This window comes from Zootoca vivipara, chromosome 6 (assembly GCF_963506605.1).
Source record: "Zootoca vivipara chromosome 6, rZooViv1.1, whole genome shotgun sequence".
NCBI classification, from domain to species: domain Eukaryota; kingdom Metazoa; phylum Chordata; class Lepidosauria; order Squamata; family Lacertidae; genus Zootoca; species Zootoca vivipara.
The window spans coordinates 37,399,101-37,460,470 of NC_083281.1; the positions used below are offsets into that span (position 1 = coordinate 37,399,101).

The 61,370-nt window shown below is 43.1% G+C and overlaps 5 protein-coding genes across 7 annotated transcripts; 4 read left to right on the forward strand and 1 right to left on the reverse strand.

The window, feature by feature from the left end:
• Positions 1 to 1,997: 1,997 nt before the first annotated feature.
• Positions 1,998 to 6,926, forward strand: LOC118087862 (fatty acid-binding protein, liver). The gene is made up of 4 exons (XM_035120910.2): positions 1,998 to 2,162; positions 3,957 to 4,129; positions 5,932 to 6,021; positions 6,688 to 6,926. Exons 1-4 carry the CDS (start codon positions 2,096 to 2,098, stop codon positions 6,736 to 6,738), a joined length of 381 nt encoding a protein of 126 aa, XP_034976801.1. The 5' UTR covers positions 1,998 to 2,095; the 3' UTR covers positions 6,739 to 6,926.
• Positions 6,927 to 12,210: 5,284 nt separating this feature from the next.
• On the forward strand, positions 12,211 to 22,520 carry LOC118087702 (interferon alpha-inducible protein 27-like protein 2A). The gene is made up of 6 exons (XM_035120627.2): positions 12,211 to 12,395; positions 17,797 to 17,887; positions 18,965 to 18,994; positions 20,607 to 20,639; positions 21,997 to 22,158; positions 22,254 to 22,520. Exons 3-6 carry the CDS (start codon positions 18,982 to 18,984, stop codon positions 22,328 to 22,330), a joined length of 285 nt encoding a protein of 94 aa, XP_034976518.1. The 5' UTR covers positions 12,211 to 12,395; positions 17,797 to 17,887; positions 18,965 to 18,981; the 3' UTR covers positions 22,331 to 22,520.
• A 4,966-nt stretch (positions 22,521 to 27,486) lies between these two features.
• Positions 27,487 to 40,560, forward strand: LOC132592311 (interferon alpha-inducible protein 27-like protein 2A). Of its 2 annotated transcripts, none has more exons than XM_060275810.1 (5): positions 27,487 to 27,618; positions 34,160 to 34,191; positions 35,696 to 35,725; positions 39,633 to 39,791; positions 39,895 to 40,560. In XM_060275810.1, exons 2-5 carry the CDS (start codon positions 34,176 to 34,178, stop codon positions 39,975 to 39,977), a joined length of 288 nt encoding a protein of 95 aa, XP_060131793.1. In that variant the 5' UTR covers positions 27,487 to 27,618; positions 34,160 to 34,175; the 3' UTR covers positions 39,978 to 40,560. The 2 variants fall into 2 exon arrangements, with proteins under 2 accessions (XP_060131793.1, XP_060131792.1); XM_060275809.1 differs by lacking the exon at positions 27,487 to 27,618 and adding an exon at positions 30,577 to 30,930.
• Positions 40,561 to 44,541: 3,981 nt separating this feature from the next.
• SRSF10 (serine and arginine rich splicing factor 10) lies at positions 44,542 to 52,363 on the forward strand. Of its 2 annotated transcripts, none has more exons than XM_035118051.2 (6): positions 44,542 to 44,781; positions 47,108 to 47,212; positions 48,496 to 48,599; positions 49,772 to 49,934; positions 50,201 to 50,254; positions 50,389 to 52,363. In XM_035118051.2, the coding sequence occupies exons 1-6, from the start codon at positions 44,711 to 44,713 to the stop codon at positions 50,681 to 50,683; spliced, it is 792 nt and encodes a 263-aa protein (XP_034973942.1). In that variant the 5' UTR covers positions 44,542 to 44,710; the 3' UTR covers positions 50,684 to 52,363. The 2 variants fall into 2 exon arrangements, with proteins under 2 accessions (XP_034973942.1, XP_034973943.1); XM_035118052.2 differs by having other exon boundaries at positions 44,542 to 44,775.
• Positions 52,364 to 56,689: 4,326 nt separating this feature from the next.
• On the reverse strand, positions 56,690 to 61,003 carry PNRC2 (proline rich nuclear receptor coactivator 2). Its single transcript, XM_035118053.2, has 3 exons — positions 60,894 to 61,003; positions 58,111 to 58,319; positions 56,690 to 57,648 (listed from the first exon to the last, which is right to left on the reverse strand). Exon 3 carries the CDS (start codon positions 57,628 to 57,630, stop codon positions 57,214 to 57,216), a length of 417 nt encoding a protein of 138 aa, XP_034973944.1. The 5' UTR covers positions 57,631 to 57,648; positions 58,111 to 58,319; positions 60,894 to 61,003; the 3' UTR covers positions 56,690 to 57,213.
• Positions 61,004 to 61,370: the final 367 nt, after the last annotated feature.

Consider the following 61,370-nt stretch of genomic DNA (forward strand, 5'->3'; position numbering starts at 1 on the left):
TTACTATTTGTGCTGATTGGAGCCAATTGGAGTGAAAGGAGGGGAGTTAGCCACTGACGATTGGCTCCTAGGGTCACCCTGGCGAAGGCACATGGGAAGAACCCCAATGCTCCAAAACTAAGCATTTAGGAACACTGAAAATGCATAGGTGCCTCCATTTTCAAGAGAATGGTGTGCAAGTTCTCTTATGCACAACGGAACTTCAAGGAAAACACAGCTTGAGTCACTGCAAAGGAAGGTATTGGAGCACTCCAAATCATTTGCCTACGTACGCACATAAAATAATAGCTCTCACTGAAAAGCAACACAGGGAGATCTGCATTGATTGTTGCAATTAACCCCTAATTATTATAAATTGTATAATCTAAGATTATAAGAGGGTGTGGCTATCTGTAACTGGGGTATGGCTGTGACTATCATAAACGGACCGTGAACTTCTGAATTTGCCCAAGATGTACAATAGAAGGTTGACACCATGCTAGTGTCCTATGTGATCCACTTGATTTCCTATCAAACAGAAGACCAGCAATCTCAGCTCTGAAGGACCGATCATCAAGCATTCTATCCTCCCTCCTGATAAGCCACGTTTTTCAATAGACATTCACCTGGCTGCCTGAGGTGATTCTAGACCAGGGGCCCCAGACTCCGGCCCGGGGGCCGGATGCGGCCCAATTGGCCTGCCAATCCGGCCCGCGGCGACCCCCGCCGCCCGCCGCCACCCGATCTTACAGCGCGCAGCGCGGCAGCGCTCTTCCGGGTCGGGAAAAAAGCGCCGAAAATCCTTTGTGCGCATGCGTATGGGCCTCTCCTGACCTGGAAGAGGTAATTTCTGGTGCACTTCCGGGTCAGGGGAGACCCATACGCATGCGCACAACGGATTTTTGGCGCTTTTTCTACCCTGGAAGCGCGCCGCCGCGCCAGTAAGCGCCCGTGCGCATGCGCACGGGCGCGCACTCCCCCGCCCTCTGGCCCGCCGCGCGATCGGCGCGGAGGGAACCGGCCCAAACGCTGGTAAGTCTGGGGACCCCTGTTCTAGACAATCAGGAATCAAAACTTTCACAAGGCGGAAGATGGAAGGTAGTTTGTTGTTTTTGCTTTTGCTTTTAAGCCTATGCTAGGAACAAAGGAAGCTGCCTTACACCAAGTCAGGCCATTGGTCCATCTACTTCAGTATTGTCTACTGACTGGCAGCCGCTAAGATACTTCCAAGTATCTTTTAAAATTCACATTTCTCCAGATTTTGCAAGTGGTTCTCCAACCAAATAAATTTGTTCAGAAATGCTTATATTAGGGGAAGCATGCATAAAAATGCACACATGAATGAAAATAACACAAAATATATTGAGAGAAATTGCTTGCAAAAAATGTGCATATTAGTCAAAATTGCATACAGAAGTGTGTGTATTAGGAGAAATGTGCACCAAAATGTTGGCAAATTTTCATAAGGACTTTAAAAAATGCAAACTGCAGGTCTTAACTTTAAACTGGGAAAATGAGAAACTAAAATCAAAATCATCCATCCCTAATGTTCTGTGGTAAAAAATCTAAAGTGAGGGTGAAGGAGATATATGATATACCAGGGTGAAGTATACACAAAAAATGCCTAATTATTGAAAATTGCATTTTCATGAGGACTTGTTATATATATATATATATATATATATATATATATATATATATATATAACCAAGTGATGTGGAAATGTAGAAAATGAATTTAAGTGTAGGAAAGTGAGAAACTGAAATTGACAGGTTCAACCACCTTTGCATTGGATTCACCCACCCTAAATACATTGAGGCTTCCTGCCTTCATTGTTACATAAACCCTGGATCTTGAAATAATGTGTGATGTGCCAATGCCTGTTCCTGTGAGGAATCAGTCAAGGCTTGCACTAATGCAATGACCGGAAGGTTATTTCTACAAAGCCAAAATTTAGGATTAATTATTGATAGTTCCTAGTATAATCATTTGCAGCTTGAATCTGGAGAGGATGCAGGATTCACATCTTTATAAATGGCACCCAGGTAAGTTGGGGACACCAACTGCTTTTGCCCTGCACCAGTAGCCTGTCAATTTGTCATTCCTGGTTTCCAAAATGGCATTCAATGGCACGTGGCAGGTCTACAGCCAAGAGAAATATGAAGAGTTCCTGAAAGCTATTGGTAAGCAGCTCCTTGCTTTTTCTGGAAGAGACAAGTTCGCTGGAGTATAATCAGGGGTCTCATGGGAGACCTGCTCTCTCTGCTTTGAGGACTAACAGAAATTGTAAAGTCCTCTGGGCAGAGAAGCAAAGGGCAGGGGTAGGAACCATGCAGACCTCTTTTGCTAGATCAAGGTGAGCAGCATCTTCTGCTAAAGAATCAATCTTTCGCTGCAATTAGAAAGCCCTTCTTTGCTACAATTCTGTGATTGTTTCCCTCCAGTTTTGGAGGCCAAGGATAGCTCAGTTGGCAATTAAGACACCTAATCTCAGGGTCATGGGTTCAAGCCCCATGCTAGGCAAAAGATTCCTGCATTGCTGGGAGTGGGACTAGATCAGGGCCGGCCCTACGTGTAGGCTGGGTGGCGCAGGGCACCATGGCGCCGGCCCGCCAGGAGGGTGCCGCGAGCTGCGCCCGCCCTCTGGCCGGCCGGTCCGCCGCGCAGCTGTGCGCTGCGCCCACCCGCCCACCGCGCTGGGAAACGGGGCGGGAGGGCGCCAGAGAGATCGCGCTGTGCCTGCCCGCCCGCCCACCGCGCTGGGAAACGGGGCGCGAAAGGGGCGCTTAAGACGGCCCTGGACTAGATGACCCTGGTGGTCCCTTCCAATGCTACATCATTCCTCACCCAGCCATACATTCACAATCACCCCAATTTAGACATCTTCCTGAAACCTTTTCAACTTCAGAATTGCTCTTTTACTGAGAATATAATGTTCCTTGTTTCCAGGCAAGAGGAAGCAATCCTTCAGACAGAAAGCATGCATAGAATTCCCCACCATAGAATGGGGTGGTGGTCACTGCTTAAGAAGGTATTAAATCTAAAAGGAAGGGCCATAGGTCAATGGCAGAGCATCTGATATGGATGCAGAAGATACTGGTTCAATCTCCAGGGTCTCCAGGGAGGGCTGGAAGACAGTCCCCTGCCTGAAACCTTGGAGAGCTGCTGCTAGTTGGTATGGAGTTAGATCAGGCATCCCCAAACTTTGGCCCTACAGATGTTTTGGACTACAATTCCCCAACCACTGGTCCTGTTAGCTAGGGATCATGGGAGTTGTAGGCCAAAACATCTGGGGGGCCGCAGTTTGGGGATGCCAGAGTTAGGTGAATCAATTGGTCTGACTGAGTACAAGGCAGCTTCCTGTGTTTCTAAAAACAAGTGAGACACATACATGGAGGAAGAGAGGCTTAGCAGTGACTATTAGCCATTCACAGTTGGCACCTGCAACCAAATGTTGCCCTTTCTAGGGCTGCTGTTCAGGATTCCAACCTGTTATGTTACATAACACAACCCCACCTTCCCTCTGGCTTCTCCCCTTTCCTACAGTCATTCTGCAGTCAATGAGCATGCTCAGTTTGGGGATCCTTTAATTTGGAGTCCCCCACAAGCCTGTAGATATACCTCCCAGTCATGTTGAGGTGGTACTGTTTTGGCTACATAAAGGATCGGTTATAAGCCTGGGAAATAGAAGGAATGATAGCAAAATCGAACTTCCATTACCTGTGAACAATGGTTGCAGGAGAGCAATAGTGGGGGGAGACTGTGCTCCTACTTGAAGGCATCCCCAGAGGTATCTTGGGGAAGGGGGAAGCAGGGTGCTCCAATAAGTAGTTCTTTGATCTGATCCAGTCAGGATCTTTCATGTTCTCCAATTATGAACACCACATCTCTCTCTCTGTCTCTCTTTCTCTCTCTCTCTCTCTCTCTCTCTGTGTGTGTGTGTGTGTGTGTGTGTGTGTGTCTCTCCACCTCCCCAGCTTTGTCAGACGATATCATCAAAGTGGCTAAAGACATTAAGCCCATCACTGAAATCCAGCAAACCGGGAACAGCTTTGTCATCACATCCAAAACCCCCAACAAATCCATCACAAATTCATTTACTCTGGGGAAAGAAGCAGAAATGACCACTATGGATGGCAAGAAAGTGAAGGTAACTAATGGCTTTGAGAGTTAACAGCATTAGCAGGTGGCTCTTGACGCTGCCGATCGATTGCTCAGGCACATCTGCATCACAGACTAGAGCAGAGTTGGCTCCAATGTAAGAGCTGCTGGAAAACTGTAGCTGGTGAAGATTCCCAGGTGTCTTGCCAGAACTACAGTTCCCAAAGCTCTTTGCTAGAAAGGCATTATAACCACACTTATTTAAAACCGTCTTGTTTGCAATATACAGAAAAGGACCAGTCCAAGATATTTTGGTGCATAATGTAGAAAACCGACCGCTCCTCACACTGCATGAATCTAACAGGGTTCACAATCTCCTGCGACACTAAGCTGCAGTTGCTGCTCATTTCACTAGGGCTTGAGCAAGAGAAAATCCCATAGGACTGTGCTTCCTGACTCAAATCTGCCCTAGCTGTTTTTACTCTGCCATGCTCAGAGGCATACGATGCAGCTGCTACCTGGTGCAGCTGCCTCACCTGGCTGCTGTTGTCATCCACACTTCTTCTGTTTGCTCTGCCACTTTCCCCCAGGGAAACCTGTGGTTTAGCACTGAATTGGAATAAATGGCCATCAGGTTTTCCTCGGATTGCTGTTTGTTCCAATTTATGGTCTTGCGAGCGTGGCCATAAAAACCTCAGATCAGAAAATCAGGGCATTCATCTAGCGAAAGGGGAACCAGCTGTAGCAAGGGAAGAAGGCAAAGGAAGATAAGCTGAGAGCTGTCAGCGCCTCTTAGCTGATCTTCCCCTTTGCCTTCTTTCCCCGCTGCAGCTGGTTCCCCTTTGTGTTCCGCTGGTCTCTGCCCCAGCAGAGACCAGCGGAACACAAAGAGGAACTAGCGGGGGAGGAACTAGGTGTCCGCCCGCTTGCCTTCGCTGAGAAAGCAGGGCGCCTTCTCAGGGAATGCAAGCGGGGGACACCTTGCCCGCCCGCTTGCGTTCCCTGAGAAAGCCGGGCGCCTTCTCGGTGAAGGCAAGCGGGCGGGCCTCTCGCCCCGCACCACCGACACGGAGCGCAACTTCGGACGTCTCCGAAGTTGCGCTCCGTGTCGGGGGAGGCAGGCGGGAGGCGGCGGGGGGAGAAGGTGTTCCCCCGGCACGGAGCGCAACTTCGGACGTTTCCGAAGTTGCGCTCCATGTCGGGGGAGGCAGGCGGGAGGCGGCGGGGGGAAAAGGTCTTCCCCCGCCACTGCTTCACGCCGCGAAAAGCCGGCATGGGGCTTGGTGGCGGTGGGGGAAAGGCAGTGTGTGTGGGGGAAAGCGGAGGATCCTCCACTCCCCACCCCACCGCCCGACAGAGCACCCCCCGGAGCCAAAGTGCGGCGCTGCGGGGGCTTTTCGCCATTTGCCTTCCCCGAGCCAAGGGGGAGGCAAACTGCGAAAAGCCCCCGGCCGCAGCGCCGCACTTCGGCTCTGGCACTGGCTTGGCGGTAATGGGGGAAAGGCGCAGGATCGTTCCTTCGCCTTTCCCCCACCCCGCCCGACAGAGCCGGATCTGACGAAGCTTCTGAAGCTTCATCCGATCCGGCTCTGTCGTTGGCAGCAGCGGCGCTTGCTCTCTTGGCTCAGGGAAGCGCCTGCCTGCCTTCCCCGAGCCAAGAGAGCAAGCGTCGTCGCCGCCACCGGTTCCCCCGGAGCCCATAGGATCGCATTAATTGACTTTTAATGCATTCCTATGGGAAACAGTGCCTCGCTAGACGAAATTTTCGTAGGACAAATTGAGTCCTGGAACGAATTAATTTCGTCTAACGAGGCACCACTGTAATAGTTTTTCTTCTTCTTTTTTAAACAGTGCACAGTAACCCTGGAAAATGGGAAGCTAATAGCCAAATCAGATAAATTCATCCATGAGCAGCAAGTAGTAGGCAATGAAATGGTGGAGGTGAGTAAATGCTGATATTTTAAGATGAACAGTTGCAGAAGGGTCACTTTCTCCAAAATAGGGGCTGGGAGAATGTCTGTGTCCTCTGCCTTTGCAAGCTCCTGTTCTCCCAATCCCAGATATGTGGGAAGCATTGGTCAAAAATGCAAGCATTTTGCTCACTTTTATTTTGGCATTTTGCATCATGCCACATGGTTCTGCAAAAAAAAACCCACAGGCCATCTAGAGAAAGGCACTCTGCACATGCTCCAAGGGCACCTGCTCCTTTAACTATTGCAAATGTGGAAGCAATAATTGAAGCAGGTGTAGTTGATAATACAACCAAGAGCATTTTGAACATCACCACCCTATCCCCAGCCCAAGACTACAGCAAACTGGATCTCAGCAGGCATATGCTCCAACAATAGCCATGGCTCGAACAACTCACTCAAAACAGAATAGTTTCATTGGAATGTTTTTGAAGTTAGATTGTAAGCATCAATTAATTTACCAAGGGATCTACTTTTAATTGGTCTCCTGGCTTCAACGATTGCCTCAATTATCTGGTTATCTGCAGTGCTTTGGAACACGTTCTGGTCTACCTAAGCGTTGCTTAGGTACTGTAAGTTTTGCATTGGCTAGTTACAAGGCAATTTAGAGAAACCTTTTCCAATTTATCTCCCACAGACCATCACATCTGGCTCAGCAACATTCACCAGACGAAGCCGGAAGGTTTAAAGATGCAGAAGGCAACCCAGTTTTGTAGCAGACTTTTTATATTTGGGGAATAAAGTGCACTGTCCATCACTGATAATGTTTCCTTTCATTTATGGAGGGTAAAGGGAACAGGACGCTGGACTAGATGGGCCATTGGTGTGTTTCAGCAGTAAGGTTCTTCTTAAGTTTAGCAATGCTAAAGGAAATGTAAAGGGACGTTGCTGAAATTGAGAGGATTTTAGTTTTGAAAAGATTCCAAGAAAAGCTTTGGGACGAAAAGAACTCCAGTGTCACCAAATGGAATGGAATGACCATGGCTTGCTGCCAACGCTAGTCCTACTCAGTGTAGATCCACTGAAATTAATGGGCGTGACTAACTTAGACCCATTCATTTCAATGGCTTTACTCCACATAAAACTCAGTTGGATACAACCACAAATTTGTCATGTCAAGTTTGCTTCTCATCAAATAGCAACGATGCATTGTTAAGCATCAAGTGCCTCTTCTCTTGCAAAGGACATCATCTCCTGCCTTTTGCCTCTTTCATGCAAAGCCCTAATATAAGATTCCCAATAGTGCCCCTATAGCTGCCGATAAAGCTGTGCCAATTAATTATAGACCTGCAGCAGCTGAGATGAAAGAAGATCTAGGAACACTGTTACTATAAATCCTCAGCTAGAGGGCCTTGGTACCATAGCTGCCAAGTTATCCCTTTTTTACAGGGATTTTCCCTTATGCTGAATAGGCTTCCTCGCGAGAAAAGCGAAAACTTGGCAGCTATGCTTGGTACATTCGCGTAATAGCTCTCTAAGAGTGACTAGAATAGGATAACAATGCTCACTCCAGCATAGACACATGCTGGTATTGACATCGGTGGTTCAGGGCATGTGTGACGTCACATGAAATGGCTGCTGTGGGGAGCGTGGGCTAAGGCAAAGTGGCTGCCACATCTAAAACAGTAGAAAAAGAGACCAGAACACAAAAAGGTGTGGGCATGTCCCATCAATGGGAAAAAGGAACCAACTTGAATTCAGGGGTGCCAACTTGAACAAAATATTGGGGGGGGGGAGCCTGACCTCACATAATTGATCACATGACACAATGTATGCATGCCATTTTGTGGGAGTGGCCAAAGGGCCACAATATTTTTTTAAAAAAATAGATATTTATTGATTTTCACAATAGAAAAAGGGTTTACAGAAAATTAGAAAGGGTGGGGGAGATATGAATACAAAAAAAAACCAAAAATACAAAAATCAAGAAAAACAGAGAAAACCACAAAATAAAAAAGGTAAAAAACTGTATAACTTATCTTTATCACAGTGTATATTGGGACCTCCTCGGGTTCCCGTCCCTGTGTTTCTCAAACACACTTCTAATTTAGCAAATTCTACCTCTAAATATTCACTTTTAATACTAAATTTCTTATTTTCTATTCTAGAATAACCTCTTTTACCTAATCCACAGATTTATTTACCACTTAATTTCTATTCTTAAAATATTACTTTAGCATAATTTTTTAAATACAATTTAAAATCTTTCCACTCTTCTTCAATTGCTTGTTCTCCCTGGTTGCGGATTCGTCCGGTCATCTCTGCCAGTTCCATAAATTCCATCATCTTCATCTGCCATTCATCAATCGTTGGTAACGTTTGCTGCTTCCAGTATTTAGCAATCAAAAGTCTCGCTGCTGCGGTGGCGTACATGAAAAAAGAATCTCTTGGGAATCTCCTTCCCTACAATGCCCACTAGGAATGCCTCTGGTTTCTTCACAAATGTGCCTTTTAGCACTTTCTTAAGTTCATTATAAATCTTATTCCAGAAGTCATTCACCAGTGGACATGTCCACCACATGTGGTAAAATGAGCCTATTTCTTTCTTACATTTAAATGTAAATGTGTACCCCGGTAAATCCTTGAGTGTGCTGCTAATAGAAAAGTTATGGTAGCCTGTCGCTTTAAGAAACAGCTGGTTTTGCAAGTTGCCGCCCCCTCAAAAAAATTGGGGCAGAATTACAGTTATAATATGTAAATCACAAAGATACAGCACAAAACTGGAACGTAAGTTGCTACATGATGCAAATGGCTACACGTAACACAGGTTGCCAACATGCACACTAACACAATGTATTCATGCAAGGTCATAGCAGAACGCAGTGGGAATCAGAGCTTAATCAGCAAAAATAGCCAAGGCTTATGCGCAAGTACAAAATGAGGTAATGAGAAATACTTTTATGCCTATGATTGGTCTATCAACTTAAATGAGGTACAGCAACCGAGAAATTTCGTTGTTCCCGCAAGGGGACAATGACAATAAAGATTTATTCTATTCTATGTATATGATTGGTGGAAATTGAAATGCTTTGTTTGAAATTTTATAAATACCACTGCACAGACCACTGGGCGGGGTTCCAGCCTTTGTGAAGTTATGCCGCTGTAACACTTTACTGCAGTAAATTAACTTTCTGAATTCCTTCTTCAACCCGACTCATGAGTAATTAATAGTACAAGTGAGATAGCAGATTTGCCTTGCAACAATTTGAATGGCAATGCCCATCAACATTTTATGGGGTGGGGGGCAAAGACTCCTCGGCCCCCAGGCGCAGGAATAAGCAAAGCACGCCCAGCAGGTAAGCCATATGTCGGCAACCTCTGGCCCATGGGCCGGATAAACGGCGCAGCCCATGAGCTGCCCGGTCACTGAGCCGCCCGCTCAGCAAGTCCCCGCACCACACTGCACTAAACCGGTGCAGCGCGGTGTGGGGACTCACTGAGTGGTGCTGAAAACCCCATCTGTGCATGCACAGAAGCAATTTCCAGTGCCACGCTGCCCGTGTCCATGTCTGGGCGCTGAAAATCACTTCTGTGCATGTCCGGGCATGCGCAGAAGCAATTTGCGGTGCCGTGCTGCCAATGTCTGGGGCACTGGAAATCGCTTCTGCACATGTCTGGTCATGCGTGCTGCGGGGTGATGCCCTGCCCCCAGGTGCACGCCCCCGGTGCCGCCCCGGGTGCCAGAGTGGCTTCCTCTGCCCCTACGGGCGCCCCCGGTTTCCCTCTGGCATCAGTGCTGGTGTCGGTAGAGGCAGGAGGGGTGGGGCAAAATAAAAAAATTCCTTCCAGTAGCACCTTAGATACCAACTCAGTTTGTCATTGGTATGAGCTTTCATGTGCATGCACACTTCTTCAGATACTATTTAATTTGTTTCAACTACGTCAGACCAACACGGCTCCCTACCTGTAACTAAAACTACTGAAGGCATTCAGTGACCTAACTCTAGAAAACAAGAACCAAATACAAGAAAGAATAATAGAGAAGTACCGAGAAGAAAACACACATGTGAATAATAAATTGGCTGAACTGGAAAGCTACCTGGAAATAATAGAAACAGTCATTAAAATCAAACAGGTGGACCTCGAAGACTGTAGTAGATGCTGCAACATCCACTTCTGCAACTTTCCTGAAAAAGTGGAGGAGTAAAGCCCAGCGGATCTAATTGTACGCTGGCTGAAAAATACAACCCCAAACTTGACACTTGAGGTAGATGACCTGGGGAGGGCTCACAGAGCCCTAAAACCTATGCCGAAACCCAGTGCCCCCCCCCCCAAGAGACATCATTGTGTGCTTCACACGCTACAAAAAGAAAGAAGAGGTATGGAACAACCTCAGAAACTCAACCAACCATTGATACGGAGACAACCCCATATTGGCCTTACAGGATTTATCTCAGGACACCCAGTGTCTCCAACATCTCTTATTCATCCTGGCCCTGGAACCTTTAGCAATCCGAATCCGAGCAGCCACAGACATCAAGGGAGTGCAAATAAAAGGCAGAACCTATAAATTGGGGCTCTTTGCAGATGACCTAATGGTCACAACACCAGACCCCATAAGCACAGTAACATCCCTAATCAGAGAACTCAACACATTTACAACGTATCAGACCTACAGGTAAATTTTGCAGTTGGAAGCTATGTGCTTCAACACCGTTCCTCACACCCAGAAGGAACTCATTAACACCACCAAGATAAAACTTTGCCACACCAATTTCAGATACCTAGGGGGTACAAATAACCAGAAAGCTCAATAAATTATACCTCCATAACTACCGTGTTTCTCCTAAAATAAGACGGTCCTCAAAAATAAGCCATGTCAGGCTTTTAATTAGTAGAATAAATATAAGACATCCCCCGAAAATAAGCCGGGGGTGGGAGCCGCTTCGGGGAGCGCAGCGCAGCGCGAAGAGCCTGTTGAGAGGCAGCTGCGGCTGCAGGTGAAGGCCGGGATCTGCGTGGGCGACTGGGGGCGAACGCACTGAGCGCTGCGGCGGTGGCGAAGAAGCGCCCGATCAGCCCGCTTCTCAGCTGATCGGACGCCTCTTCACTACTGCCGCAGCGCTCAGTGCGTTCGCCCCCAGTCGCCCACGCAGATCCCGGGCTTCACCTGCAGCTGCAGCTGCCTCTCAACAGGCTCTTCGCGCTGCCGCTTCGGGGAGCACAGTGCAGCGCGAAGGGCCTGTTGAGAGGCAGCTGCGGCTGCAGGTGAAGCCCGGGATCTGCGTGGGCGACTGGGGGCGAACGCACTGAGCGCTGCGGCAGTGGCGAAGAGGCGCCCGATCAGCCCGCTTCTCAGCTGATCGGGCGCCTCTTCGCTACCGCCGCAGCGCTCAGTGCGTTCGCCCCCAGTCGCCCACGCAGATCCCGGGCTTCACCTGCAGCCGCCTCTCACCGGGCTCTTCGTGCTGCCGCTTCGGGGAGCACAGTGCAGCGCGAAGAGCACTCTTCTGGTGCTCTTGTGCGTGCATGCGTGCGCGCGAGGGAGAAGTCCCCTTTTCCTTACCCAGGTGCAGCAGCAGGAGGTTACCCCCGCGAGGTGGGCAGTCTGTGCTCTGCACACACACACACCGTTTCGCCTTGCTCCGTCTCTCCCCCCTCCGCAAAGACACACACACAAAAAAGACATCCCCTGAAAATAAGCCGTGGTGTGTTTTTTGGGAGGAAAAATAAATATAAGACGTGTCTTATTTTAGGAGAAACACGGTACAAGCCCCTGTGGTGACAAATTAACAAAGACCTAAAGAGATGGAACAACATAAACTTCACTTTCTCAGACAAAATAGCCATGATCAAAATGATCACCCTCCCAAAACTAACCTACCTATTCCAAACCCTCCCAATCTGGATTCCCCCAACCCAACTCCGCAAATGGCAGAGAAAACTACACTTATAATGTGTTTCAGTGTATCTGAAGAAGTGTGCATACACACGAAAACTCATACCAATGACAAACTTAGTTGGTCTCTAAGGTGGTCCTGGAAAGGTTTTTTGTTTGTTTGTTTGTTTCAAATATTTGTGTATCACTTTCATTTCTCTCGTTCTCCTCAGAGGACTGGGAAACAGAAACCTAAAGATTTGTGGGTTGGTCCCTGGACGTTACTTAGTAACTGAGGCAGGGCTGCAGCATGGAACTAGAGTCCAGATTCTGTTTACATTGGTGGAGCATCCTGTCAATCAGTAGCCTCTCCTCACTATAAAAGGAGGGACCCCTGACCATTAGGTCCAGTCGTGACCGACTCTGGGGTTGCGCCCGCGGCGCTCATCTCGCATTATTCTTCTCACTACAGAGAAGGATATAAACAAGAGGGGGCAGTGGCTGCAGATACACAAGAAAAGGAGTGGGTGAGTAGGAACTTCTCGCAGGGTTACCCAAAATAAGCAACAATAAAAGCAACAATACCTTCATTTAAGAAAAGAAAATCTGGTGAGAGGTAACTTAATACAGTACAATTGTTCATATTGTTAGCAATTTGTTAACTTAATACAACATATATAGGATAGATTGAAACAAGCCGACTCCTCATATACGGTAATTGGCAGCTGCTTGTTAAATTTCTGGATTAAAGTCATATGGAAATGTTAGGTAGGAAATTTTAAAAATTAACTCTTTGGCTGTGAGGACGTTCTTAATAATAATAATAATAATAATAATGATAATAATAATAATAATAATAAATTTATTATTTATACCCCGCCCATCTGGCTGAGTTTCCCCAGCCGCTCTGGGTGGCTTCCAGCAGAACATTAAAATGCAATAGTCTATTAAACATTAAAAGCTTCCCTAAACTAGGCTGCCTTCAGATGTTATCTAAAAGTCTGGTAGCTGTTTTTCTCTTTGACATCTGGTGGTAGGGCGTTCCACAGGGTGGGTACCACTACCGAGAAGGCCCTCTGCTGGTTACCTGTAACTTGGCTTCTCGTAGTGAGGGAACCGCCAGAAGGCCCTCAGCACTGGACCTCAGTATCTGGGCAGAACGAAAGGGGTGGAGACTCCCCTTCAGGTATAATGGATCGAGGCCATTTAGGGCTTTAAAGGTCAGCACCAACACTTTGAATTGTGTTCAGAAACATACTGAGAGCCAATGTAGGTCTTTCAAGACCGGTGTTATGTGGTCTCGGCGGCCGCTCCCAGTCACCAGTCTAGCTGCTGCATTCTGGGTTAATTGTAGTTTCTGGGTCACCTTCAAATGCCCCACGTAGAGCGCATTGCAGTAATCCAAGCGAGAGATAATTAAGAGCATGCACCACTCTGGCGAGACAGTCTGCGGGGAGGTATGGTCTCAGCCTGCGTACCAGATGGAGCTTGTAGACAGCTGCCCTGGATACAGAATTAACTTGAGCCTCCATGGACAGCTCTGAGTACAAAATGACTCCCAGGCTGCACACCTGGTCCTTCAGGGGCACAGTTACCCCATTCAGGACCAGGGAGTCCTCCACACTGGCCCACCTCCTGTCCCCCAGAAACAATACTTCTGTCTTGTCAGGATTCAACCTCAATCTGTTCGCCGCCATCCATCCTCCAACCGCCTCCAGACACTCACACTTTACTTCTCCTTAGTATAACCTGGTGGCTGTTGGTTGTTTTCATGATACTATGGATTTTTAATCATACAAGTTTGCACATTTTAAATTTACATTTAGTTATATTAAAAGAACAGTGCAGTATTCGGGGGTGAAACTATGCTTTCTTGCACCGAGGTCAAAGACACACACACACCATAGGCATTTGTGTACACAAACACATCTCAACACATTTGTTCGTAACAAGTAGACAAAATATTATTTGAATACAAAGTTTTGCTTTGAAAAAAAAATCCCCCCCAGCATAATTTACACAACAGAATATCCAAAGTAACCTATATCAACAAGTAATAAAAGGTATGCATTTTTAACAGTGTTAGGGGATATAATTTATATCAGTTTAGAGCATTATAATTTTTTTTGCTGCAGGTTAGCTGTGAGATAAATAGTTCTTATATATTAAAGGCCAGAGCCAAACTGACTGAGGATGGGGGTGGGCAGGGCCGCCTTAAGCATATCGGACGCCATGGCGCCATGGTGCGAAGATCGCTCCAGCGCGCGCCCCCCGCCCCGTTTCCCACCGCGGCTGTCTGGCAGGCACAGCGCACAGCGCCGCTGCAGTGGGCACAGCCGCGCGGCGCGCCCTGCGCCACCCAACCTTGCCTTAGAGCCGGCCCTGGGGCTGGGTGGGGAATAAGAGTGCAAAAGAACAATATACATGCATGGAAACGTGAAGCAGGATTGCTCACTTACGAACAGTAAGGCTGTGCACACAAAGTAATCCCTGAAGCCCTGCAGGCTGGGAGCCTCAAAGATGCCCCTGTGGATTGGGATTATTATTATGATGACTGGAATGTAATTGAAATCAATAAGATTTTGGAACACAAAAATAAAGAAAATCATCAATTCATCAATTATAGCACGTGGGGGCCCACCTTATCTAAATTATATAATTTGGTATCTTAATGATTGATATTATTATTATTATTTATTTATTTATTTTTAATAATCTTTATTGAAAATTTTATCAAAACATACAAATGAAAACCAAAACACACATAACTAAAAACAAATCAGAAAAAATACAAGCCAACAAAACAATTTTTAAAAATCCAGTTAATCACAACTAAACAAACCTATCCTAAATAACCTATTATTCTAACAGAAAAACACAGATAAATCAAGAACTATGCAAATAAACCTACATACAATCAATCTTCCCTCATCTCCAACTTCCACTTATCGTCCTCTCAGGCTAATAAATTAGATCCTTCCATTACTGCTTTGCCTTACTACAATTTAGGCATTATAGATTTATAGATCATTTTTATTTTAATATTTATTTCATCAATCCGGGGTATTAGAAATAGAGCCGAGACTTTAATGTGGGGCATTGTTTTTTCATATAATCACCAAATTTTTCCCAACTTTGGCAAAATTTCTGATTGCTACTTCCTCTAATTAATTCCGTTAATCTGAACATATCTCAATAACTAAATAATTTATCCTGCCACTCCTTAATACTCGGGGCCGCTTGTTGTTTTTTTCCAATATGTAGCTACATATTAATGATTGATATTGTATTATAATTTGGTATTGTTATAATGAGGCTATTGTTGGATTATAATTGAAAATTAATAATAATTATTATTAAAATAAAGTAAAAATGACACCCCCTCTGGAGGCTTCATATGCAGCAAAAAATGTGGCTACCCCACCCCCCCACCCCCAACTAACTTTTTCCACCAGTGCCTTTCTTACTGGCTCTTCTATGCCTTTTAGCAGCAGCCTGGCCTGCTGAAATTATTATATCTCTGAAAATTTTCCCGCCAGGCAGATGACAGAGTAAGGAACCCTCTTCCCAGCACTTTGTTTACCTGCATGAGTCCCTGAGAAGAGGGATTGGTTGCTAAACCACTTTATCAGATGCAAAGAATTATCCTAAATTGGCCAAGTGATGTACACCAGAGGTCAGCAAACTCTTTCAGCAGGGGGGCGGTCTACTGTCCCTCAGACCTTGTGGGGGGGCGGACTATATTGGGGGGTTGGGTTTGAGCAAATTCCTATGCCCCACAAATAACCCAGAGATGCATTTTAAATAAAAGCACACATTCTACTCATGTAAAAACACACTGATTCCTGGACCGTCCGTGGCCGGATTTAGAAGATGATTGGGCCAGATCCGGCCCCTGGGACTTTGTTTGCCTACCCATGATGTACCCGAATGCTTGGGAAGCAGAGGGTAAATAAGGCTTAACTGCTTTATTTACACATAAACAAACTGGGAGCTCGACATTATGGCTCCCTCTCTCTGGCATCAGAAAGAAAGAAAGAAAGAAAGAAAGAAAGAAAGAAAGAAAGAAAGAAAGAAAGAAAGAAAGAAAGAAAGAAAGAAAGAAAGGAAACAACAGACAGAAAGAAACAAAGGAAACAACAGAGAAAGAACAAAGGAAACAACAGTCCCACTTCAGGAACACGTAAGACAAACATCCTGTCTTCATCACTTCCGCTCTGTGGAATGAAAACACACACAGTCATATGATATACAATAAACCTATGACTGCAGACGGGGAATGAATCTCCCAACAATGGAGAGGTCAGGAGGGAAACAAAATGCAAAAAAAAAAGCCCAGGCAGTTGGTAATTGTGTAAAGGGAAATAATACCCTGCCCTTCTGGGCATAAATACCCAGCCACTCTGGGCCGCTTCCAGCAAAATATAAAAACAATAAAATGTCACACAGTAAAAACTTCCCGAAACAGAAACCAGCAGAGGATGATAATTGTCACTGTAACTATTTAGGGACTGATTGTTAAACCACTTTGATACTTGTTGCTCTCAAACAGGAACAGGGATCTCCTAACAACTCTCAGCACCCTCAACAAACTATAGTTCCCAGTATTCTTTGAGGGAAGCCATGATGACCATTTAAAGTGGTGTAATACTGTCAACCAGCACATGGGCGTAGCCAGGATCTTTGTTGCGGGACACACACACACACACACAGGATTTGGTTAGTGGGGCAGAACCAACGTGATTGGTCAGTTAGTTAAGTATTTATATTGTTTTACTTGATCTAAGGGGGGGGAAGCTGCTTCCCCCCCCCCCGCCGCCTCCCCTTGGCTACACCCATGAACCAGAGTCCTTTTTTAGCTCATGGAAGCTTATGCTGGATATAATTTGCTAGAAATAAACAGTAAATTGCAAGAACTCCGCCGTCGCCAGATGCACTTTCATTCCATCTGCCTCATTTACTTAGAAATCTTCCGTTCGACCAATATTTATGATTAAAGAGAAACTCTCCATTACACCAGGATTTCAACATCTCTGCTAGGAAGATGACTGCTTCCCTTGTCCAACGCGGATACTCGCAGAAAACACTAAGTGAAGCGCTAAGGAGAATGGAAAAGATAAACAGACAAGATCTATTTAAATCGCGCCTGGACAAGATGAATAATACTCGCATCACTTCCACTTTACAATATACATCTCGCACATCTACTATTAAAGCCATTGTTTACAAACACTGGCATTTACTCTCCAATATTCCTGGTTGTCAAAAACCACCTCCTTTCGGACTTAGAAAAACACAATCCTTCAAAGATTTTTTGGTAAGATCAGATATACTTCCGAAAACCACAATAAGAGAAGATCTTCCTTGTGGCCACTTCAAATGTGGAAGATGCAATGTATGTAAATATTCTTTACAGGTAAAGGAGTTTTCTGATCAACACTCCAAGTTTAAGTTCACCATTAAACATTTTAGCAACTGCAATACTAAAAATTGCATACAGTATATGCATGGATTCGCCCATGCCAAAAAATGTACATTGGCAAATGCTCTAGGCCTATTAAACTCAGAATAAGCGAACATCGCTCTAGGATCCGTAATCACATCTTGGAGGCACCACTAGTCGAGCATTACACTCAATTTAAACATACACAGGGTGACTTTTCATTCTTTGTAATATGGACATTGCCGCAAACCCGCTTTCACCGCAAGAATAACGACAGACTCCTTCTTCAATAAGAATCCAAATTTATTCATCTCTTTAACACATTACATCCATGGGGTTTGAACAACAGTCTTGACTTTACAGCATTTTTATAATTATCTTTGGATCTTGATACCACATTGAGTTCAACCATGTTCCTGTGCCTTTAAATTATCTTAGCACATTCTAGTATTCTTAGATGTAATACTGTTCCTTTAACTTTGCAGGAAACCACACCTTCTGTTTTATTTATAGGCTGCAAACAGTCTGAGCTAGCAAGGCAAACATACTTGGTACACTCTGACCATTAAAACATTGGTAAGCTACCTCTGTCTATTATAAGCGATATAATTTCGTATTTAGAAAACAACATGTATTTTTGATGTAAGGACAATTACTTTAAGATGTTTTATCATTTAAAACATAGACAAGCTACCTCTGTCTATTATAAGCGATTTAACTCTGTATTTAGAAAACAGAATGTAATTTTGGTGTAAGGATAGTTATTCTTAGATATACCTTCAATGTTCATTTAAACATAGTTATCTCTGTCTTTTACAAACTATAAAACTTTGTGTTTAGAAATCCGAAAGTATTTTTGTTAAAAGGATAATTACTCTAAGATTTATTTCTAATGTTCAATTTTTCAACATTCCAGCTGATGAATAATTGTCGAAACAGGTCCTTGTCCTGGGATTTTTTCACTGGAATTTATTTTTATTTGCCTATTATACTGGAATTGATTCCCATTTGAATTCATCATTACATAAATAAAACCTTTTGAAGATTTACTTGAAATTCATCTTCCTCTTGGCCCGAGTTCTTGCAATTTACTGTTTATTTCTGGACTTCACCAAGAACTCCAATTTCTACAGGATATGATTTGCTAGTCAATATGTTACCATGAGACTCTTGGTTGCTTTTGCTGCAACACAGAGTTAACACAGCAGTCCCCCCCCCCCCCGCCCCGAATTGTTTTAAGCAAATCATTTTAACAGTGTGGTGGCATAATGTGGGAGTGGGTTCTGGACACAGTGGGAGTCTGAGTGGTTGTTAGTTAAGAACATAAGATCTTGCTGGATCAAGCCAATGGTCCATCTAGTCTAGAATCCTGTTTTCACAATCCAGATGCATCTGGAAAACCCTCAATCGCAACTCCAGTGGTTTCCAGCAACTGGCATTCAGAAGCATTGTGGCCTCTGAACTGGAAGCAGAGCACAGCCATCGTGGCTTGTAGCCACTGATAGCCATGTCCTCCATGAATTTGTCCAGTCCTCTTTTAAAGCCACCCAAAATTGGTGGCCGTCACTGCCTCCTGTGGGATCAAGTTCCATAGTTTAATACACAATTGTACACTGCATTATCCTAACAAGAGTTTCTGGCACCTCTATTCAGGTCTTTAGGAAGCCAACATGATTGATCCAGGTAAGAGAGCCTGTTTACTTTCTTGGGGATTGGGTAACTGTAAACTTATAGTCCAAAGCAGTTGTCTCAAACTCTCAGTCAGTGACACAAACTCTCCTCACCTCCACCCCCACTCAGCGCAGATTAAAATTGGTAGCATGCTTCACTGTTAGGATCTGTTGACATTATGGCATTAATGTGTACACAGGTAAGGTAAAAGGGTAAAGGACCCCTGGACGTTTAAGTCCAATCAAAGGTGACTATGGGGTTGCGGCACTCATCTCGCTTTCAGGCCAAGGTAGCCGACATTTCTCCACAGACAGCTTTCCGGATCATGTGGCCAGCATGACTAAACCACTTCTGGCACAACGAAACACTGTGATGGAAACGAGAGTGTACGGAAACGCCGTTTACCTTCCCGACGCAATGGTATCTGTTCATCTACTTAAACAGGTGTGCTTTTGAACTGCTAGATTGGCAGAAGCTGGGACAGAGCAACAGGAGCTCACCCCGTCACAGGATTTGAACCACTGGCAAGCCCAAGAGGCTCAAGTGGTTTAGAACACAGCGCCACCCGCATCCCAGTACACAGACCACTGTTTCTGGGCATGTATTTGTGTGCCTTCATCCACATAGGAGTGCTTTTAGTTTTATGTTGCCAAAATCTGCCTTAATATTCATGCACACTAGTAGGCAGTACTTGGTTAAATGTGTGTTTTGCCCCACGCTTCAATTAGAACTTCCCTGTTCCTGAAACTGGAGGTCTCTTGTGGGTATGAATGCAAGTATTTCAAAATATTGTACAACTGTATACATAGTGACCAAGACTGGATGAAAGAATTGAACAAATCTGAAATACTTTTCTTCCAGCTCTGCATGGGCAGTTACATGCTTTTGTAACATCTTAGATTAATGTAATAGGCCACAACTCGGGCAGCTTCTGAAGACAGCATGGAAACTGAAGCTGCTTAAGAAAATCCCGTGACATTACGTTGGAAATTGCCAGTTTGAAATACATCTTGCCCAGTATTAAAAGATTTGCACTGGATAACAGTTCATTTCTGAGCACAGTGCCAATTGAAAGCTTCCACTTCCCTCTGTCATAGGTAGGGATGGAGGAGAAACTCATTTCCGTTCAAATTTAAAGGTGAACCTCCCTAATTTGCACTTTCAGAAGCAGTACAAGAACCAAAACAACAACCCTTTGAAATACGCACTTCTCAGAATTTTGCAATGCAGTTCTTCAGCCAAGCGATGTGTACAAAAAGGGACGCACTGTCCTTAAAAATGTGGAAAAAATAGTAAAAATAACATTTTTAAAAATGTATTGTTTTAGAGAAATTGCTTTGCAAAAAAAGTGTGCACTAGGGAATATTGCATACAAATGTATATATTACGAGAAAATAGCATTAAAATGTTGATAAATTTTCATGAGAATTTGTTTGTATTTGCTTTTAAATCAAGCTGAAATGGAAATGTGGAGAACTGAACCTGAGATTATAAAACGCGAGGAACAGAAAGGAACTGAAACTGACAAATATGCCCATCATAGTTGTAGCTCACCTGATGCTTTTTTGCATTTTATATGTACTTGAGATCCATTATGACTTATTAAAACAAGTTTCTCTTTCAGTAACTGCAGTTTTGGGGGGTGTGGCCACCTTTGGTAAGTCTTTAGTAATATGGATTTGCAGTTGGGCAGGTTTTGGTGATTATCTTGCTTGCAGCAGCGTGAATGAAGCTTGCCAGTCATTGGAAATGGTGGAGTTCACAATTAAAATCTGCCTTGATGAGATCTGTGAAATGGCTTTGACAGAACACCTGGCATATCAAAACAGAATAACTGAAGGGATAGCCAATAGCATTGAATTTAACAAAATTTGGATGCCCTTTCCGCATTAAGCAAATATCTATATATCGTAGTCAGTTCCCCCACACTTTTTTCAAGAAAAAATGCACTGGTAGCAGGGATAGCCAAAGCAGGAAGGATGGCAGGGGTGGGTGAATGAAGGAGAGAAACAAACTGCCACGACTGTCAGAAACACAGCTTAAGTTATGGCAAGTTGTTGTGAGCAGATGCTAGTGCTGGTGAAAAGGTTTGTTTCCCCCCTCACTCCACTGGTCTCAGAAACAGTGACTGGTCTAGGGCTACTCTGAATTCTTAAAGCGAAAAAGGGACTTGAATCAAATTCTCCCCAAGCCCACGTTTCTAGGCGCCTGGTTGCCTCCCCCTCCCAAAATCAATGAGGTCTGGACGCAAAATTATGCATTTGCTTGATTGGGCATATTTTTAGAATCCACCTTATTCTTATGGCATTAAATTGTTTTCTATTGCCTTTAAATGTTGTGTTTTAATTGTTGTAACCTGCTTTGGGACCTTAGGGTAAAAGATGGATTGACGATGACGATAGGTGGAGAGGTTTACACACCAAGTCGTCTGAATTAGGCGCTCCTAGTTTAATTGTTTTAGATCACGCTTCCTCAAACTCGGCCCTCCAGATGCTTTTGGCCTACAACTCCCATGATCCCTAGCTGACAGGACCAGTGGTCAGGGATGATGGGAAATGTACTCTCAAAACATCTGGAGGGCCGAGTTTGAGGAAGCCTGCATCCTAGCAGGGCTCCATGAACTCGCATTCTCACTCTCTCCTTGTACCAATTGCAAAAGCCGTAAAATGATGTCAGAGTTTTCCCCCCAATCCCTACTCTCTTGCCATCCAGCAACTTCCCCTGAGAGTGCATGGAGGCTCAATGATCCACAGAGGCCTTTTACTCCCCAATTAGCAAGATAAGTGAGTTCTCTCAGGGGGGTGCCACAGACCACCACCCCACCACCCCATTTGGAAACCACTGCTCTAAATACCCCAGCCCAAGAGTCTGTTCAGCCGCCTTAGCTTTTGAAATTAGAGTCAGAAATTAAGAGTCCTAGGACCCACAGCAAATACAGTTAAGCACTGTGGTCTAGCCAATTTAGATTTAAGGCTTCTATCGAGTAACCTATACCTAATTCTGTGTTCTTGCAGCAGTGACCACGATTGGAGTCCCTGTTGCATTGGGAGCAGCAGGCTTCACTGGAGCTGGGATTGTAGCTGGCACTGTGGCTGCAAAAATGATGTCAGCAGCGGCCATCGCCAGTGGTGGAGGAGTAGCAGCTGGGAGCATTGTTGCCGCGCTTCAGTCAGTCGGTATGTCTGCTGCTCTCAGCACAAGAACCACATGATTGGCAGAGCCAATCTTGAGATCTTCATCACAATAACTGTGTGCCTTAATCATCTTCTAGGTGCTGCTGGACTGTCTGCTTCTACCACAGCTGCAGTGACAGCTGGTGGAGCACTGCTGTCTGCCATCGTCCTTTAAGAAGAAAACACACATACACAGAGGCAATATCTACTTGGAAAAGCAGTACTTGGAAGATTATGCTTTGCCGTCAACAGCATAACTCACTTGACTTACCTTAAGCAAAATGTGATTTTAATCAATGCTACATTATTCCTACTTGCCAAAATGTGCAACAACCAATAAAGCTTTGAGAATTAAACAACAAGAAGTGTGTTAGCAAGAAAGCTGATTGGTGGCATCACACAACACACATGTAAAATACTTGCTGTCCCATGAGGAAAAGATCCATGTTTTCCTTAGGCTTTTGACTTGTGTTGTGCTGCCACTGGGGAAAACTCAATTTCCCCTCTTTACACAATTATGAGGTTCTTAGTTGAGAATCCCATTCTGATTGGAGTCCAGACCTGTACTGAGGCCCCCCAGTAACAGAGCTCTGAATTCGCAGTAGACTCAGAACCAATAGAGGAAAACACTCCTTTGCAAAGTTGTGATGGTCGGTAGCTTTGATGGGACATGGGATCAGATGGATGGTAGATATGGGACAGTTGCATATTCCTGCATTGCAGGGGTTGAACTAGATGATCTTCAGGGTCCCTTCCAGCTCTCTCTTGTTCTATGACACCAAGGGCTGTTGATGACTATTAATCACAATAGTTATTTGGAACATTGAGCAGACTATACTGGGAACAAGCATGGGACAGGCCTGCCTGTTAAGCATTCAAGGGCGGTCTTTCAGCACTTACCACAAACTGTTTGGAGAACTTTTGAACTTGTGGTATGTGCTACTTAAAAGCAACAATGTTAAATGGAAACACCAGACAAAATTTGAACACCACTGGGAATGACAAACAGGAGACTTAGGGTTCTTCCAGGTGGTCAGTATTTTAAGTGAGTGATTCCAACACAAACTGGAACCTAAGGTCTATGCATTTAAACAACTATCTTCCCCTAGTGCAACAAATCCACTTTTTTTTACTTCTGAGTACACTGCTGGCTGCGCAAGATAAGACGAAAAAAGAAGTAGGTTGGGATTGCTTATGCCAATGCTGATAGCCAATAGAATCATAGTACGTATTACTACATATAATATTACAGGTAGGTAGCCGTATTGGTCTGACGTAGTCGAAACAAAATAAAAAAATTCCTTCCAGCAGCACCTTAAAGACCAACTAAGTTTTTATTTTGGTATGAGCTTTTGTGTGCATGCACACTTCTTCAGATACATTCTTCAGATACTTCTTCAGGTATCTGAAGAAGTGTGCATGCACACAAAAGCTCATACCAAAATAAAAACTTAGTTGGTCTTTAAGGTGCTGCTGGAAGGAATTTCTTTACATATAATATTGTGTGAGCATGCCATAAATGGTGTACAGGATTTAGAACCCGATTTCTCCGTACTTTCTTCCTGCTGTCTGAATCTATCTCTTCCTTTTCAGTTCTGGTGTGATAAATGGCTCAGGTCACCCCAGCATTGGACCTTTTGTCCATAACACAGTTATAAATAACATGAAAACATCATAAACACCCAAAAACTTAATAAAATAAAATAAAACAGTCACATGCTCTGAAAGCTAGTAATGCCAAGGTTACCAGGAGCAGTATTTTTCAGTCATCAAATGTATGGCTAGGCAGGAATATTTTAAAACGCCTCCTGAAAGTTAATGATGAAAAATATCACTCACCAAAATGTCACCACTTTTGGGTGACAAAGCCTCACCCAACCCCAAAAATGTTTTAATGAACTTTTACAACACCTGCCCTGACTGCAGATGCAGAATGAATTATTTTTACTTGGTGTTGCCTGGGCTTTAGTTTTCTTCCAGAACCACAGCACCCCACCTCTTCACTACCACCTTTTTCCTCTTTCACAGTCCCAGGATTTGCCTGAAGAATTTTGAATCCTTTCTGATACAAGTACAGAAGAAGAAGAAGAAGAGTCTTTATTTGCATCAGCCACTAGCCATAGCAATAAAATAAAATAAAATGTACTGAAGATAGCGGTAAAAACTTAACTATGCAAAATAAATCCTGGAGTTTTACATCGATAATCAAATAATAGATCTTATTCTAATTGCCTCTCCTAAAATTTTAGTGGTTTTTGCTGTCACCTGATTATCTTGATCTGCTAGAAGAAATGGCACAGTAGATGGGTAATAACCTCACTCCTCAAATCTTTACAAAGAGTGCAGGCTAGAAGCACATGAGCTGCCATCTCCACATGGACATAACCATCCATACATAGTTCCATTCATCTCCTGAAATTTTCCAACTACAGATTAGTCGCCTATTTGTGTACACATACTGGATTGTCCTTTTATTTATATATATATTAAAAAATGGGGTGTTTTCATAGGGTTCATTACCAGTATATGCTCAAACCACTTAGCTGACTCAGCCCTTGTTTTTCTCTCATGGTTCCTGATGAAAATGCTTAATTTGTGAATACAGTGGTACCTTCGGGTTAAGAACTTAATTTGTTCCGGAGATTCGTTCTTAACCTGAAACTATTCTTAACCTGAGGTACCACTTTAGCTAATGGGGCCTCCTGCTGCCGCTGTGCCGCTGGCGCAAGATTTCTGTTCTCATCCTGAGATAAAGTTCTTAACCCGAGGTACTATTTCTGGGTTAGCGGAGTTTGTAACCTGAAGCATCTGAAACCCAAGGTACCACTGTATTCCCAGAGAGACGTAGCCAGGGCCATTGGAATGGGTGTGTGGGGCGGTCTGCCCTGGGTGTCATCATAGAGGGGGGTGACAAATTACCAAGGAACAATTACTGCCCTACTAGGGCAGTTCATTTAAAAACTTTTTTGAAAATGCCTGCTCCAAAGGTCTTACCTTACTACACTAGGGATTATATAGCTATATATTAAATTTCATGCATATCAGTTAATATCTTGGCCCTCCTCCACGAGGCCGTTTTCCTATGTCATGAAGGCTGAAATTTCAATTCAGTGGAACGGGGTCAAGATATTCATTGGTATGCATTAAATTTCAGATGTAGCTATGTAATCCCTAGTGTAGTAAGATAAGACCTTTGGATGGAGCAGGCATTAAAAATAAATAAATATGAACTACCCTACTGCCCTACCCTCCACTGGGTTTCCCGGGTCCTGGAAAGTCAGCCTATGTGAAGAAAATGAGACTAGGCCGAGTAGATTAGGCCTTGCCTTGCCTTCGCGACACTCCCCCCCCCAGCCGATTGGCCAGCTGGGTTGGGGGAGGGGCGAAGCCAAAGCAAGGCCGAATCTACTTGGCCCAGTCTCATTTTCTTCACATAGGCCGACTTTCCGGGCTGCTGGGAAAGCAGGCCCCGATCCCCTTCCAAAAAGCCTCTGCTGTCCCCGAAAGCGGAGTGCGCAGGACAATGGCAGCGCCGCCGCCCCATTTTGTCCGCATGTGGCACCGGAAGAAGCAGCTCAATGCTGCTCTGGGCACTTAACAGGCCAGCCTCCCCTTTGCCCCCAGCCTCCCCAACACGAAGGTAGGACTCCCCCCCCCAAAAAAAGGAGTTGTGTAATTAAAAGAAGATGAGAAAAATCAGCAAAGCAATTCTGTGGCTAACTGACCAATTCCTTTAAATAGGGTCTATTAATGAAGTTCACACTTTTGACAACCAGTCTGATGCTTTTGCAGAAAAATATTCCTAGACACAATACTTTTTTTTTATTTTTAAAGCCCTTTCAGTCTCCCATCTCAAGGCCAAGTACAGCAAACTGTATATTCCCACCCCTCTCCCCAAGGCTGGATTGTTTACTTCTGCGTGCTTGTGTACTGTGTCTCCCTTGTATTTATTAGGGACTATTCTCTTGCCTTTCCGTTGATATCTATGCTACTGATTACTTCTGCTGTTTTAATTTTAGAGAAAGTGTTTAATTTAAAAAGGATCTGTACTATAGAATAACAGTGGTAACAATACATTGAAGATCAGTAAATATTTTGGGGAGGGTGGTCCCAGAGCCCTAGCGCCACCATCCCAAAGAGGATAAACTGGGCAGACTTTGGTACTCTTTTGTCCTGTCCTCCCCCAATGTCTTTCTCTCTATCTGAGCTGGCTCCCTGCCTGTTATGTTACATGTGAGGAAACCCATGTGGGGTTCCTCTCTGTCTTCAAGCTGTTCCTGTGCACGCCTGACAAATCTGCCCCATTGTAAAAAAATTATCTTTTCCCCTCAGGGGTCCCTTCCAACTCTACAATTCTCCGGTGCAGGCTTGTGCAGAGTTTTAGGTACAAGTTGGATGCAATGGGTGCATAGGATTGCAGCCCATCTTATGCACCGTTGGCTCGGGAATAAGTCCCACTGATAATGATGAGACTAGATTGCTGCTGTGCAGTCCTGTTTTTTTAAAAAAAATAAATGTTTTCCTTTTCAGATAATACAGAGCATAGTGAAATCACAATAAATAAAACCTCCCCTTCAGTTGTTTCAATAAATACTACAGGTTCCACATAATATCTGTACTGCATTGTTTACTGTGACAGCACCTGCACTTTGGAACTCCCCGCATATTGCAATAAAGCACATGCCTTTGCTAGACTCTTTTGGGGCACCTGCTAAAAGCATTCTTCTTTAGGCAAGCATACCTACCGGTAGATGCTTAGGAAGTTGAAGTAATTTTAATCTTAATATTTTAGCTTTTGTAGGATTGTTAATTTTTCTTGATTTTACTGCTGTGGGTCTTTTTGTTTTTTGTTTTGGTAAACCACTTTGCAGGTTTAAAAATAAATAAATTTTATTACATAAATAAACAATAAACAATAAACATAAATAAAATAACACAAGCCAAAACACAATCCATCCTATAGATTTAAGTTTCTGTCCACAAGCCTACTTGTTACCAGAGACCCAGAACCACGCTCCTTTGTAAGAAAATATGAAATAATGTAAAAACCATTTTTGCAGGCAAAAAAACCAACAACCCAATGTGGGGGGGGGGGCGGGGAGAACAAGAAATTTTCTGCTCCGGGTACCACTTGACCTTCCTACACCCTCTGGACGTAGCTCAGTCTCTCTCGTCTTGCTCCTAGGCAAGCTACAAAAGGGGAAACGAAATCATTAAATTACAAGCCACGTGGTATCAGCATTACTTTCGTTTCCTCCCTTCCTCTTCAGAAGACGGGGAAATAGAAACCTAAAGGCTTTGTGGGCTGTTCTCTGAGCATCACTTAAAACTGGGGGAGGGCTGCAGCATGGAACGAGAATCTAGGTACTGTTTCCATTGGCGGAGGATGCTGTCAGTCACTAGCCCCTCCCCACCATAGAGAAAGTGGTTGAAGTAGCTGCAGATCTGCAAGCAGAGGAGTCGGTAAGTAACAGCTTCTAGCAGCGTTAACCAAAACAATCAAGGGAAATTGGTGTGTTTTCGACAGGATATTGTAAAGGGAATTAAAAAATAACACTGCCCACCCATCCCCGTTTTGCTGTTAGACAACTTTAAGGATGTTTTACAGATCTAGCTGTAAAAGTATTGTTAACAGTTAATAGGTTGCTTGCAATACAAATGCTTAATGCCATTTTTATAACAACAAAGTTTTCATTTCCGAAAGGAAAATCTGGTAGGAGGTAACTTCATGCAATTGTTTATATTGTTAGCGATCTGGTAGCTTTACAGAACAATTATAGGATGGATTGAAGCAAGTAGACTCTTTGGATAACTGGCAGCCGCTTGTTAAATTTTTGGAATCAATTAAAGCTATATGGAAACATTAGGTAGGAAATTGTAATGATTGTGTGATTCTTTAGCTTTGAGCATGTTCTGTACTTGTAGAATTGTTGTAATTTTGAGGTCTTAGATATTTAATACCGGTACATGTTCATAAATGTGCGGGGCAAACACGTACATAAATGTTTGGACCAGTGACTGAAAGTAGTACAAAACGTCCTGAAACCATTTTGACTCTCCCAAATTGACCTCAGAGATTTCTCTGCAAGAAGGAAGGAAATGGGGAAATATTTCCAATTGTCTTTGGACTGTAGGGGCTTACACCTCCCTGCAAATACAGTCTGGCAAGGATCTGTTAAGCTGAGCACGCTATCAATATGCGTAAAAAATTCAGGAACTATTCTTACCTGAATAACAGCAGCTTGTACCCCAAGGGAATAATTTTTTTTTGCATACCTTCAACTGTACATGTACATAGATATACATGTCATTTTCAAGGCTATACATGTCATGTCACTTGCATTTATAATCATATTGTACTACTTTGGCTATGTGTTTAATAAAATATTGAATTCTTGCATTGCGAAAAATGAAGCTTATGGTGAAAAGTGAAAAACATGAGTTGCAAAAAAAACTATATCTTACAGAAGAAAACCGACTTCAGATATGAAATCAGCATTGAAAGAACATACAGTATGTTGTCATAAAGAAAGGAGGAAATTCATAATGCAGGCCCGTGGAAAATAAAGAATCTGCTATTGTATTATTAGAAGGACGGGAAGTATCTAAGAGGGAAGAAATAGGATGAAATACAAGGATGGCATACTGTTCACATTGCGAAGAAGAATTTATTTTGAATTATGTATTTTGTTTCCCGTATTTTTTCTGTATGCGATTCGATGAGAAGAAAATTTATGTTGTACTTATACATATGTTATGTTTTGTATTATTTTAAACAATAAAGTATTTAAAATATTTTTTAAAAAAAGAAAGAAAGAACATACAGTATAAGAACAGTTGTAAAATATCATGCAACAGAAAATAAATATTAAAAAAATGTTCCCAGCTTTGTCCAGTAGGAATTTTTTTATTTTGTTTCGACTCAGACCAACACGGCTACCTACCTGTAACTTGTCCAGTAGGTGTCACTGTCTTTCTATTAATCCTACTAGCCTGCCTCTATCTTCCCTTAAAACTTTCTTCCGCTCTTCGTCTTGCTTCTTTGCTTCCACTTTCTTTGACAAACAGGCCAAACCCTACGCCAAAGGATAAATGGCCATAAATCTGACATCAGAAATCACAAGACAGAGAAACCAGTAGGAGAACACTTCGATCTCCCAGGACATTCTGTACAAGATCTCAAAGTAGCTGTCTTAGAATCATAGAATCATAGAGTTGGAAGAAACCACAAGGGCCATCCAGTCCAACCCCCTGCCAAGCAGGAAACACCATCAAAGCATTCTTGACATATGCCTGTCAAGCCTCTGCTTAAAGACCTCCAAAGAAGGAGACTCCACCACACTCCTTGGTAGCAAATTCCACTGCCGAACAGCTCTTACTGTCAGGAAGTTCTTCCTAATGTTTAGGTGGAATCTTCTTTCTTGTAGTTTGAATCCATTGCTCCGTGTCCGCTTCTCTGGAGCAGCAGAAAACAATCTTTCTCCCTCCTCTATGTGACATCCTTTAATATATTTGAACATGGCTATCATATCACCCCTTAACCTTCTCTTCTCCAGGCTAAAAATACCCAGCTCCCTAAGCCGTTCCTCATAAGGCATCGTTTCCAGGCCTTTGACCATTTTGGTTGCCCTCTTCTGGACACGTTTCAGCTTGTCAGTATCCTTCTTGAACTGTGGTGCCCAGAACTGGACACAATACTCCAGGTGAGGTCTGACCAGAGCAGAATACAGTGGTACTATTACTTCCCTTGATCTAGTCAGGGTTCCCCAAACTAAAGCCCGGGGGCCAGATGCGGCCCAATCGCCTTCTCAATCCAGCCTGCAGACAGTCCGGGAATCAGCATGTTTTTACAGGAGTAGAATGTGTCCTTTTATTTAGAATGCATCTCTGGGTTATTTGTGGGGCCTGCCTGGTGTTTTTACATGAGTTGAATGTGTCCTTTTATTAAAAATGCATCTCTGGGTTATTTGTGGGGCATAGGAATTCGTTCATATTTTTTTCCAAAATATAGCCCGGCCCCCCACAAGGTCTGAGGGACAGTGGACCGGCCCCCTGCGGGAAAAGTTTGCTGACCCCTGATCTAGATGCTATAATCCTATATAGTCCACTGTTCCTCAGACCTTGTGGGGGGGCTGGACTATTATTTTTTTGGGGGGTGAACAAATTCCTATGCCCCACAAGCAACCCAGAGATGCATTTTAAATAAAAGCACACATTCTACTCATGTAAAAACACCGGGTAGGCCCCACAAATAACCCAGAGATGCATTTTAAATAAAAGGACACATTCTACTCATGTAAAACCTTGCTTATTCCCGGACTGTCCGCGGGCCGGATTTAGAAGGCGATTGGGCCAGATCCACACACACACACACACACAGGGCCTTAGTTTGCCCACCCATGGACTGAGGCCTCAGCTGCACTATAAATCTAAAACAGCATCATATGACTTTAAAAAGTAATGGCTCCCCACTAAGAATCCTGGGAAACGTAGTTCATTAAAGCTGCTGAGCAGGGCTGGCCCTGCAGTGAAGCAACCTGAGGCAACTGCCTCAGGTTGGCACCTTGAAGGGGACTGCAGGGCCAGCATAGGGGCCTCTGCCGCCTCTCTCTGTTCCCAAGATGCCAGCTGAAGAGAAGCCTTTGCCGCTGCTGTGCAGAGTGAGCGGCAAGCACAGGGGGGCAGCAGGAGCAGGGAGAAGCCAGAGAAAAAATCCTCACCAGCTGGCTGGAAGCTGCCGCCTATGCAGAAGGAGCGAGAGGCAAACAAAGAGAGGTTGGTGGCCTGGGGAGCAGGGCTTTGGGCCTGGTGGGGGAGCCATCCCTGATTTAGACTTGAATCCCATCATTCTGACGCAGTCCAAATTGAAATGGAGGCTCCTCTCTTTCGTTTGCAGCCAGTGCTCGAAACTCCCATTGTTCTAGGCATGTTTTGCAACAGGGAATTTGTTTCGAGCAGTTTCTGAGCTCTGGGTGCAGTACTGCGGCTCATATTTCAGATTAAAACTGCCGCTGCTGGAAGGAAAGGAGGACCTTTTTCTGCCTCCCCACTTCCAGCCACTCTCTGAAGACTGGAAAAGGGACCCTCCTAAGAATATTAGCAGGGCAGGCAAGGGAAGTACGGCTTTGTGTTTTTTGCAGTCTTCAGATGAGGACTAGACCATGTGAAAAATGAACATAAGATTTCAGCTGCAGTTCATTCATTTTCAGCTTTGTATTCTTATAAATAAGCGCACCTAGACATTCTGTTGCAGCGCCCATAACATAGGTTTAAGATTCCATTTACGTAGCTCCTTGCTTTCATATCTCAGTTTCTTAACACTGTTCGCAGTGTTCTGTCTCCTGATAAAAAGGCAAGGAAGGTGACTTCTGATGCTTTCATATTTAGATTATCTGTGTCTAGGTGAAAAACAAAAACCAGGGTGCAGCTTTTCCCAACATGAGGATGCCTTGATGGGGAGAGCTGGCCTTCTGGCATTTCTGCCTGCCACACAGCTGTTACAGACAATCCTAGATACCACAAATAAAAGCAATAATTCTATCCTCCTCCTGGGCTTGTGGTTGTCCAGTGCTCCTGTCAAGCACTTTTATTTCCCTTTGATTCATACTCATGGTTATTTAGTTGCATCTAAAAATCAAACGCGGGTGGTGCTGTGGTTTAAACCACTGAGCCTAGGGCAGTGATGGGCAACCTTTTGAGCTTGGTGTGTCAAAATCCGCCAAAAAACCGAGCATGACTCGGGTGGTGTGTCACTTCATAATTTCATGATATTTATAGTTTAAATAACAAAAATGTATAATTGTTTCCCCTTTTAAAAAAAGGAAAAGGGGGAGGAAAAAAATTATTAAAGTTTTTTTTAAAAAATTAAAAATAAATAAGAAAAACTGGGGGGAAATAAGGCAAAACCTAGAGGTCTTTCCCAGTGGGACTCTGGGCTCAGGCCTTCCTCCATCGGGTCTGCCGCTGGGGAGGTGAGCTCAGTTTGGGCCTGTGCCTCCTCGTGGCCCTCTTCAGACCACCTCTCCCCTCACTTGGCTATGCTTGCGTGGTGGCGGGGCAACAGGGAAGGGGTTTCAGCTTACCTGGGTGTCTCTTCTCTCTTCCGGGGATGGCGGCGAGGTGGCGGCGGTGGCAGCAGCAAGGTCCGGGTCGGGGTTCTTCTCCCTCCTCCAAGGGCCCCTCCTCTCCTTTGAGGCGGGGGCAACAGGGACGGCAACGGAGCGAGCGGACCCCTGTTCTCCTTTGCCTTGTTTTCCCTTCTTTTCTCCCTCCTTTCTGCAGGGGGCGATGGCAGCGGGGCCAGGGCTTCCTTTTTCCTCCTCCGGAGTGCCTCAAGGCCATCCGTCAGGTTTGCGGGGTGGGGGTGGGGTCCGGCAACTCCCCGGTTGCTGCACTGGTGGCCCCCAGTGTCCGGGCGGTGGGAGCGGCGGTTTCGGTGGCTCAGGAGCCCCTCCTGCAACACTGGTCACTTTCAGGAGTTCCGCGGCTCCGTGCAGACCGCCATCTTGCCTCACCGGAAGTCCACAAGGCCCCTAGAGATGCGTCGCCTGCGGCATTCCACTGCCGGCCGGAAGTGAGGTTTCGGCATGTGGCCGCTTGTCACCGAAAGTGGCTATGCGTGTCAGTGCTGACATGCGTGTCATAGGTTCACCATCACTGGTCTAGGGCTTGCCGATCAGAAGGTCGCCGGTTCGAATCCCCACGATGGGATGAGCTCCTGTTGCTTGGTCCCAGCTCCTGCCAACCTAGCAGTTCGAAAGCACGTCAAAGTGCAAGTAGATAAATAGGTACCGCTTCAAGCGGGAAGGTAAACGGTGTTTCTGTGCGCTGCTCTGGTTCGCCAGAAGCGGATTAGTCATGCTGGACACATGACCTGGAAGCTGTACGCTGGCTCCCCTCGGCCAATAATGCGAGATGAGCACGCAACCTCAGAGTCGGTCACGACTAGACCTAATGGTCAGGGGTCCCTTTACCTTTACCTTTAAAAATCAAAGCTTGGCGTTGTGCTGTTTCTCAGCATTTATTCTTTTGGGCAGTTGCAGTTTTGCAGCTTCTGGTATATTTGCCTCTGAAAATGGAGCTGCTGCATGCATAAACCCATCCCTCATACACCCGCTCCCCCAGAAGAAAGAAAGATGAATCCTTTCTAGCTCTGCTTTGACATGGGGCTACAGATAGTGATAAAATGGAGATAAAATCAACAGATTTTAAAAACCAATGTACATAATAAAACTGGATGTCTGAGAAGGCTTTAAAAGAGTACACCTGTCTTTCACGGGCCATGTGCATATTTTCAAACCTATGACTATTCCATATTGTGCATTGGGATTGCTACCATTCTTGCCAGTCCTTCTGTGCCTTTCTGGCAGCGGCCTGGCATGCAGGAATTACTATGCTTCTAAATATTTTCCTGCCAGACAGATGACAGAGTTGGGAACCCTCTTCCCAGCACGTTGTTTATCTACATGTCAGGCTACAAACTGACAAACTACAATTCCCAGGATTCCTGAGGGGACAACACCATTTTCTGGTTTGTCTCGGGCACCAAAATGTCTTGAGCTGGCCTTGGTGCTGAGAGTTCTTAATTAGCTCTCTTACAAAACAACAATACCCTGGTTTAACTGGGAAGAGGGATTGGTAGCTAAACCACCAGAGTCCACTTTGTCAGATGTACTGTATAGAATTATCCTAAATAGACAGTGTCCAGTTATCACAGTGGCCATCCAAATGCATCTGGAAAACCCTCAAGCACAAGAGCCCTCTCCCCTCCTGTGGTTTCCAGCAACTGCTATTCAGAAGCACTGCTGCCTCTGACCTGAAGGCAGATCACAGCCATCATGGCTAGTAGCCATTGATAGCCTTATCCTCCATGAATATGTTCAGTCCCCTTTTAAAACCACCCAAATTGGTGGCCATCACTGCCTCCTGTGGGATTGAGTTCCATAGTTTCACACACAATTGTACACTGCATTAGCCTAACTGTGTTTTGGGCTTCTCTCCTCAGGTCTCGTGAAGCCAAGATGGGACGCATTCGAGGTAAGAGAGCCTATTTTCTTCCTTGGGGATTGGGTAACTTGTCACCTTCCAGTCTTCTTGAACTCTTCTCGGTTGGGGACATGGGGTTCTCCTCACCTCTGCCCCTACTCAGCCCAGGTTAAAATTAGAAGCACACTTTACTAGTGGACTACGGCCAGACTATGGCACTAACATGTACACAGGCCACTGTTTCTGAGTGTGTATTTGTGCGCTTTCATCCGCATATAAGTGCTTTTGATTTTATGCTTCCAAAATCTATCTTGATGTTTCCCACCCATACCATTAGGCCGTACTTGGTTAAATGTGTGTGTGTGGTCTCACACCTCAACTAGAACTCCCCTGTTCCTGAAACTGGAGGTCTCTTGTGGGCATGAATGCAAGTATACATTTACCTGGGCCCAGCACCTTCTCATAATACAAGTTGTCTTGACTTCGTTAAATTTGGGGATAAATCATTATGTCGCTGAATCATTAGCATTGCTAAGCAGTTCCTTTTTTAAAAAAAAGAGACCACACAGAGAAGAAAATGATAAAAAGTCATCAGAAAACTGAAATAACGTTTCCAGGCAAGCTACCTCAAAACGTTAACAATCCATTTTGAAATCTTGTACAACTTTGTATAGATAGTGATCAAGAATTGAGGCTGGCTGCTACATATTGGAATTATTTCCCCCCCAGCTCTGGTCTGGCACCTTTCACTGGTGTGGCAGCTGCAGCTTTTTCTAAACTAAGATAGCTCAGTCACAGTTATCCATTTTACAAAAACTTCTTAGATTAATGTAACTAGCCACATGTGGAGCTGCCTTTGAAGACAGCATGGAAACTGAAGCTGGTTAAAAAATGCCCCTGTGCCTTTACGTTGGAAAATGCCAGTTTGAAATACATCTTGCCCAGTATTAAAAGATTTGCACTGGATAGCAGTTCATTTCTGGGTATAGTGCCAATTGATAGCTTCAACTTCCCTTTGCCACAGGTAGGGATGGGAGAGAAACTTATTTCCGTTCAAATTTAAAGGTGAACCTCCCTAATTTGCACTTTCAGAAGCAGTACAAGAACCAAAACAACAACTCTTTGAGATATCCACTTCTCTGAATTTTGCAGTGCAATTCTTCAGCCAAGTAATGTGTACAAAAGAGAATACATTGGATTAAAGTGTGCATAAAAATCTGTATATTAGTGAAAATAACATTTAAAAACACATTGTTTTAGGTGAAATTGCTTTGCAAAAAAAATTGTGTGCACTAGGGAATATTGCATACAAATATGAGAAATCAGCATTAAAATGGTGATCATTTTTTATGAGAATTTTTGTGTGTTTGTTTTTAAATCAAGCTGATTTGGAAATGCAGAGCATTGAACTTGAGATTGGAAAAAATGAGGAACAGAAAGAAACTGAAATTGACAAATTTTCCCATCACAGTTGTATCTTACCTGATGCTTTGTACCATTTTACGTGTACTTGAGAACTCTTATATTTTATTAACACAAGGATCTCTTTTCGTAGGTATGGTCTTGGGAGGTGTAGCCGGCTTGGGTAAGTCGTTAGTAATGTAGATTTCAAATTGGGCAGGTTTTGGTTTCTAAGAGCTGTACTGTGCACAGGCAAATATTTAACTCTAGGAAACGAGAATTGGTATTGTGTAGTAGTATAGTATAGTGGTAAGTATCCCCGCCTGTCACGCGGGAGACCAGGGTTCGATTCCCCAACGGGGAGACCAATATTTATGAGGGACCCAGGTGGCGCTGTGGGTTAAACCACAGTCTAGGGCTTGCTGATCAGAAGGTCGGCGGTTTGAATCCCTGCAACGGGGTGAGCTCCCATTGCTCGGTCCCAGTTCCTGCCCACCTAGCAGTTTGAAAGCACACCAAAGTGCAAGTAGATAAATAGGGACCGCTCCGGCGGGAAGGTAAACAGTGCTTCCGTGCGCTGCTCTGATTCGCCAGAAGCAGCTTTGTCATGCTGGCCACATGACCCGGAAGCTGTCTGCGGACAAACGCCGGCTCCCTCGGCCTATAGAGCGAGATAAGCGCCGCAACCCCAGAGTCGGACACGACTGGACCTACTACCTTTACCTTTAGTAGTAAAGAGCCTGAGCGGCAAAGCAAGATGCATCAGTCCTCCCAATCTGCAGTATGGGAGATAATAATACTGACTTGTCTTGCAGGGTTCTTGTAAGGATTACATCAGATAATAGTGCTCGTGAAACACTTTGAACACTTGGATGTGTTATACCAGGGGTGGCCAACTCCCGAGAGACTGCGATCTACTCAGAGTTAAAAACTGGCAGTGATCTACCCCCCCTTTTGGGGGTTTTGGGTCAAAGTTGTTGAGTTTTTTCAGGGAGGAGGTAAAATGTTGAGCTTATTTAAAGGGAGCCACAGTTGTTCAGCATCTTTGGGGGGAGTCAAATGATCTACCAGTGATCTACCGCAGACGTCTGGTGATCTACCGGTAGATCATGATCTACCTGTTGGACATAACTGTGCTATACAAATGTTTAATATGCTAACAAAACGTTCAGACAACTGTGAGAAGCTAGTCACATGCTGCTTAAAAATAAAGTCGAGATAAGGGCCAGGAAGAGTTCCGACAGCAATAGGAAAGAGAAAGAGCCTTTATTTTTTTAAGTAGAGAAAGAACCTTTAGGGAGCTTCAGAAGAAGCATGAGGTATTATATGGCAAGTCTCTACCCAAGTTGCCAGGCCAAAACCACCTCCTGGTGATCCAAGTTATGTGCTGGGTCTTTTCTTTCAAGCCAAAACAGATCAAGAGGGAGGCTAGGAACCTGTGTTGGGAATGCAGATATGCCAAGGAGTTTTTGGATTTGATGTTTGCAAAAATATCAGCTATCACTGGGCAAGTGGTTCCTCCTGTCCCTGACCCAGCTCTAGCTTGACTGACAATTGGGCAACCAGAGAATTCGAAGCTGCTTCATGGAGAGCTGGTGGCTGTCTTGCTTGAAGCAGCATGAATGGGGCTGGCAAGGCATTGGAAATGATGGCGTTAACAATGAAAGGTTGGCTTGATAAGCTCTGGGGAATGGCATTGTCAGAACACCTGGCATAGCAAAACAAAATAACTGAAGAGATAGCCAAAACCGTTAAATTTAGCAAAAAGTAGATGCCCTTACTGCCTGAAGTAAATATAAGGGTAATCTAACACAACCACCATAAAATCAAATTACATTATGGGTGGATTTGTTCAAAAAATAAGGACTCCTGGTGCTAGTACACAACTTCTGAGAAACAATATTGTTGCATGCCACCCTAATCTCCCAGGTGGTGCAAGATTCCAGGGGTTCCGAGCACTTAGCCAGGTTTTGTATTTCCTTCGGAATGAGGCACAGCGGAGGCGGGTGTAATTACGATATTTGGTTAGGACTTCCGGTGCTCACCGCCATGGTGAAAAGCGGCTCCCACACACTAGCAGAGACCATCCGTGCAGCAAATTAAGGAGAAATTGAGAGTAATTATCCTGCAAGCCCCTCCCCCCAAGGTCGGGGGTGAACTTTCACTCACAGATTGTCCAAAACCTGCCTCTTGTTCTGCACATATCAGTAACTCTCCAACGCAGTCACTATGAGCGGAAGTTCTTCTATTTTTTAAGATGGATCTGAATTTGGACGTAAGAAACAGGTGTGTTCTGAATTAAGGAAACAAGATAACCTGCTAAATGAATCAGCCACTGAGTGCCAAGGTCTTCATCTGGAGAGGATTTTCGCCATAACCTGATTGGTATGTAGGGGGAGGGGAGCCTTTGCTCTTTCTTTATATACATTATATCTGCTGTTTTAGGATCCAACAACCCTCCCCCAAAGAAAGAATTAATTATTAATGGAATGCATTTATTAATGGAATGCAAGAGGGAATTAACAAAAACGTCATAATTTTTACAGATTAATTGAAATAATTGAGGTGTGTGGAAACATTGTGATGATTTGTGGCATTGACCTTCTGGTAAAAGGACTCTGGTTCTGACTTATCGTGGCTTGGGTGAGATACCAGCTTGTTAACGGATGGGAAAAGAATCAAAGAAGATGGTTCTGGACATCTGCCCAGGGCTATGACGAGACGCCAGATCTCTTTCGGCTTTGGATAAGCAAAATGGCGTGAGACTGTGGTGCAGCAACAATTGCAGTCCCTAAACTGAAAGTGAAGGGAAATGCTAAGACAGGCATCCCCAAACTTCGGCCCTCCAGATGTTTTGGACTACAAGTCTCATCTTCCCCGACCACTGGTGCTGTTAGCTAGGGATCATGGGAGTTGTAGGCAAAAACATCTGGAGGGCCGCAGTTTGGGGGTGCCTGTGATGGATGACAACATGAAGGTGAAGACGAATGTAAAACAAACATTTCATACAGAATTTACAGGATAAAAACTCTTCCTGCAAATGAATGGATGTGGAATAGATAAATATGAATGAAAGTCATCATATCAGTGGCTGTTAAAACAAAGGATCAAGATCAAAACTCTTATATTTGGACTAAGAGTTTTGGAGCAGGATGAAAGAACATCATTTCCTGAAAGCCAGAACACGGGAAGTCATCCAAAATTGCTTAATTTGGAACTGGATAATTGGCTCTTTTAATTGTGTTATAATTTGGTATTGTATTAATGTGGCTTTTATTGGAATGTTATTAATGAAAAGTAATTTTAAAATTTATACCAAAAAAATGATATTTTGTTTGTTTACAACCAAATGTGGGCTGGGAAGGGGGGGGATGTCATCGCAGCATAGGCTTGCTTATCTCATAGCCACAGCCTTGGATACAAACTGAAAACAGGCATGACTATCTGGCTTCTACCTGCAGCCTACTTCCAGCTCTCCTCACAAACATTTTCCTTCTCATTACCATCCATTTACCCTCTGACAGAGAGTCTTCTCTTACACTAACCACCCAGACTTCGGGGGCATAGTGCCCTTGCCAGGCTAATTCAGCAATGGGGTCCTCCATTAGATTTGAAACCCTTGCTGGATCCAAGAATTACCTAACCCCCGCCCCCAAATGCACAACACAATTAATTGGGGAAAATATTCATATCAATAACTGCAACGATCTGCCCCCCAAAAACCCTCTAAACCAGGCATCCCCAAACTTCGGCCTCCAGATGTTTTGGACTACAAGTCTCATCTTCCCTGACCACTGGTCCTGTTAGCTAGGGATCATGGGAGTTGTAGGCAAAAACATCTGGAGGGCCGCAGTTTGGGGGTGCCTGCTCTAAACAATACGCCAGCCAAAGATTGTGTTCAGCAGCCTCATTATTTGTAGCTGGAGACAGTTAGTTAGGGTTCCATCATTCCAGGCCAGGTGGGAAAAGGCCAGCAAGGCAGGGAGCAGGTCTTCCAGGACCCACAGCCAATATGGTTATCACTTGGGTCTAGTTATTCTAGATTTAAGGCTTTTATCATGTAACATATACCTAATTCTGTGTTCTTGCAGCAGTGGCCACGATTGCTATTCCAGCAGCACTGGGAGCAGCGGGTTTCACTGGAGCTGGAATTGCTGCGGGCTCTCTGGCTGCAAAAATGATGTCAGCGGCGGCCGTCGCCAATGGTGGAGGAGTAGCTGGGAGTGCTGTCGCCGTGCTTCAGTCAGCCGGTATGTCTGCTGCTCTCAGCACAAGAACCACATGATTGGCAGAGCCAATCTCCGCACCTTGAGATCTTCATCACAATAATTGTGTGCCTTAATCATCTTCTAGGTGCTGCTGGGCTGTCTACTTCTACCACAGCTGCAGTGACAGCTGTTGGAGCACTGCTACCTGCCATCTTCCGTAAAAAATAAGACGCGCGTGGACAGAGGCCATATCTACTTGGAAGAGCAGTACTTGGAAAATTATGTTTTGCCGTCAACAACATAACTCACTTGACTTACCTTAAGTAAAATGTGATTTTAATCAATGCTACGTTATTCCTACTGGCCAAAATGTGCAACAACATATAAAGCTTTGAGAATTAAACAACAAGTAGAAAGTAGATTGGTTGCATCACACAATGCACATGTAAAATACTTGCTGCCCCATGAGGAAAAGATCCGTGTTTTCCTTAGGAGGCTTAATTAATTATTAATGGAATGCAATTGAATGCAAGAGGGAATTAACAAGAACTTCATTATTTTTGCAGATTAATTGAAAGAATTGAACAGCCAAGACGGTTAATCACTGTGGTCTGGCCCTTAGCTGCTAAGTATCCCGTTTTTCGCGGGAAACCCCTGGATTTTAATCCATTTCCCGCTGTTCTCCCGGATGGAGAAAAATCCCGGAAATCCCCCGGATTTCCTACCTGCCAGGGAGCCTCCATTTTGGGTGCCACTCTTCCCATGTGTGGGCACCGGAAATCGGCCCGATGGGAAGTCGCTTCTACACATGCCCGGCGGTCATCTTGGTGGTGGCCGCATGGCAGCGGCCGTCACCAAGATGGCCTCTGCCATGTGGCCACCACCAAGATGGCTGCCGGGCATGCGTAGAAGCGACTTCCAGGGCCGCTCTGCCCGATTTCCGGTGCCCATACATGGGAAGAGCCGCGTCGCTGCTGATCCCGCATTTTTCAGCGGGAGACTTGGCAGGTATGGTCTGGCCAATTTAGATTTAAGGCTTCTATCATGTAACATATACCTTATTCTGTGTTCAATTTCTCCTCTTTGCACAATTATGAGCTTATTAGTTGAGAATCCCATTCTGATTGGAGTCCAGACTTTTACTGAGGCCTCCGGTAATAGGCTTGGATTGACCTAGTGCAATTGACTGGCAGTAAATTCAGAACCAATAGAGGAAAACACTCCTTTGCAAAGTTGTGATAGTCAATAGCTTTGAGGGAACATGGGATCAGATGGATGGCAGATATGGGACAGTTGCATATTCCTGCATTGCAGGGGTTGAACTAGATGATCCTCAGGGTCCCTTCCAGCTCTCTGGTTCTATGACACCAAGGGCTGTTGATGACTATTAATCACAATAGTTATTTGGAACATTGAGCAGAATATGCTGGGAGCAAGCATGGGATAGGCCTGCCTGTTAAGCATTCAAGGGCGGTCTTTCAGCACGCACCACAAACTATTTGGAGAACTTTTGAACTTTGGGTATGTGCTACTTAAAAGCAACAATTTTTGGAAACAACCAGAAAGAATTGGAACACCACTTGGAATGACAAACAGGAGACTTAGGGTTCTTCCAGGTGGTCAGTATTTTATGTGAGTGATTCCAGCACAAACTGGAACCTCAGGTCTATGCATCTAAACAGCTCTCTTCCCCTAGTACAGGCATGTCCAAAGTCCGTTTCAGTCGATTTAATGTTGGAATTAAATGTCCTGGGTAAAACGCAAAAAAAGCTCAGCAACTTCAATCCTAAATAAACAGCTTTGGGGTTAAATCCTAAAAAAAAAAGCTCAACAACTTTGGTCGGCCCTCAACGCATGTTCACTTCATCAAATCTAGCCCTCTTTGAAAAAAGTTTGGGCACCCCTGCTGCGTAGCGCAGCAAATCCACGTTTTTCTTTTAATAACTTCTTGCAGTTTGAAGAGTGACGGGGGCATGCACTGATGTGGAATGAATGACGAATGGGAAGACGTAAACATGCTGCAAGCAAATCGGGAAGAATGCTAATATCACTGCCCCATAAACAAATTATAATTAATGCTCATTAAAGACTAGACAAAGGCAGTAGCGTAGGAAGATGCTCCAAGGCTGCAGGTTCGATTCCTGTAAGGGACAGCTGCATAGTCCTACATTGCAGGGGGTTGGACTAGATGATCCAAGGGTCCCATCCAACTCTATGATATATGGCATGTTCCTGTAAAGAGCAGGGCAAAAAGTAAGTGTGGTTAAACCCTTTGTCTAGTGGCGGAGAGCAGGCACACTGCCCCCACGGACCTGGCGCGCGTTCTGGGGGTGGGGCGCCATCGCGACTGCCCGCCCCACCCCCCAAACATGCGCCCCACCCCTGCGCGTGCCGCACTGCGCCCCGAGATGCATTTTAAACAAAAGAGATGCATTTTAAACAAAAGCACACATTCTACTGATGTAAAAACACCAGGCAGGCCCCACAAATAACCCAGAGATGCATTTTAAATAAAAGGACACATTCTACTCATGTAAAAACACGCTGATTCCCGGACCACCCACGGGCCAGATTTAGAAGGCAATTGGGCCGCATCCGGGCCCCGGGCCTTAGGTTGGTGACTCCTGGCTTAAATTCCTCCATAAAGCAGCACCAGTCTTATAAACATGCAAACACATGTACAGGCATGATCCAGTGTGGAAAAATGCACCCCAGCTGAAAAAACAAAAGTAGGCTGTGCTGCCATGTACAGTTCAGAACTGGGAGTGCTTTTGTTGGTAGACACTGAAATACAGTAAGAGCAGAAACAAGTATAGTGGTACCTCGCAAGACGAATGCCCTGCAAGACAAATATTTCGCAAGACGAATGCATTTTGCGATCTGATGGTAGCTCGCAAGACGAATTCGTTTTGCGAAAAAATTGTCTTGCGAATCGCGGTTGCCCATAGGAATGCATTGAAATTTAATTAATGCGTTCCTATGGGCAAAAAAAGAAATTTCAATGCATTCCTATGGGAAACCGCGATTCGCAAAATGAATTGACTCGTCTTGCGAGGCACCACTGTACAGTATTTAAAGAAATTGAAGCTATAACCAATCCTAAACTTCCTTGTATGTATGGTGCAAACACACCATACATTTAAATCACATTTTCAAAGAAACCTGGAAGCTTGTTAAGGATATGTAGGAAGCTGTCTCCTGCTGACCTAACCATTGATCCATCTAGCTCAATATTATCTACACTGACTGGCAGTTCTCCAGGGTTTCAGCAGGAGTCTCTCCTACCCCACCTGGAGATGCTGAGGATTGAATCTGGGACCTTCTGCATGCAAAGCAGATACACTACAACTGATCTACAGCTCTGTGAGGAGTGAACTAGTTACCATGACTTTGCCAGGGGGTATGTGCTTTAAATGTAAGTTGTGTATATTGTCAGAGAAACGAAAGGAATGCTAAGATTCCCCTGAAACACAGTTTGAAAATGCTGCACTTTCGTTTTTTGGGAATTGTATTATCCTATTGGATTTGTTTTGTGCTATGTAGCTTGTACCATAAAAATAAAACTTTCAATGGAAATGTATTTTTAAGGCACTGCATTCCAAACATAATAAGCAGCAGGAGCAGGACATTAAAGAGGTTTGAAAAACAAGCGCATTGTAGCTGGCAGCATCATATTTCAGAAACATAAGGGCATGTGGAGACTTGTGATGACTCCATCTGGTTGAAGGTTTTTTAAACATACAGAAGCCAAACATTAGCTAGGCTTCTACTCCAAAGTGTTTTATTCACTCAACTCATTACCTGTATACCTTTGGCACAATACCTTTATGTGACGTACTAGCAACACTTTTATGTATCTACTACAAAGTGATTGTAGCCATAGAATCACTAATCATTACATTGGCCTCAGCGCTGAGCACCTTGCCTGTAGTTTTCTCCACCACCTTTCTATTTCCACTGGCAAGCCTCAGAAACACACTTTCCTAGGATATCGCTGCATGAGTCACCCCTCAGGCTGCAGGCTTTACTGGACAGTGCTTTAAGAGTGAAAGAATCAAAAGTGGTTACAGGCAGGCAAAGTGCTTCTCAGGATATACAAAGTATTGCTCCAACAGAAAATGCCTTCCCTTTACCAATGAGGGCATTTCCCCGATGTTTTATTTTATTTTTAAGTAAATCAGTAAAACCATAGCACAGTGTCTCTGAGCAGTGTGTATTTCCCATACAGGGGACCCAAGTTAATTTGTACCAATGTAATGAAACCAGAGGGCCATGGGCATAACCAGGATTTTTGTGGGAGGGGCAGGACCTCGGATTTGTAGTGTACCTACGCCCATGCAGAGGGCTTGTGAGCATTATGTGAATACTGAACCTCTAAAGGTCACCTTTTCTAAAAAGCAACCTAATTAAAAGTTTGCAAAAATTACGAAAATATTTTTTCGTAGAAATATATCCTCGAAAGGTTTTGTGTCTTGCAAGGTAGTGCCCAGATGAATGAAAGCCTGGCCAACGGCCAATAGCAACCTTCTCACCCCGACCCCCGAAGAGACCAACACAGCGCGCGCTTTAGACGCGGGAAAATGAACCGCTCGCTTCCAGAGACTTGCGACCACTTCAACAGATACGCATGCGTACTCCGAGAGCATCCGCTTGAAAAAGAAATGACGAGGCCTCAAAGAGAAGGAGCTAGGAAGGGAACGGGAGAAACTTCGGCGCCTGCGCATAAGGGCAGACGGCCGGCGAAAGTTCTGCGCCTGCGCGCTTGCACTCCCTCAGCTCCTATTGTGAGCCAGCGCCAGTCTTGCCGCCTCGCGCGGGTCGAGTCTCGCGAGAGGTCAGCACAAGGCGGTTGGCCTGAGGCGCTTTCTGCTTGTGTCTCTTTCGTCAGGAGGGTCGCTTTGCCGACCTCCCTTTGCGTTCTGCCTCGCTCTCCCTTCGAGCCAGCCGCCTCCAGACGAGCCATGTCTCGCTACCTGCGGCCTCCCAACACCTCGCTCTTCGTGCGGAACGTGGCTGACGACACCAGGTGTGTGTAAGTGAGGCGGGGGGTGGAGAGGGCATGGCAACCGCCTGACTGGGCCTGCTGGCGGAGGCGCGGAGAAAGAAAGCGAGAGAGAGGAGCCCCCTCCCCCCTGCCGCCATTAGCTCTCTTGATTCTTCCCGTCCCGCACAGGCATTATGCAGAATCCGCCAGGCCTCACTTTAAGCCGGAAAAAGAGCTCGCGGCGGGGGTCTTCGCGAGCCGCCTTCCCGCCATTTGTTTTCTCCTCTCTTCCTGCCCCACCTCCCGCTTCTTGTGTACTCTTCGTAGGGCCTCTGCTCGCCATGCTCGTCGTTTCACATCCCGGTTCAGCGCGTTTGTTCCGTGGCGCTTAACCGCCAATGTCGTTCTGAGGTCTCAGCTCGCGGGTTCCCTGGGAGTAAGCGCCACCGAACTTGTGTGTGGTGGTCTCAAACTTTCCCTTTTGGAGCCAAACGTGACTTGGCAAAACACAATAATAAAAATAGGCATTTAGGCTCCGCTCTTCAGCTGGAACAGTCCCCTGAGTAGCTTACAAAAAAATGTTAAAAACCCTAACCTAGCAGGGTTTATTTTCAAAGCCTCTTTTTTTCGTTTCCCCTCTCTACTCTCCCCCCCCCCCGCGCGCTTCTTGTCCTTTTTCTTCTCTTGCCGTCTTTCGTCTGTCTTCTTTTTTTCTATTCATGGCACCATCTAATTTCTATTTGGAATTTATCCTCATTAGATGGTTTTGCCTACGGTATATTTTCAGCCAGCTGCAATGGCTATACTCTGTCTCTGAGGAAGTAGCCTTCTGAATACCCATTGCTGGGAAATGAGTAAGGGAGAGTACTTTGTGGTTAAATCATGCTTGCAGGTTTTCTACAGGCATCTGGTTGGTCCCTGAGAACTAGTTGCTGGACTAGGCGGGCCATTGTCCTGATCTAGTGGGTTGTTATGTTTTTCATTCTCTAATCCAAATCTAATTTTTAGGTTTTCAGTTTGTTTCCTTCAGTATCTAGTTCCTTTATCAAAACAAAAATTTTAAAATCCTTCCAGTAGCACCTTAGAGACCAACTCAGTGGAAAGCTCACAGCAATGACAAAAAAATTCCTTCAGTAGCACCTTAAAGACCAACTAAGTTTTTATTTTGGTATGAGCTTTCGTGCATGCACACGAAAGCTCATACCAAAATAAAAACTTAGTTGGTCTTTAAGGTGCTACTGAAGGAATATTTTTTATTTTACTTCAACCCAGACCAACACGGCTACCTACCTGTAACCAGCAATGACAAAAAGTGCTCTAAGGTGCTCCTGGAAGGTGCACCTTAGTCTCTAAGGTGCTACTGGAATGAATTTTTTTATTTTGTTTTGACTACAGCAGACCAACACAGCTACCTACCTGTAACTAGTTCCTTTATGTTTTACTAGGTCTGTTATGCAAGGTCTCTCTCCCTCCACCTATGGTTAAATTGGTTAGCAAGCCTCTAGAAATTACTTGAAATATAGAGTACTGTAGTTTATATTCAATCAAGAGTGGTCAAACTTTTTCTATTAATTCAGTCCCCTTTTTTTCCTTTAAAAAAATGTTTCCAGGTTGCAATATCAAGGAAAAGGAGAATGTGTGTCATTAGGAAAATTTTATATTAGATATTAGCATTTAAATAGTACCTTTTTATTTAAAGTACATTGTTTCAATAGGCCTTAACACAACTCTAAAGTATTTTACAGTTAGCAGTTCATAGCTCCTGGCGATGGTGGATGTGCTCCTTTACTTTTTTATCCACTATTATTCTGTAATAATTCCTAAAAGTCTTGAGGGACACTTTAGCATAGATTTTTTATAAAAAAAATTAAGCTTGAAAATATTTTCATCTAATTGATACACTTTAATAATGATTTGATATACTTGTATTTGGGAATGGACTGTTACACAAAATGCTAAGGAAAAAGTCTTCAGTCCCACATTGAAGTAAGTTCCACTATGTTCAGTGGGTTATATTCCCTGTTGAGTTAGCATGGAATTGTAGCCTTAGGGTTGTATCCAACATGAATCCCACTCAAAGTTAAGCCATTGATATTATTGGACAGTGGACATAACCTAAAATAGGTCTATCGATTTCAGTGGCTCTAAGCCTAACTTAGTTGAATAGGGTTGTATCCAACATTACTGTTCCACTTGCACAACAGAAGTCCTCTCCAAAGCAGATTTTGAGGACATGCGCAGAACTCTGCAAGCACAGCATTGGATACAACCTTCATTTCAAATAGTGGCTTGACAATTGTCTCTTAAGTGTGTGTTTGTGTAGCCTGTTTTTTTCATTAGTAAAGACATTCAAATCGTCAGTGTTCTGTTGCAGGTCTGAAGATTTGCGTCGTGAATTTGGTCGTTACGGTCCGATAGTAGATGTGTATGTACCTCTGGATTTCTACACTCGTCGTCCAAGAGGATTCGCTTATGTTCAATATCCTTTCTTCAGATGGCTGATTAGTGAGGGGTGTTGAAGTTTGAAATTCACGTTTGTGTATGAGGTAACAACCCTAAATGAAAAAGCTGTTTTCTTCTGTGTTGTATATAATGTCATTGTAGTGTGCTCCATTTCCCTCACAGATGACTATCTTACAAAATTTCTATGAGTTAAAAGTTAAATTGCATCAAGTAAAATGTGCTTTGTTATTGCAAGCTTCATATACAGATTTGTGCTTTTAACATTGAAATGGCCTTTGCTGCTGCCTCCCAAGTGTATCGTTGCAGTTTTATATTACTGGCATTGATAAACTTGTTCTTGTGCTTAGCAAAATGTGGCTGATATTTTATTGTTTTAACTTTGTGGAAACTGGAATAATTTGATCAAAAGCAGATTTGTATAAAATGAGGTGAAAAGTTTTGCTCTGATTATTGTCCCCTAATTTACTGTCCTCTGTTGTTGCCTCAGAGTGTAAAGCTGTACAGTAATGGCGACCCCAAAGAGAAAGCATGAAAGAACCTTTAGAGTAGAGTTCAAGAATTAAGGCAAGTAGACAAGCCAAAGACCTCTTAAGGATCAGGCTTGAAGAGAAGGGAAAGTTTGGGAAAAGAAAAGATAAAGAAAAAGCTGGAAGAAGGACAAGCCATAATGGGAGACAAAGCTTCGCTTTATCTGCAAATGGGGGAAAAGGTTGTTTTTCAAAGTATAAAGATAAAGCCATCTGTCACTTTTGACCAAGCATCTCATGACAAGTCCTTCTGACAAGCACTTAAAGAGTTAAAGGTCAAGATGAAGTTGACTGGTGGCCAAGATAAAAGGAGCCAAACCTGATGTATCCTACAGAATAAGAGCTGTCCTCTGGCTGCTTGTGTAAGTGATTAACCAATCAATTTTTCTGGTTTAGTCTAGCTGCGGGCCCTGTAATAATTTGCTTAACATTGGTAGTATCTTCTGAAAATATGGTTCTCAATGAAATGCAATCACTCATTATTTGAGATGAGTATACCTGTAATAGGGTGAAATTTGGCTTCATTTTCAGAGAAGCTGTATTTAAAATACCCATATAGACAACTATAGAATAATTTTTTTAACTGAGATTTATCTTTTGTCTCAAATAGATATTGTTAATGTCAGCTAATTTTTGTTATGCCATAGAACATGCCAAAAAATGAGGACAAGTTGGTAAACAAGGGTGTGTGATGACATTATGGGAAAGCCAAAGCTTGCTAACTGTGTAGCTGTAAATACATCAAATTCCCAAGTACCTTAACATCTAGCACATTTGAAGATGTCCGTGATGCTGAAGATGCCCTTCATAATTTGGACCGGAAGTGGATTTGTGGCCGCCAAATAGAAATCCAGTTTGCTCAAGGAGATCGTAAAAGTATGTATACTGTCTTAACAATTGTGTAGTGTAAAACTTAAAGCCTAATACTCAGGGCTATGTATTAAATGTGTTATCAGACTTGTCACAAGAACACAAAATCTGGTGCGGGTTTAGCACTGCGAAATAAATAAATTAGATTATTTAAAGCATTTCTCTCCCAATCTTCAGTCAACAAGGCTCCCAGAATGGCTTATGTATGGTACAATAAATTAAGACCACTTTGAGGGGGTTTTCTACAAGCGGTATATAAATTTTATGAAATACATAAATAAGACCCACAAGCTTACACTAAATAAATTAAAATGACACAAAGGGAAAGGGACATGGAGGGAAGCAGAAGAGGCACTGTTTAGGCATCTATTCCTAAACAGTTGTTAATGACTAGATGGCACAGTTCAGGGTTTTTAATGTTTGATGTTTTATTGTGTTTTTAATATTCTGTTGGGAGCCAGCCAGCGTGGCTAGAGCAACTCAGTCAGATGGGCGGCATACAAGTAATATTATTATTATTATTATTATTATTATTATTATTATTATTATTATTATGGAAAGCCGGATTGAGCTAGGCATTCAGCAAAGTGGATGGAATAAACCCTGCTTCCTATCCATCCCACTGAGACAGTCTGATGGAATGTCTGTTCCCAGTGAGGAGGCCAGATGGAGTTGGTCTATCACAACAGCTGATGGAGTGAGTGCTACTTACGATTTTTAAGGTTCTAACCTGTATGATTGGAGGCAAGGAGAAAATCCTGGAAACAAAGCTAGTGGGTTGGATCCAATATCAGTAATACTCAAAAGTAGACCTATTGAAGTTAATAGCACTAACTCAGTATTTACCCAAGTCTGATAGTCCAACTCTTCCTCATTTGTCAAGAAGAGTGCAGATCATAAACTAGAATGCTGGATGCTGAATAAAGGATGCAAAGTGGATTTACATATGTTTCTGATAATTTCTGCACGGTGCATGTGTATTTCAGCTAGAAAATATATTCATATAATAATCTTTTATTTGAGTGTGCATACAATAACTTACTGTAATTGAGTACTATAGAAAGGTTTTGCTGTTGATTATGGATGGGAAACATTTGGCCCTCCATATATCTTAAAATAAACTGAAATGGCAGGACAGTATGTATTTTTTAAAAAAATGCTGTTCTGTTCTTCTGTAGCACCAAACCAAATGAAAGCCAAGGAAGGAAGAAATGTATACAGCTCTTCCCGCTACGATGACTATGACAGATACAGACGTTCTAGAAGCCGCAGTTATGAAAGGAGGAGGTCAAGAAGCCGCTCTTTTGACTACAGCTATCGCAGATCTTATAGTCCTAGAAAGTAAGTGTTGTACTTGGATTGACCTATGCTGCCATGTAATGGAGAAGAGAGATCATATTGACTGTTTGACACTTCTAGATATCAAGTCACCTTTGTAATAACATGCATGGAAGTTGTTGTACCTTGCATGGACCATCCGAAAGTCTGTGCATCACTGAAGAAAAATGAAAAACAAATGCAACTCAAGAAACTTAACATAGTTGGGTGTGTGTGAATAATTTTAAAGGTATATGCCACTGTTTACTTTTTCTGATGTACCTTTTTAGCAGTAGACCTGCTGGAAGACGTCGACGTAGCAGAAGTCGTTCAGATAATGATAGGTAAACATTCTTTTATATAACAAATTCAAAATCAGACTAGTCTGTGCCTGCAAGAGTAAGCTATTTTGATGTGAGATACCCAACTCCTAGCAACTTGTCCATATTCAAATGTATTATCTTCCTCTTTCTGATAGGTTCAGACACCGTAACAGATCTTTTTCAAGGTCAAAGTCCAATTCAAGATCACGATCTAAATCACCCAAAAAAGAAATGAAGGCTAAATCACGTTCTAGATCTGCATCTCGCACTAAATCTAGAGGCACCTCTAAAACGGATTCTAAAACACAATATAAATCCAGCTCAAGATATGAAAAAGAATCAAGGAAAAAAGAACCAGCTAGATCCAAATCTCAGTCGAGATCGCATTCTAGATCTAGATCAAAATCCAGATCCAGGTCATGGGCTAGTCCCAAGTCCAGTGGCCACTAACAATGTACCTTGTTTTTTAGGCATGTATCATCCAGTTACACAGTTGAGTTATGATGTTGCAACATTGCTTAAAATAACTTTCGTCAGTTATCCTGTTAGCAGACAATTAAAACTATTAAAACACAATATTGAGAATCTTATACAAAAGAGTCCACTTTGTTAAATGTCATGGGCAGCTACTGAGGTTCTTGTGGTGTTTCTATGTATATTTTTGTAAAAGACTTGCATTTTTATGCTTCAAATATCAAAATATCAATGGCACATTGATTATGACAGTAGTTTACAGCTTGTCCTAATGACCTCACCCACAAACAATAACTGTTTGATGTATATTTAAATTTTCCAATAATCCCTGCAGTACAGTTGGAAAACTGTGCAGTTGTGATGCAGTAGAAACTGCTGTGAAATCAGAAATTAGTACTTTGACATTTGAGAGGGAGGGGATTTGCATTTTTCTTCCCCACCTGTGCCAAGGTGGCTCTTTCCTGGGGCATTGTGAAAAATAGTGTTAAGATTCTCATTGATAATACCTGAAGGGATGGTTCTTGTAGCATAGCGAAAAGGAGATAAAACAGCCACGAGACTGTTGTGGATTTTGTCAAGGTTCCAGGTACTTTTTGCCGGCTACTATATTGACACCTAAAATATTTAGTTACATAATTAGGTAAATGTGTATACATTTATATCCAGTGTATTGTATCTAGTGAACAGTTGACCTCAAAATTGCATAGGGTTACTTGCTGTAAAACTGCAAAGAAAACATCTCAGATTAATGTGTAAGATATGTAAGAATTAATATTTTTTGCCAATGACTTCATAGGTAGCCTATGTATCCATAAGAACCAATTTCTAGTTTCCTATCTTTAATACTTATAATTGACAGTTTTGAGTTTACATGTCAGAACCTACATCATAGTAGGTTAAACTAGTCTGTTTACCCACAAGATGATTATAAATTGTGCTCCACTTGCAATGTAGCATATCCAGTTGCAGTATAGTTTTATCATAATGTGAGCTTCTTCGTCCCTATGAAGAAGAGCTGCATCCTACTTTTGGTTTGTTGTAATACAGTATCAGAACTGAACATGAAACGTTGCCATGGCATAATCTCAAAGTATTCTCTGCAGAGAGCTCTATTGTATTACAAAACAGCTTTTTAATTCAAATGTGAAAGCCAGTATCAAACACTTAAAGACCCTCCACTTCTGTTTGGTAGGATAATTGAATGTTGATGAATTGTTTTGTTTCAATTTTAGTTCTAACAGCCCACTCTAAATAAAGCTGGCTTTTAAAATTCTGGCTGTGGAATGTGTTTAAGAGGTGATTCTAGAACCTTTGTATATTTGATAGTATTTCTAACTTTCATTTAATGTTAAAAGTTAACGTTCTGCTATGCAATCATTTGTATCTGCGTTCCTTTAATTTTGTAGACTTTTCCCCTGATGTATAGTTTAAAACAAAGTACAAAATGGTAGTGTTACTGTGCAGCTCTGGTCAGATGAAAGTTGTGGAAATAAACTTTGTATTTCCTTTCTTATAGAGGCTTCTAAAAGGGTATTTTTATATGTTCTTTTTAAAATATTGTGTACTACTTTAAAACATCAATGTTTTGATCAAGGAAGACCCAGCTTATCTGCTGTAAATTTAGCAAACATGCTGTAATAAAAGAGATCCAGTGATTCTGCATTGTAATCTTAACCTGTTCCAAACACTGTTTAAAATGTATCGGGTTTGTGGCTGAGGGATAAAATTTTATATCAGTATTGCATAAAAATGGGTAATAAGTTGTATTGCTCAAGACATACCAATGATGTTTCCCAACTATGTTTGGAAGGTTGGTCAACAAAATAAGATACTCTTTGTTGGGATAGTTTGGCGTAGGTATTTGTATAGGATTGCATTTGACCAGTTTAAAAAAAAACAAAATAATGGTCAAATCAAGTAGCTAAAATAAGCCTTCAGATTGTAGTGCTCACTGTAGAACTGCTGGTTCCTAGAAAGCTCTTGTTCTCCCTAGCACAGTGCTAGGTTACATGAAGTCATTCATCGTCCTGTTGGGATATAACTCACCCTATAATAGTCACCATTGTGGCACATAAGGCTGCAGGATTCCTTTTCTAGGAAAAGAAAATGTTTTCTTGACCCAAACTTTGTTCTCCAACTACACTTTCTGCAAAGTATCCTTGATGCAATGACAGGCAGTCATTTGAGACAATCATGCCAAATGCATCCTGCACAAACCTCCATATTCATAGTCTTAAGGGCTCATTCTGCATTTATATTCAGTGTACATACCAGTATGCATTACACTAGAGATGCTATCTTTACATCCAGTTACTTTACTATCTTTACCTTAGCTCAGATGTGCACTGGGGCTACTATATTTATGGCAGAAGCTTCCTGGACAATTAAAGAATGGTTGGCTACTACAACAGGGTTGTGTGCTTTTCCAGTGCTGCATTTGTGGGTACAGGGAGCAGGGAATCCCTCAACCATGTAACTGCTACAAGATACTATGATGCACGTTGGAGAGTATATGGGTATATGGATTACCGTATATTCTGGCGTATAAAACGACTGGGTGTATAAGACGACCCCCAACTTTTCCAGTTAAAATATAGAGTTTGGGATATACTCGCCGTATAAGAAATACGACCTGGCGTATAAGACGACCCCCAACTTGTGAGAAGATTTTCCTGTGTTAAAAAGTAGTCTCATACGCAGGAATATACAGTATTTTGGAAAGTCAGGTATCATAAAACATACAGTACTATGAATTCCTATCATTTTCCACTGGTTATACAGTATACCACAAGAAGTGACTTAACATTTCTTTCATTATTCCTTTTCAAATGAATACATTATACCGTAATTCTAAAAGCCAGTACTGTATATTGCTCATTGCTTACCCTTCCAAATTCCCCATGTGTCTACATTGTAAGCTAAATAACAACTAGTCTTCTGGCAGACAAGTGTTTCAACTTCCTACTTGACCATAACAATCACTTTTGGTTTGGTCAATCTGCAAGTTTTTGTGGGTCACTGGGATGCACGTTGCTTTAGTGAGCAGCTACAAGTTCTTGTTGCATTTTGTCCAAATGATGCAGCAGACCTGACAAACCAGAGATGGGGAAGAGGACTCTGAAGTTGTGCACTGTTGCTTTTAATTTTGTGTAAGCACACAATCACCTGCATAAACTATTTTAAATTGGGGTATGTATAAATTAAATGTCCTGCTTTGCACAATACTGTTTTTAATGATTAGTTTCCGAGCCAAAATCCCTGTTATGGACAGTACCTTTATCAGCCAACCTAATTGTCACAAACTGGACAAGCTTTTGGGTTGTCTCAAAGAAGTAAAACACGGTGTGATACTTTTGTTGAATATGGGTCTGTTATAACTAGGGGGGGGGGGGACAATGCTGTAGGTATTGTGATGCCTCTTCCATTTTGCTTGATGAGAGGCAGCCAAATTCCCCATATTAAAATTGGACAAACTGAGCAGCTTGAATAGGTTACATATGCTATGCCCAACAGAAGCCTGTTCAGCCAGCGGTGGTTTGGCTAAAGGAGTCTTCTCAATGGCCACATCTAAACTGTTGAACTCTGCCATCAGAGTTGGCATTTTCTGCCATATGCCAAAACCTTTATTTTTAATGAGAGTTTTCTTATTCATATGCTATATCCATCTTAGGTAAAAGTAAAAGGACCCCTGACCGACTCTGGGGTTGCGGCGCTCATCTGGCATTATTGGCCAAGGTAGCCGATGTACGGCTTCCAGGTCATGGGGCCAGCATGACAAAGCTACTTCTGGTGAACCAGAGCAGCACACGGAAACAGTTTACCTTCCCGTTTACCTTCCTATTTATCTACTTGCACTTTGACGTGCTTTTGAACTGCTAGGTTGGCAGAAGCTGGAACCAGCAACGGGAGAAGAGCAGGATCTAAATATGTCTGAATAGTTTATTTGCTCCAGTTGCAGAGGAATAATGGGAGAAAGACGATAGAAAACTCAGGCTATGTTCCCATGGCCTGAGTTTTCTGTTGTCTTTCTCCCATTATTTCCAAGGCATCCATTACCAACATATGCATAAGGTCTAGTGTTTTTCTTTAATAAACTCAGATTAAGAAGAGTAAGGCATATTCAATTTACAAACCCAAATCCATCGTTATAAAATAAAGCAAATTAAGTAATAGTGTGACCAAGTGATTTAATCTTGCAGCTTGCAGGACATTTAAAGTGTGTAGAAATCCCCCCCCCCAAAAAGGGAAAGGTTTTTGTAAAAGTAATAAGCAAACACATTAATAGGGGAGAAAATGTTAGTTTTTTAATTTTTTTCTAATTCAAATTCAAGCAGTACTTCAAACATTAAATTTAGATCAGAATTACATTTGGGCTACAACAATGATTTCAACATATTGAGGACAATTTGGGGAAACAAGATTTATGTTTTTTCAGGATGCCCAATACATTTCATTTGGGAATATGGAAAGTTTCTTCACAGTTGCAAACATTCTGAATGTACAAGTAGATAAAACATGCACTTGTTTATTGTCAAGTGCGGCAGAGACTTTCTAAAGTAATTAAACATGTTCCCTTCATTATTCGTAACTACTGGTGGAAATCCACCTTTGGTGTCACCACCAGATATTAATCATGGAGGGAATTTTAAGATTTCCGTTACTACCAAGTCATGCATCACATACAATTTAAGAAATTCTACCCAATTCTGGATTCTTGGATGTTGGCAGAAACTGAAAATTGGTTCTCAAGTGTGTCATGAGATTTCTCTCAGGCCTGTAGTTCAACTAAGTTCTACACAGAGCAGATCCATTGAAATTAATGGGCCTGATTTAGTCGTGCCCATTAATTCCAATCGATCTACTTGAGTGTGACTAACATGGTATACAACCCTTAATCGCATTATTCAATGCTGCTAGGAAAGGTAACGAGTTCAAATGCATACTCTTAAACCAAATAAAATATCCAACCTGAGACACAACTAAGATTAGACTGTCACAAATAAAAGATGGGGTTTTGGCAGATCTTTATTTTACACTTGCTGATACTACCATTGTGGATATTTAAATTCCTGATAATGGTTTGTCTCTGCTATTTACTCAATACATTCAAAATGAAAGCATTCTATACTGGTTACAATGCAGCCTTCCCTCAACAGCCCAATCCTAAACACACTTGAGTAGTTCAGATGTAATCAAGTTTGCTTTCAAGTTAAGTGTGCCTAGAATTGCTGCCCAAGGACACAATTTAGCTCCATTGCACCCTGAACTTTAAAAAAATGCTTTGTTTTACCTTTAAAAAGCAGTTTCTCTTTGTACCAAGGTTATTTTAAAATTCAACTTAACAACCAAAGCCAAAAAATGGGGGCATATACCCTCACTGATACTTGAGTGCAATGGCACAGACATGTGCTTTTAAGGTTTTTTTTAACTTTTTTTTTAAAAAAAAATCATGCCATGTGTTTAGCATGGTCTTCTTACATTCAGCAGTTTTGTACTAAAAATATTTCATCTCGGCAGGAAAGCCCAGCATAAATTTACATATGCTACAAAGTTTTACATTTATTTACATGGCTCTTTTTTCCCTAGATAAAGGATGTTTTACACTTGCTAAGTTCATTTAAACAAGTTCATATCATCCAATTTCAGACTGGCCTCAACAGTTCTGTTTCAGCAAAAGATACAAAACATACAGAATGTGTTTCAAACACACAGCTAAGTGAAATTCTGTGAACAAAAAAACACTTTAAAAGCTTTTGGCAGTCACCCGGCAATGCAAAAATGTTTTTGACCTGGCACACATACTGTTTGTGCTCAATGTAATACATTTCTAGGGTTGTATAAAAACCTAGAGATCAAGTGCATGCCCATGTTTTCATTCCTATTAAACAAGTTCTATACAGAATGAGATTAAGAGTTTACATTTTGGTCACAGGGTTTTGGATGGATGCCTACCTGCCCAAACCACCAGTTCAAATGATACAGGTCTCGTAAACTAAACCCACCACAATCTAAATGGCTTTCTTAAAACAATTTTAGGTGTTTGTGTTTTTTTTTAATTAGGAACTCTAGGCAGAAAGTTACTAACATTTCACAGTATGTGGGGGAAATCAGTGATATTTTGCAGTTACTTTGCATTGCAGTGGTTGTAAATTTGGTCAGCTGGTGTTAAATTTTAATTCCCCCCACTACATGCTCCATCAAGCACCAGGAGTTGGTTCAGACTACATATTGTTTACAATGGTGCATCAGTAGCACAGAAGTTGATAAAAGTGCACAGAACCCCAAAATAGGTGAGTGTTAACCAGTGCACAAAATGCCAAAACGGGTGTTTCCAAGTGGGGATTCCCCAAGGCATAAAAAACTGACCAACTTCTATTACACATTTCATTAATTCCATAAGATGTGCCTTGGTTTCCATCTGGGAATCCAATGCAGACCAACCTCATGGAATTTGAAATGATAACATGTACTGTATCTTTTATCCCAATGTATTCATGGATTGTATCTCAAGCCTCTACTTTAAGCAAGGTCTTAAGTTGAAAAGTCATGATTTCTTTATCAGCAGGGTCAAGTGAAACAGTTACCCAGTGGCTTGGTGGTTTAGGAAGAACACTGGGCGATGGTGGCTCACTGAATTTAGCTCCAGCATAATTTTCATTGGTTTGAGGCATGAAGAGGGAGTGGGATAAAGCTGGACTCCAAGTCTGGTTAGTTGGGAAGTGCATTGTATTCTTCCCCCCATTCTGCATGGCCTGCCATGCTACAGATGATGGGCTGCATCCAAGTCCCCTCTCTTTTTTGTGGATTTTCTTTATCTGCGAATTCTGATCTTTGCTTTTTTTCCTGTTGTTCAGTTGTTGGTGGTTCTTTGAAGTATTTCTGGGCTGGGTAGATGGAATGTTGAATCTTTCTCCACCCCCCATCTTCAACTTAAGTGTCACCTAGGGCAAGGCAGAAAAGAAAGCAAATGCAATTGTCAATAGAAAACCAGATAAAGTTTCTTGAAGATACAAAGCACTAAATGATATATTCTTCCTTTGGTTAAAGAGATTAATTTATCAGATTTGTGTTTTCAAAATGAAAAACCAAAAATCTAAATGACTTTACTGGCCTTTCATGCCGCTGCTGTTTTTTTTAAAAAAAATAAAACTAAAGCATTAACCATAGGTTTAAGAGCCTCAAGGTACACCATGTAACAAGTCATATTAACTTAAAAGTTTAATTTGCAAACTTTTTAAAAGGTTGCATTATACGCCAAGGAATCCCTAGTCCCTCACAAAGACATACTGTAATTTGAAGGCTTCAAGAAGTTGATAAATAGGTTTCAAGTGGTTCAAAGACCAGGTCTTAACTGTAGAGGGTTAGGAGTACGTGTGATATTCCAATGCTGTTTTGTCCTCTACCTTTCAGTTCTCTCTTCAGATTCCACAGTCTCCACCTCCTGTTCTATTTCCTGCTGCCAGACCTGAAGGAATAGATACTGACTCCTGCTGGACCCCTTCCTTTGGCTAGGAATGGTAGTTCTCATGGGCCGATTTGCTGTTTTCAGCCACGAAGCCGAGCCCAACATCGGATTCTCGGCACACTGGCTTCTAGGGTATAAGTCCCAGCTCTGAAAAGATAAAAGTTTTTTAAAAAACAAATCAGATACAGCTCCTAGTCAGAAATACAGTTTGGAGAATAGAATTTTGATTCTCTTAAAAATAGTATCAACACATTGTCTCTGTTCTAAACCATCAGTTGCATCTGCTTTTAAAAATTAGTAATTATTTTTCTTTCAGTATGGGTATCAAATTTCAGAGCAGCCGCCATATTTGCAAAAGCACACACTAAAACAGACTTTGGCATAAGAATTTGTGGGCTAGATCTTGCTTTTGTTTCTGTAGATTTTCAGCCTGGACCTGGAAGAGCCCAGCTCTATGCATGCTTACTCCGACATTCCAGTGTACTCAAGGAAGCTTACTAAAAAGTATGCACAGGACTTCAGCCTTTCTCCATCTATTTATTTATTTTTAACTTCAAAACGTACTCCTTCAACTCCCCACTCATTAAAATAGTAAATTAACCCAGACATCTCCAATGTGCTGTATCCCAATGTTTTTGAATACAATTCCCATCAAAACATCTAGAGGACAGAAGGCTGCATTAACAAGAAACGTCTATTTTTTTTAAAAAAAAATTTTTTTAAGTTTGCAGTGTAAGTGCAAATGTTCAATGGTTTGAAGTTAAGATATTTAGCAACAAGTGCTGAAACTAATTTAAACAGTTTCTATTTAAACAAGCTCAGTATCCGACAATTTATTAACTGGAGTCAATCCACTTTATAACAGCTAATCCTTTTCCTGAGATTATGACTACCATAATCCTCCTTTTTCAGGTAGAGTAAGATTCTGGAATTATTATTTTTTTAAAAAAAGCAACCACAGGTGGATCTTTGAACAGAAAAGTGTCTTCAGGAAGCCAGTATTCCCATTCAAGAAAATATGAAAGGGAGTTAGATTTTTAGTCCAGGACTGTCTACCAGGGGTGCCAACTTGAATAAAACATTGTGGGGAGCCCAAGTAAGTCCCACCCTGCATAATCGACACAATTTGATTGGGAATGCCCATCAAATACAAAATATTTTAATGTGGGGGCCAAAGCCCCCACGAGTTGGCTCCTATGCTGTCTAGGAGTTGGCTCTGACTGGCAGTGGCTCTCCAGAAGAGGTTTCTCACCAACTACTGCTCCCTAATTATTATTTTTCTAAGATGCCAAGGATAAAACCTGAAATCATTTGCATGCAAAACGTTTCTTTCCTCCTTCCGATAGAAACTACATGGCAGCACTCCTCTTTTTTTCAAGTAAATCCTCTATCCACTGTTGCCAAGTATACTCTCACACAGATATGCAGTTGGTGGCATCTTAAACCCCCTTTTCCAATTATTTATAGAGCACTACAACACTATCACAATGTTTCATGTATATTGGTTTTCTTATTGGTTTTCAGATTTAAGCTGCATTTTATCTAGTTTCTTTCCTATGCTGCTTGGAGAGATCTTTAAATCAAGGATATATAAAACAAATAAATCCCAGCATACTTCCCAGGGACATAATTGTACCACTTTCTTTCCCCACTCACATGACCAAAGGAATAAAAACAAAACCCTCAGCCGGATCACAAGTAGTAATACAGATTTTCATAACTGCGCACACTGCAAACTCTTACCAAATTATATTTCATATTGTTTTTGACAGCGACCTCCCCACAAAACCTGCTTCCTTATCCAACCTCCTTTACTACTACAGGGAAAAAATCGGTCCTGGGTTCAAAACAAGGCAGGATACTTTAGCCACCTCCTATATATCTATCACTTCTGGAATTCGTTTCCAAAGTAAACCTTTACCACCGCGACACACAAACACAAAGGGGAATTCGTAAAGCCTCACTGCTGAAAAAGAAACCACCAGTCCTCCTGGGAAACAAGCCTAAAGTGTTTCCCTTCCCGCCGCCAACAACAAAGGGGGGGGGCTTCGATTTCCTCCCTCCCCACAAGAAAACAATCCCCCCCAACATTATTTGGAGTAGTGGGTCTACTCTCAGCGTATGGTTTGGCCAGGAACAACCCGATGCGGGTTTTTGTAGTTGTTGGTATTAAAGGGCCCTGTTGTTGCTGCCTTATTTATCTCACACGAGTGAAGGAAACCGGAGTCTCTCCCCCACCCAGAGAAAAGGGAAAGATAAAACGAGCTGCTCCCAATCCTACGCCCGTGTTTCTTTCGCACACCCCACGTACAGTAGTACCTGGCAGTAAAGTCCCCACTGAACTCTATGGGGCGATGCCCGCTTTAGCTTTTACTCAAAGAGAAGACCCATTGAAATCAATGGATGCGGCTATGGTTAGGTCCATTTCAATAAGTCTACTCAAGAGTAGAGCTTAGGAGGAGACAACCCTGAGGTTCAGTTCCGCATAAACACGGACAGAGAGCTAGGCGCCAGCTTCCCCGGATTCCTTTCCCCCCCCACCTTAAAAACCTTACCATTTCTTATCACTTCCACCACCGATGAGCGAAGAAAGACCCATCCTAAATGGGGGAGACACAACATGGCGGCGAAGCCACCCTCCACCCGCCGCACCCAGAGCCCCCCCTCGGCCGCCCAACACATTCCTGACTGCCGCGGGAGCCGCAGTACTTTTCGCCTCACCGCTAAAGCGCAGCCCGCTCAGCTCCTCTCTTCGCCTCCCACCGCTGCCGCGCTCGCCTTCCGCGGAAGCGAACTCGCACACAAAATGGCGGCCACATTCTCCCCGCTTACGTACGAGCGAGGATGAAAGGGGAGGAGCCACGCACAACAAGGCCTCGTCCTCTCTTGCTCGGGCTAGCCAATGAGAGAACGAAGTCTGCGAACAGATAGCCAATAGGAATTGCGTCCGCCTGTTGCTAGGCTTGGGAGGGAACTCGGAGTGGAGGAAAAGGAAAGGAGGGGGGTGGCCCAGGCGGAGGAGTTGTTTTTCCTGCTGTTGTTTGATTTGAACCTCTCCAGAGAGGGGCATGTCGGGAAAATGAAGGGATGCGGGAGCAGCTGAGGATGTGATGGTGGGTGGAGGGACTGTAGCAGCTCCTGAGAGGGAGGTGGCCTGCTTCTCTTTCTCTCTTGCTCGGTGTTGCACATATCTTATTC

Excerpts from the sequence above, each read along its gene's own strand:
- LOC118087862 (XM_035120910.2), top strand. The coding sequence starts at position 2,096 with ATGGCATTCAATGGCACGTGGCAGGTCTACAGCCAAGAGAAATATGAA. Across the intron at positions 2,163-3,956 it reads AGAGTTCCTGAAAGCTATTG|CTTTGTCAGACGATATCATC; the intron begins GTAAGCAGCTCC and ends CCACCTCCCCAG. Across the intron at positions 6,022-6,687 it reads TAGGCAATGAAATGGTGGAG|ACCATCACATCTGGCTCAGC; the intron begins GTGAGTAAATGC and ends TATCTCCCACAG.
- LOC118087702 (XM_035120627.2), top strand. Across the intron at positions 20,640-21,996 it reads GGGGGGTGTGGCCACCTTTG|CAGTGACCACGATTGGAGTC; the intron begins GTAAGTCTTTAG and ends GTGTTCTTGCAG. Across the intron at positions 22,159-22,253 it reads TGCCGCGCTTCAGTCAGTCG|GTGCTGCTGGACTGTCTGCT; the intron begins GTATGTCTGCTG and ends ATCATCTTCTAG.
- LOC132592311 (XM_060275809.1), top strand. The coding sequence starts at position 30,899 with ATGCAGAAGGAGCGAGAGGCAAACAAAGAGAG. Across the intron at positions 34,192-35,695 it reads CAAGATGGGACGCATTCGAG|GTATGGTCTTGGGAGGTGTA; the intron begins GTAAGAGAGCCT and ends CTCTTTTCGTAG. Across the intron at positions 39,792-39,894 it reads CGCCGTGCTTCAGTCAGCCG|GTGCTGCTGGGCTGTCTACT; the intron begins GTATGTCTGCTG and ends ATCATCTTCTAG.
- SRSF10 (XM_035118051.2), top strand. The coding sequence starts at position 44,711 with ATGTCTCGCTACCTGCGGCCTCCCAACACCTCGCTCTTCGTGCGGAAC. Across the intron at positions 48,600-49,771 it reads TGCTCAAGGAGATCGTAAAA|CACCAAACCAAATGAAAGCC; the intron begins GTATGTATACTG and ends GTTCTTCTGTAG. Across the intron at positions 50,255-50,388 it reads AGTCGTTCAGATAATGATAG|GTTCAGACACCGTAACAGAT; the intron begins GTAAACATTCTT and ends TCTTTCTGATAG.
- PNRC2 (XM_035118053.2), bottom strand. The coding sequence starts at position 57,630 with ATGGGGGGTGGAGAAAGATTCAACATTCCATCTACCCAGCCCAGAAAT.